Genomic DNA, 72089 nt, shown 5'->3' with positions numbered 1-72089 from the left:
CGGTCACTCGGTGTTTGAAGAACATTTCTCTTACCTCGCTGTACTTCAGGATTTCTTAAGCCTCTTTAAAGTCCTCCTCCCTGCTCCGAACAGTATTTCATCTCAGGAGCTCTCTTAGGGGCTGAAATGTTTTGGGAATAACTTTTATGTTTAGAAGGATTTGCTCTTATAATTATAATATCACAATTCAACAGATTTTCTTACATTTTTGTCACTAGGAGTAACTCTCAGGAATCTTTATGAATCGGGACCGAAAACCACCCAAAATGACAGGACCGCCGGTGAAATAAACTTTACTACCTCTCGTTGAGGAGAATATAAAGTGTATATAAACACAAGGCCAGGGAGGCTATTTGGGAGTGAAGTAGCAGCAACTGCCAACAAAGCCTTATTTACTATCGCTACAGTGATTTGATTATACAAGGACCAGAAGGCAGGATGCCAGATGAGCACGTTCCCAAACAAAGAAAAAAGACCACAATATTCCACTAGTATCCACGAAACAACTCTTAAGAATGCCTCAGGGCGTAAATATTGCCACTGAATGAATTTCTGCTCGATCCCGTCACCTTAAGAATGAATAAATACAGATAGAAAATTAATTTAAAAAAACAATATTCCTCCAAATATCGTGCGCACCAAATGCCCAAAGGGCCTGAATATCAATGCCCCTGCTCTTTGCTGCTATTTCAGCATATGGCGGTGGGAGGAAGGAGCACACACACTTATATAGACAAGTGCACATAAATAACCCAAAGGGACGCCAAGTAGAAACTCTGTGGTAATGCAAGGTGACAGCATTTGGAGTGGGAAAACACGACTGGGTTGTTGCTGATATACCGAGAGGAGGAGAGGAGGGGAGAAATAATAGCATAAGGAGCAAGCAGAGATGATAATCGCAGGGGGAGGGAGGAGACGTGAATGCAAAATAGAAAAAGCTGGAAGAGATGGGAAGCAAGGAGGACGAGAGACAAGTAGAGGATGCGAGAAAAAAGTAAGATGGGAAAAGAGAAAGAGGAAGTTGGAAGGAAGACAAAGAGGATGAGGTGAAGAGGTGGATAAAAGACCAAGGTGTTACTGAGAAGGTAAAAGGACAGGATCAGAGGAGCCAATAAAGTAACCTCAACGGTGAACAGGGGAGGTGACAAAGAGCTTCCTTTATTTCTCTAATAGCAACACAAGGAAGGAGGGGAGGAAGAAGAAAAAGAGGAAAAAGTAAGAAGAGTTAAAGAAGAGAAAAAGTTACCAGACTGAGATATAAAGGAGGAAGAGGGATTTACAGAAGATAAGAGTGATGAGAGGAAATAAGACTGATTGAATGAAAAGGGGAGAAGAGGAGAGACGATAACCTTCATATATGAATTATTACCTGCCAGTTGCCAAGCAACCAGGAGACACCAATTGTCTCTGTATGTCACCCTGATGCAAATGATTGTGTGTGCGTGTCAGTGTGTGTGTTTGTGTGGTTTGAGTTAAATCAGGTGTTTAAGGTGTTTTTTTATCAGTGAGGTCAATCTGGGACTTGAGTGTGTGTGTGTGTGTGTGTGTGTGTGTGTGTGTGTGTGTGTGTAAGATGTGGATTAGCGTTGCAATCAGTGTGACTTTATCGATGGATCAGTTAAGAAACAAATCAACACAGATAGATTAGCACCAGACAATCCACAAATGCTTCAATACAAGCCTGTAAACACCCACCTAAACACACACACACACACACACACACACACACACACACACACACACACACACACACACACACACACACACACACACACACACACACACACACAAATAAATATGTTTAACATCCCATGTTTGGTGGCATTTCACTGGCATTTAGGAGAACTGTAAATATCAAACAGCCTGTCCACCTGAGGTGACTGCTGCATTTTGATGCAGCACCTTTGCAATGCTCCGTCTCCGAGCTGACATGAGACATCGAGTCAAACGTCAAACGCCCTGCTAACACTTGTCAGTCTGATGTCATCCGAGCATTCAGGAGATTTCTGATGTAACGGGAACGTACGCTGTAGGGCCTGTAATGGATTATTTACACTCGCTCGCTATGATCCCGGGCTCAGTGGGGATGTGGATTCAGCTGCAGCTTCTTTGGGCAGCATTGAGAGAAATTAATTATTACAATCATCATCATGCTTGGATGCTTCACAGCCTAAAAATATGATTACTTTTAAAACAAAAAAGGAGTGGGGAAGTAAAAATAAAAAAAAAATCAACTTTAGACTGGATTTTTTGTGCCGACACTTCCAGGTTCAAGAAATTCTGACAAAGTCTTTTGTGGTAGCAATAAATTAATATCATACCTGGCTGTAATAGCACAATGTTAATAGCAGTGCCAGCAGGAGCCACGGTTTTATTCACAGTCTTAGGATGTGTGGTACGAAAATTGAAAGACAAAAATACATGGCAGGAGTAAGAACGTGCCAATGAGATGCTCAGCATGCCATTATGTCATCTCCCGAATCTGCTCTGCAGCTTTCATTCAGTTTCATTCAAATATCTGATGTGTTGCTGTGAGACAGAGAAATCTTCTGAGAAACAACACCAGGATTAATCGTTGCCTGCATCAGGAAGAATCACGATCTATGTTGCATTGAATTGCACGGTGACACCTATTAACTTCATTATTAACACTTTACAGTCGATCGATAAAGGGAGTGATGGAGAGGTGATGCTGATTTTGTGGGATAAGATGCAAGTTGACATTTACATTAAATACGATCGTTCACTTACCAACATAGATTTATGGTGAACACTGATGCTTGTCACAGTCCGTCCTCAATGTTTAGTGTTGTCCATCATGTTTATTTGCTGTTTTATTTTGGTGACAAGAGGTGTCTTGTCCAACACCTGAGTTTCATGACAACGCTGAATAGTAGTATGACTCAGTTACTGGCCAAAGCCTTTTTGTCAGAGACTGTTTATAAAATACATTTATTCTACTGCCACTCTTTCACCCCTCAACATGTCGTGATTGATGCAGTTATTACAAAGTTTTAATCAAACTGGTGTCCATCTTCCGGGTGTTTGTGCGTCTGTCACCAGCCTTCAATGCTGCCTGATCTCGGGACAATTCGATCCAAGCGCCTGCTGTGAGCCGTGACTGCATCATTTCACTGTCACCCAAAGCAACAGCGTGAGCGTGATAATTTGTCGATGAGCTGAAATGATCCTCTAAGAATATTTTTGCCATCACATACTTGCATAGACTTTTTGTTTTTAAAAAGCTAAAATCCTAAATGTCACCAGATTGACTGTAAATGCCAAAAAGGACATACATGCAACTGTACAGCTCCACTGAAATATGATGTCAGAATTTGAGTTATGGGTCCATCAAATGAGTACAGTAAAGCTTTTTCCTAAGAGGGACAATTGACATTTTGCATTTCACTCTGCTAGATTTCTTTACAGAGCTTCTGTCATGTGTGGAGAACAAAGTTTCTACAATGTCTGGTTTGCATTGGTTAGCATTCCTCACTGAAAACAATGGGTGCTGATAGCCACGTGCTATGATTAATGAGATGTTGAAATAATATTCTCCTCCAGAGATATGTTGACATTTTGAGTTTATTCAGTTGTTTTTCTACATCTCTCACTTGTTGCACTTGTGTGCCTTCAAGTAGTGTTTGTCTTCCACTCACCAGCTTCTCTCTTTTATCTTCCAGGAGACTTGTAATTGTCTGTTGGTGATATATTACCACTCATAACTGAAAATAATATTTTTGGGTTGTGACAGTTACAGAGCGATGCTTCTTTTACCCCCATAAACAATCATTAGTGCGGGTGACCAAATGCATGCCGCATAACTGCAATGTCCACAGTGTGACTCTTGGACAACGATCTGTTTTGCATTTTGGACGTATAATGTCTCATAAGACTCAGAGAAACGTCCACAGTTACTTTATCACGTCAAAAAACTTTGAATATTGTGTTTCAGAATGTTTAAATCTTATTTCAGTTATCTGGTGAAGCACCAATTGCACTCGGCTATTAGGCTTTCTGCAAGGTACTGTATCTGGTCTTGAGTTGGCTATGTAGGGTGTTCAGTACGCCCACTGCTCCAGTCAGCGCTGTGATGATAGTCTGGAAACTTTAGCTGAGTTCCTTTACCACATACGTTGTCTTTTTCCTTTTAGTACGTACACTAATCCGTAGCGCAACTTTTGAAGTTAAAAGAAAAAGGATGGACTTTGGAATGAGTACGCTTCCTTTTAATGCCTCTTCCCCTTCTTCTCTTTCTTCCTGTTGCGAGTTACAACATGGTGGAGTACGAGCCCCACTGTAAGTACTATCTTCCGCTCTGCAGAGGATTGTGGGTCAGAACAGCCAGAGTAGCATGCTGGTCTGCATACTGGGAAATATTACCGGATGTGGTTGCACATCCGCGACCCTTTGGTTCACTGCATTTAAATTAATATGTATTACAACATACTAACTGTGTTTCTGACAGACTCAACAGGATGGTAGTCTGGATATTTGAATGCACAGCCGGTTTACATTGAGGTTTGCCCAGCCACACGAAAGGGGACTACTCGGGGTAGCTAAGTGTTCGGCCAATGCTGATTTGTTAAAGGCTGCTCCAGTAGTTTCAAACTTAACCCAAGGTCTACACGTTTTAGGATGCAACAACTGGAAACGATCCATATATTTTCTATTCACACTTTTATGTATCTTTGAAGTGCATTTCTGACAACCTGTTGCTCGTACTTTGTCTTTGTAGCTACTAGTTTCACGAAAACATTTCAAGTAGCTTTTGCTCACCCAACTGTTTTGTTTAGTCAATGGTTCAGTTAGTTTTTAGTTTTTTAGTTTTTAGGTCAGATCATTTATTATGAAAGCTACATTTTTATGCTAGTTTCAAACGTTTGAGACAATGTGAACTTGCAGTTCTTTGTTTTTTTTTTCTCCATTTTTGAATTAGTAATTTGTTGTGTTTTCTTGGAGACATTTTGCAGTGAACTGCCTAGTCCTGACTGCTATAATATTTATAATGATTCCCCCTAACAGGTGCAACCCTTTTCAATGAATTAAAATCACCCCTTAAGATCTACCAAACAGTAGGTGTGCAGAGTCTGGAAAGTTACTGGACTTGTAGAAGGGATTTACTGCAGGCCATTTTCACACAAGACTGATATGTCACAGTGAGACAAGCACAGGTGTAACGATCACACGAAGGTTGAGACTTGACCAGAAGTAGCTATCCTGCAGTGCTGATTAGTGAAACGAGGATCAGCTGTGCCAATCACAGGAGGAGGCAGCTGCAGGTGGAGCCTCCTCAGACCTGATGAGCTGCAGATGTGCCTCCAGACAAACACAGAGAGACCGACAAGAGCCAGGTAGGAAGGGAGACACTAAGGGAAACACTAGGAACTGTCAGGGATCCTAACGGTTGCATTTCCAGAATCTCTCTGCTACATGTTGGCTGGTTTTGGACTTTATAATGTTGATTATAGCACGGAGACCGCAGAGTGGAGCTGCTCTTGTCATCTCATTACTCTCATTTATTGTTTATGAGCTTCTTTTTTTCTAATACATTAGCGCAAGACAGAGATTTACAAATTAGGAAAATATAATTAAAAGCACCTGCTGTAATGTTCAGCATGCAACAAGAGATCATGAATTAATGAGTTATGCACAGACAGGAGAGCACACAAACTATGAATATGTAAGAGTGCAAACAGACACACTATGCTGGACTGATGCTGTGTTCAAATGGTACTTGTAAGCTCGTGGTTTGAACATGCATGCAAGCAAATAAGGGGGTAATGTGTTGGCACAGAGGGAAAAGATGAAACTGTTGGGTAGATTAACATTTTCCTCAGACGTAGGTTAAATATTATATATTGTAATATATATTAACATCCAACAAAAAGATAACTTCCATGGCCTCTGGCATTTAAATGCCAGTAATGTGGAGATCAGCAGGGGGACAAGGTGAGCTCTTTATAACGATAATAAAACAGAGGTTTGAGAAGCTGTTTGGTGAAAAGAAGGATACAAGAGAAGCTTGCTCATTATGTTTTGTCACTTCTTTTCCTTTACTGATCCAAGTATCCATCGTTTCACCCCCCCCCCCCCCACAGCACCCCCTCCCCCACCTCCCATCCTCCCATCCTCCATTCATCTGCTCCCATCTTTGTAGCCCGTCCATCTGTAGATATTCTGACCTTTCGAACAGCTGCTCTACCTCTTCCACATGCACACATGCACACGCGGCCTGTGGCTTGGCATTATCTCACTGGCATTAGAGAAACAGCTTTGGGTGTCTGTGCCCTCATGCCACGCTGTTGACATTTTGAGCCCTGAAAGCTCTCACACACACACACACACACACACACACACACTTCTCCTCATCCTGCTCACTCACGCTATCTCCCTGTCTCCTTCTCTTTTGCGCACACCACACAAAAAGCCACACATGAATACACACATGCAGTCATGCATGAATGCGACATACCGGTTATGTTATGTTAGCAGAGTATGTGGCATGCAGATATTCATCTTCTCTTTCTTCTCTTTCTCTTTTTTTCCTTCCCTGCTGAAAGCTTTCTCATCCATCCATCCATCCATCCATCCATCCACAAAAACTGAGCAAAAACGTCCCCAAACACATTATTAGATAAATAAAGTCTCATTTCCCACAGCTCAAAACATTTAGAACCTGTTTGCACACCTTCTGCAGATTTGTTGAATGTTTTGTGCAATACTCTGTTTGCAGGTTGCAACATGTTTTCATTTAGAAAACACCAGGATTCAATGTAATTAAGTCACAGCACCACAACCTGAACCTAATTAACATATAATTATCAAGGTATAAACACTTATAACCCAAATTATTCGTGCTCATGATAGAACCTCGGGATGAATGAAAAAAGAGCGTTGACAGAGAACACCATGATGGTGAGAACACCAGCTCTTTGTTTTCTCTCTTTTGACCACGTTTTTATGCTTGTTCTTAAATAAATCCGAAAACCAACTCATTGCTTCATTGCTGTAGACTTTCTGAAGCATTTCAGGAGTCTCCATTGCCAATTTGCAGAGTTTTATTCAAAGTTGATGTATGCTCTCTGCTCATGTCCGTGGAGAAATCACCATGCTCACAGAAACCTCAGTACCTCGTGTGTTTGGTTTGATCGAGTTGTAAAACCTGGAATACTTACTCACGAAAGTTAACGCTTCCTCCCGCTGTGTGCACGTCACGGTGCTGCACACTGTTCACGCGCAACAGGAGCAGTCTCCCAACTTCTTGATCCATCCTTGTACTCTCAGTTCACAATCAACACATTTCAGTTTTTGATACATACTGTCTGTGAGAAGACTGGAGTCAGGTTAACCCTGATGATGTCATCACGGTTATTTTATTCAACTGAAAATAAACCCCTCCTTCACTGCCTCAGAAAATATTGTGTAACTGTCGTCACAAATTCATGACAGTATGCAGACACTGATGTGTAAAATGCAACTTAAGTGAATAGAATCACTTCTTTTTAGAAGAATATTTTAATAATATTTGAACTTGAAGCCAGAACCCCCCAGAAGCATCTTAACTGATAATCTAATATTTCTCCAAATGATCTCAAGCCAGGGTTCAGGTCCTGATCGATTATATATGTTCTTTAATTGCCCCTGTTGGACCTTTAGGAGCAGCAACCCAGACAAAAGTGATAACGGGAAGATCCAATTAATCATCTCTGGCAGGAGTAACATGGTGTTGACCAACCAATATTTCCTGTGTGGATGCCGGACTAAATGAGAGGGGCAATGCTGAAGACCGAGGCCAGCACAGAAGGGATGTCAAAACATGCTCCCACCAGCGTCTGTGACTTCTACCACCATGCCCCCATTAACCTCTGTAATACCACACATCATGCTGGCTCTCCTCTGCGGCCTCCAGGACAACATATTTCAGGAAGAGCAGCAGGGGAGGGACGCTACATTTTTATTTGGGGCAACACACTCTCACCAGACCAGCGGTGCAGTTCAGCTGGTTCAGTCCTTAAACCCCAATAATGAACCCCACGGTGGACTTTTCCTCTGTGCTAGTGGAAGTTACGCCTGAGGAATACATGAGTAGGAAAACCTTGCACAAACCATGGAGGCCCTTAGCCAAGGTCATCCTGCTTTCATGATGGATAAACTTTTCATGCACATTTGCTGCCATCCTGCTTTTGATTTAAGCATAATAATATTTACTTTTGCCACACATTTAGGTAGGTTGGTATTCTCCTAATTATTTTGGCTTTTTACATGCATTTTTAATAATATTGGAGATGACAGTAGGCTAATATGTAGTGTTATGTCTTTCATGTTTATTATTCTGTGGCCTTGATTTGATCTTTACATTTCTATCGATGTACCTTATTGGCCTGATTATCAGGCCATTTTCTTGATGAAAGGATCCGGCGTTTATGTGTGTTGCATCAAAGACGTTGTAATCGTAGTTTCATGTGGCGTCGTTATGACGACCAACAACACTTAGGGGGTACCGTCTTCAACGAAAACAAAATCCAGAAAAGTACCTGGGACCAAAAGTGATTGTAGTCGAGTAGAGCTTTACCATTTGGTGGAAAAGCAGCTTAAGGCAGTGTGTGTGTGTGTATGAGTGTGTGTGTGTGTGTGACTGTGTGTGTGTGTGTGACTGTGTGTGTGTGTGACTGTGTGTCGTCATCTACCACAGTATGCTATTAGCCTGCGGTAAAACTGAATGATGTGTATGTATGATTTGTGTGTGTGTGTGTGTGGAGCTACAGGAGGGATGAGTGCACACTGTCTGTTAACATTACTGTTGTTGGGCCTGGTCTCAGTGTGCTGGACGACTCAAACACACGCATGCAGTCACCAGTGGCTACAAAGATGCTTTTTAACATCACAGACAGCTGTCTGACAAAATGACCAATCAGCCGGCGGCGTTAAGGCAAGACAGGCCAATTGGAAGACAGAGACCGAGAGGGAGAGAGCTATTAGAGCAAACCCGTGGGGATAAAAGCCAATCAGAATTGATAGAACCGTCCAACTCGCCAATGGCTTGACAGTTAATTATGAAACGCCGGCAGCCAGCTGGACAGTGTCAGGATTCCTGTCTGGTCCTACTGTTTGCTCCTCTGTTTTGTCCCCAATCACCTCTCCTCATGTTTTCTGTCTTTCCCTTGTCTGTTTGTTATTGTTTTCCTATGTGTTCTGTGTCCTCCTCTCCTTGCCTCCTGTCACCTCCCGTGGCCACGCCCCTCACCGGTCTCAGCAGCTGCCACCACTCTCCCCAAATCACCACCTGCAGGTGGCTCATTTCCCTGATCACCTCCCCGGACTATATGTACCCTGCCCCTGCAGTCATCTGGTGTAGGTCCATAGTGCTAGATACTGCCAGTCACTGGTTCTGCTTCTAGTCCGTGCGATCAGTCAGTGCTCCCAATCTCGGCTGATCGCCGAAGCTAAGCAGGGTCGGGCCTGGACTTGGATCGGAGACCACCTGGGATTACCAGGTGGTTCGGAGCTACCAGTCAGAGCCACCAGTCAGAGCTGCCCGGTCACTGTAGTACCAGAGTCTGTTGCCGCTCTCTGTGGAGGACCTCGGGATTCCCCCAGTGCAGCCTGGCCCCCGGTGAGAGTCGGTGGAGTTTCCCTCCCGACTCGGGAATCAGACATTGACTTTAGGTACCGGCCTTTGTTGATTAATAAAGACTGTGTTTTGAACTCATACTCGAGTCTGTGTGCCTGCGTTTGGGTCCTGTTACACCTCACCTCATAACAGACAGTCGGTTACATGGCATCAATTCCACCACCAATTCCTTTTCCTCTACATGCCATTTTTATTCCCACTGCTAACATTTTATTCATTGGGGACAATAAATTGACAAGAAAAGAGCAGTAAACGTCTTTAAAGTGAAATAATTAATCAGACGTGGACTTTGGAAACCAACTTTTAGTGCAGTCATCATATTTGTTTGTTAAATGTACTGAAGGATTGGCCTCAGAATAACAGCTTTTCAGACTAGCTCGAATAAATTAAGCATTTACTTTCCCCAACGGGAAACAACTAAAGAAAATTTGAAATGATGTATTTAGACTTTTTGCTACTGTAGCTAAAAGCTGCTGAAATAATCTTCACAAATCTCACGACATTAATTTTTTGGGCAACAACCTTCATGAAAGCTACAAAAAAGCTACAAACTAATAACTTTAAGAAAATTGCAGATACATACACAAACGCACACACATAATTATTCCTACCCTGTAAAATAGCATTTTCCTACACAAAACAGGACAGCTGTTGTCATGGTTGCATTGATGTGTGCGTGTGTGCACGGCAAACCAATGTTTGCAGTAACTGAAAACTGTGTTGACTGGAAAATGACCTACGCACACTGTTCATTTCTTACACCGCTCTGTTGCTACCGAAGATGTAGATGTACGTCCGTAATGCTTCCTCAAGGCTTTCACTGGCCCTTGATTTAGCAAAAAAAAAAAATGCACTCCTGTCCAAGAGTCTTCTTCTCAATGCTGTGCCCCCTTCCTGTTTGATTGGCTGCATAAACTGTGAACTGATAGTTTGATGACATTGTGGCTTTAGCCCATTTTGCCATTTTGGTGGCATTCTGCTGTCAATGCTGCTCTCTAGTCAAAGGTGGGACATTTTTCTTGTGTCAGTAATAATCAGAACTGTGTGATAATGAATAATTAAAGGTCACTAAGTCCATAAAATGAGCTATTTATTTTTGTTTTGTCTAACTTTAGGGACATTTCAGGGATCAAATTTATTCAAATGTATTTTTTTAAATCTCTACTTCAAGAACATTTCAGAATGTAAGATTTTCCGATGATACAGGTGCGGATGGTCTTGCATCAACGCCCACTAGGACACAACGACGGGAAACAACCCTTAATGACCAGACCCACATATTCAAGCAGTGAATTTGGATCTGGTGCTTCTCAGCTGCAGGAGGAAGCTCTGAACCCTCCAGAGAGGAGCATTTAGCTGCTATCTGAGTATTTTGGTTGGTCAGATGGTGACACAAATAGGAGGCCAAATGAATGCTTATGTTGGATGCATAGGCAACCCACTGTATACTTCCCATATCAAAGGTCATAAGTATAAATTCATATGTATATTTATACTTATATACTTGTACTTTTTGATGTGTGAATTCAACAAAATTATTTGGGCAATTTGCTTTCTAAATGTATTTCTTTTGTTAGATAATATGGGGTCTGTTACTGTTTCCAAGTAAACAGTACATCAAACGAATTGTGTTCTGAACTTTAAATTCAACCCGTTCCAAGGAGGGATTTTCTGAAAAAAAAAAAAAAAAAAAAGAAAAAAAAAAAAGAAAAAAAAAGAAGTAATATTGGAGAAAGTTTAACATGAGAAAGATGTCATATCCAGCCTAGTGAATAAGTGAGGATGAAAACTCTTGGGGGATTGGTTCAGACATGAGAGACATTAATTTCACTGACCTTGGTGACTTCCCTCCGGTAGAACGAAGTCAAATACTAGATCCTTTCTCTGGAGATAACAGTCTAATTGAAAACCAGATGGATCCTTTGACCTTTCCAGTTAATTATACATTGACGCTGTAGATTATTGTCTCGCAGTTTGGGACAGGATCTAAAGCTGGGTGGTGAGAAAATTAAATTGGGTCACAGAATTATTCTGCAGATGTTTTTTGGCAGGGAAAGTTTCATTTTGTATGAAAGTGCTGAGTTTCTTATGCTGCCAAATCCTCCTGAAGTCCCTGCAGTGCTAAGATAGTAACGGCCTGTAGAGAGTATGGATCACAACTCAAAAGCCAGGAGATGTGCTGCAGTAACAACGCTGTATTAAAAAAAAATAAAAAAATCAACAGAGTCAAGTGGTTAGGGTTCATGGATGAAATGTTGTCAGCAGTGAGGCTCAACTCACAACTGGACCTTTACTACTTCACATGTTTCAATGTTTGCCCACATTGCCTGTCTGTCTGTACTTCACCTATTTAACAAAGGGAGAAATGCTAATAAATTATCTTAAAAACTTAACTGAAAGATAATCAATACATTTTTGAATTTTATCAATTTTTGTGATGAGATGCTGTAGTTTTAGCCTTAAAATTAAAGATAATTTAGCCTTTAAATGAACAATTTGCTCACAGCAGCAAAAAGCAAGAAACTTAAAAATCAAGAAATAAATGGTACTTTAGGGCATATAGAAAATGATTTATCTAAAATGCACCTCATTATTGAAATATAATCAATTTACAAGTCGGTTCTGTGGCTGAACAAACTCTTATGAATAAGTCCCAAATGGAAATCTTAATAGGTCAGGCCAAGTAACATTTCTGTAGCATTTTGAACATGGCTGAGTTAAATGTTGTCACAATAACATAAAGGCACAGATTTAATGTTACCCTGTGGAGTTTTATTAACCAGAACTATTGTAAATATGCCACATTTTTATCCACATAAATAAATAAAGTTAGAATAACCCAGCTTTGAATACAGCCTGGGGTGGCACAGTGGTGCAGTGGTTAGCATTGTCACCTCACAGCAAAAAGGTTCCACGTTCAAATCCAGGCCAACTTGATGTTGTTGCTCCTCGTGTCCTCGATATCCAGCTAGGTCACATTTGGGCTGGGCTCCAGCTCTGTTGCTGTTTCTGTGTCCACTGGACAAAGTTTCAGCTGCCACATTTTCAGTACCAGTCAAAAGTTTGGACACACGTGTTTTATACATTTCATTATTTTTACTATTTTCTACATTATATAACAATAATGAAGCCAAAGTATGAAATAACACATTTTAATTTACCTTTTAAACACACACCTATTTTTTAGGCCTCTGCTCGAAAATTGCATTCCCATAATAAAAAGAGTATATCTCTGCAACCACAATAATAATAAAAAAAAAAAAATCACCAAATTTATTTTTTAATAATAAAGGGGACACTTGTGAGATTTGTTCAGATGTGTAAATATCAGTATATATGTCCATATTTTAATAATATTTTTGCTAAGTCTTCTCCCTGGCCCCCAATTGGGGGCCTCTAGGGCTTAAAAGGTTAAGTCATCTTTACTTAGTTGTGTAGTTGATGCCATAATATAGATGACTCCAGTAGGGCTGTTTGCTGTATACCAACACCAAGTCAGCCCAACACAACTGATGGTCTCAAATGAGGTTGGAAAGTAAGAAATGTAGATTTGGACACGGATGCTTAAGATTTTGCCAATAGTGTGCAAACAGTGGCAACTTTTAAATGTGAAACATGCTGCTTTGTTTACACTTAAATTCAAATTACATATTCTCATATGTGTTATTTCATAGTTTTGATGTCTTCAGTTTTGTTCTAAACTGTAGAAAATAATGAAAATATAGAAAAACCCTTGAATGAGTTGCTGTATCCAAACCTTTAACTGGTGCTGTGGCTCTGAGTTGTTTGGCTGACATAAAAAAAACAAATATTTTACAGTTATATAAATAAACATTTGCAACTTATTGAGATGGCTTGCAGCTGTAAAGATTATGACAAGAAGTCCAACTTTCTCTGTCATCCATGACTTTAAATGTCAATATCTGATCTGACTCCACAGCTTCTCTCAAAAACCTCTACTTTTTGTTCATTTTCTAAGTCAGTGTCGTGACCATATGGTTTTTATCGACAGCACCGCTGGCTAACAGTGAAGCCTAGTTATGAGCTTTGTGATCATATTTGACACTATTTCCAACTTCTAACAAAAGAGAGAGAAAAACAACTATAATACATATTAAGCTCCGTTAAAACACAGTGGAGGTGAACACAGAGGGCAGGTCAGGGCAGAAACATATCGTCTCCTCCTCCTCTCTTTTTCATTGTTTTCTGTATCTCTTACAAAAGACATGAAGCTGGTTTTCTTGTGTATTTGCTGTTGAATATTTTCTTGTGTTTATTTGAGACAAACACATGATTAAGTTGATAAATTATAAACAGGGTTTTATATACATTCAACAGATGAATAAACAGATAGCGTCTCTTTCTGTCACACAGCCTTGACGAACATTAATGCAACACACACTTATGTCTGAAAGACAGAAAGCTAACAACAAATGGATGAAGCCAACGATGTTTTGTATTTTTTGTCTGGAAATACATTTACATAAAAATGTCCCAAGGGACTGCTACAGCTTCATACTTGTTAAAATTCATTATAGAAGGAATAGCAGCATTTCAATTAAAGATGAAAGCACCATTTGCATCATCTTTTAACCCTTCAGTGACTCTGAGTTGTGTGCAGTCTGTTCTTGGAGGCCCTCGGGCAGCAGCTCCACGGCGAGGAGAGGTTAAACGCATTTACACCGAGTACAAGAACGACTCCCGCGGGAAGTCAGAGGTTAATTTCCTCACTATAGACCACCCTAATAGCAGCTGCTTAAGTAGCGGGGCCATTACTCGTTTCCTTCCCGAACAGAGGTTTTCTCCAGAGAATCCAACTTCATTACGCTCAACTGTTCCAACCGCTACTTCATAAGCAGGGGATGACGCACAGACCCAGTTCATTTCCATAAGTTCCTCAGAATTGATTACCTTTCTGTTTGCCCTCTACAGTTTAATTGTACATGCCAATGACATTCCATATATGTCACTGGAAGCAAGGTGCTGAATAAGTTGCTGTTACTGTTGAAAGAGTAACTTTGAGTGAAAAACTCTCTCTATTGACTTAAGAAAATACACAATCTGACAAAATGTAAAGGGCTTAAGAACAATTTAATATACAGTTTAATTTTAGTGTCCACCAAATATATATACTCACCGGCCACTTTATGAGGTATCCAGTAAGCGGCAGTTCTCTGGGTGAAGACGCCTTGTTGATGCCAGAGGTCAGAGGTCAGAGGAGAACGGCCAGACTGGTTGGAGATGATAGAAAGGCAACAGTAACTCAAATAACCACTCGTTACAGCCGAGGTATGCAGAAGACCATCTCTGAATGCACAACACGTGGAAGCTTGAAGCAGATGGGCTCCAGCAGCAGATCACCGGGTCCTCCTGTCAGCTAACAACAGCAAACTGAGGCTACAATTCACACCAGCTCATTGGACCATAGAAGATTGGAAAAACGTGTCCTGGTCTGATGAGTCTCGATTTCTGCTGCGACATTCAGATGGTCGGTCAGAATTTGGCGTAAACAACATGAAAGCACGGATCCATCCTGCCTGGTATCAGCGGTTCAGGCTGGTGGTGGTGGTGGTGTGGTGGTGGTGTTGGGGAGGGGGGGGGGGTATTTTCTTGGCACACTTTGGGCCCCTTCATACCAACTGAGCATCATTTAAACGCCACAGCCTACCTGAGTATTTCTGCTGACCGTGTCCGTCCCTTTATGACCACAGTGGACCATCTTCTGATGGCTGCTTCCAGCAGGATAACGCACCAAAGCGGGTTTGACGCCAATCCCGGTATTAGCAAGGTATACCTAATAAAGTGGCCAGTGACTGTAACCAGAAGTTTAACTAGCATTTAAAAAGTAACACAAAAAAAAAAAAAGAAAGAGAAACAACAATTAATTGAGAAGTGTGTCAGCAGCATCCTGTGCACAGGTGGAGAGGAGGGAGTCTGCAGCATGATGATCAGCAGAGTGTGAGCTGTCAGATCGTAGCGGCGCTTCACTGGGTTGTTTAGGAATGATTGATGATGGTCTGTATAAAGTTAGCTGATTGATCAGTTCATGAACTGTCAGACAGGTTGGCTAATCAGCTGCTTGTACGCGACTTCAGTGTTATGCTTTGAGCTTCACATCTGACTGATTGGAAGGTGTCAACAAGGAACCGTGTAATACAAATAGAGAGTTTATTTACGGTACTGCAGGAACAAAACTTCATTTTGTGTCTAATCCTAAAAGAAATCTTCTTCAGGTTGTATGCAAAGGGTCGGAGCAGGCGACCTGTGTGGTTGTTCAGTTTGGAGGACTTGTAATTATTTGGGGTATTATTGTGGGAGTTCATGGTTCATGGAGAAGATTCTTTTCCTCTAAAATACACTACAGTTTCTCTCCTTCACAGAAATAATTACTGAATTTCCTATTTTCTCAAAAGCCTCAAGTGTCACCTATGAATCCGGCTGGATTCAGCCCGTTTGATTTTTTTCCACGGCCCACCAGAAGATACCTGTCTGAATACGGTTTCACTCTTTTCAGCTTTTAAAAAATAAGGATCTGGACCTACCATAAGCACCTCATATCTACAGTACTTGTAATGGTTTTGATAGTATCATAGACAGAGTCATACTGTTTTACTATTTTCATAGTGTATTTAGCTGTCTGAAATTCAGTCCCTCCAGGAGATCGCAATAATGAACGCAAACTCAAGCAATCTTTGCAATATTTGCGGTAGCTTGCAATTTTTTTTTAAATTCCAGCGATTTTTCTGCAAAAAAAGGTTGTCAGTGGAAGCTGTGCTAAAAGTATGACGGCATGAAATAGTTTTGTCAAACAAAACTTTATTAACAAAAAGAATCAGCACTCCTTTCCTCCTCTCAGCTCAGCACCAAAACAAACACTGAGCACCGGAGGAAACCGGAACGAGCAGAAAACTCAGAAGTGACCAGGTTTGCGTAAATGTGGTCTTCACAATCAAACTATCCAATTAAATGCGTAATTTGAACACAAAGAACATACTTTTTCAAAAAAACATTTAAAATCTGCAAAATTTAAAATTATTTACCAAAAAAAACCAACAAAAAAAACTCAGCGAAATCCTAGAGGGACCACAAAGGGATGTATATGATTAGTTTTTTCAGTGTATGAATAAATCTAATAACATCAAGAGTTATTCGTAGCCAGTAGGTCTGTTGCATATCGCCACTGTATTGGGGGATTCCTACTTGCTGCCACCACAAAAATTAATCCAACATAATCTCACTCAGCTGCTCTTTATATGTTGGCAACCCTGCGCACAAAAAGATAAATACACAAACATAATTATACTACAGACTGCTGAATTGAATCAGTTACTCCAGTGGCCATAAATCCCATTTTTTGTTCCTAATGCCGCCATATTTGTCCTCTCCCCTCCTTTCCTCCTTCTCTCTCTGCTCCTCCTCTTCCTCACCTCTGAACACTTAAGCAGCAGGAAGCTCTTCATCCTGCACACTTTTAAATGACGGACAGAGAGTGTTAAACATGTCTTCATCTTCCGCTGATGAAAACGTTGTGTGTTGACGGACACCGGAGGATCTCTCTCGTGGCTTTGTGCATAGTTATCTTTTCTCCACCCCCTTCTTCCTCCTCTTCATCTCAGCCTCCTTCATTTCTGGTTATTTACACAGATTAAACTCTGCTAAGTCTTCCCAGTTTTTCTTTGCATCCCTCCTCCTCCTCCTACTTCTTATTTCTGGTGATTGACACTTGAAAAGCCAGAGCAGTTTAAATAGTTTTTCTCTCTCCCTGCACGCTAAAAGGCTCTCAAAGTAATGAAAATGAAAATAATGTGTGTGTGTGTGTGTGTGTGTGTGTGTGTGTGAGAGAGAGAGCAATGTTGACAGCTGTAAGAGGAACTGAGGAAACCAAAAATGTAAATTATTCCAAAGCGCGAATCACTCAGAATGAGTCCTATTGAAGTCTGCTGGAGTGGTTTTGTTCTCATAATAGGCTGTTCTGAATCACAGGTACATGATGAGGTTTGGAAATGTGAATTAAAAAGAGACTCACACCAAATGATTGCATTTAAAACTTAGCAGAATCTTGTAATGAAAGAGATGAAAAAAGAACGCTGCAGGTCGTACAAATACATGTTAAAAAGTCTGCATTCATTCCTTGTCTCATTCTTTTCTCCTCAAATAATGGGATAAGCAAGATTTTTTTATTTCTTCAAATTCTCTCTCCCTCAAATAGAGTAAAAAAAAAGCTTTTATTTCCTGCGTATTTCTCAGCCTGGTGTTTCTGTCACACTCTAGTTTTTATCCACCTGTGCCCCTGTCAGTTTCTATTTTTTTTTATTTTTATCTCTGTCTGGGAACAAGGGAAGATGACAGATGTACTTCCATAACAGGGAGAATCAACAAGTTTCTGAGCAGGTGTCTGAAAATCTCAATCACAAGTTTTTACAACTTCCAGTCTGTATCAGAGTTACTGCCTTCTTACACGTCGTACCTTAAACTCATGTCAACTGCTTGACATATCAGCTGACAGCTCATAAATCTAGGAATTACATCCATATTTAACAGTCGTTAACAATGAACATTGTTGAGCACATCACAGTTTTATGTCCGATGCCAATGTTCATTGCTAACAGGGAAGGAGAGTGATGTTTGTGGGCTCGTAATCACTGAATTTATGGTACAAGTCGGCCTTCACGGGCTGATGATGTGAAATTGGCTTGGGAAGAGGTGACTAATATCATAAATGCCTCTTCCCCTGGTGAGAACCGCTGTCCAATGTAGAAAGTGATTCAATGATATAAGACAAAGGACAAAAGAGAGACCTGCGTCTTGTAGGTGCCGAACACTCGTATTAATTAAATGTCAAAGTGAACAATGGAAACTCATTAGATGGAAATCAGGTGCTGGAACGATGTTGAGGAGGCAGCAGAAGTAAATCTGCACACTTGAAGCTCCCAAAGCAATTCATTTATTCACAGCACTGATAAACAGCAATGTGCAATCATTAGTGTGTAAATTGCCCCCATCCTCTGGCTGGATTACTAAACCACACGAGGAGATGGAAAGGCTTTTGAATTGTTATCACTTTATGTATAATTTAGATTGCAGTTAATTTGTAGTCAATGTGAATGCCTTTTATATTATATAGCTGAGATTGACTACTGTGCTTCAACTGCCTGATTCACACTCAATTCAATAGACTATTTAAAATATTTTTACACGATTAGCTGAATTGGAGGGTTGCATACAAAAAAAATAAATCTTGTTTTGATGATTAATGTTTGTGGGATTAAATGTGTAGTACATTCACCAAACCTGTGTGGGACTTTGGAGAGGTGTGTCCGTGCACTGTTGCACACTGAAGCCACAGAAACAGCTGCTCCGGCAGCGCTGCTCTCAGACCTGTGCTGTTTTCCAAATTGTGCACTTGTGTGCTAACACTCGCTATTTTGAGTACATAAGTACATTCACACTGTCGAGTACAGAAACACGCAGTCCACTACAAGTACCGGGATGATGCACTCAACACGGTCCGAAAAAGAAGTGTTGAAACGCTGGACACTTTTCCTACAAAATTCCAGCACTACGCAAGTAAGAGTTTAGATGTAAGCTGTACCAAAGAAAGTGCGTCATGTGGAACTCAGCTCTGGTTTGAGCTGGTGGAGGCAAAACACCAACGACCCTGGATCTGTGCCGGGTACAAAAATAGGGGCCTTTGGTTTTAATGGCCGCACCAAGTACCCTGTAAGAGTGTGTACTGGTACTCTTGGACAATAAGGTAAATACTAATTAAAGTGAATATTCAATTATACTCATAGACCTCAAAGTGTCACCAGAACGCTCAAATGTAAATTTGATCCATTTTCCTTTTGTCTCTCTCTCAGGTCAATTATCAGTAGCAGTTACACAGGTGTGAACCTTCCACCGGTAGATCAGACAAGTTGTTAACGTCCTGTCAGGTGACCTGCACACCTCCGGGATGAGACGTTGGCTCCTTCTCCTCCAGCCGGCTCTGATGCAGCTGTTAATGAAGAGCCAGATGTGTTATGTTCAGATTAAATAAGACAGCTAGTTAGCATGTCTTCCTGTACTGACCCTCAGCGGAGATGTGTGATGAAAGGCAACCGGAAGAAAGAGCAGCAAATTAAACAGCGATGTTTTCTTGACTCCTTGACACCCACCGAGTAGGTTCATCCACTACACTGTAAGAAAACATCTTTGTCCAATTTGCTGTTTAAATTGTGTCACTTGTGTCTGAATCAAGATAAAAAGCTTTCAAGAGAGGAAACCCAGATTTTTCTCTCTCGTGCCAGCGTCGTGTTTTCCCAAATTATATTTATATCTATGTTATTAATTATTTATCAGCTCATGTCTGACCTCAATGGAGGGTTGTTAAAACGCTGCCTATCTCCACCTTACTATTATCAAGTCTTTTTTTTTTATGCTTCTGTTAATGATTATCTCGTCTCCCTTCTCATCTCTTCTCAATCTGTGTGAATTTTGCTTGTAACTCTTTTCCGTCGGTGTGGATGATGTCTTTGGGTCTTATTTTCATGCAGGTGCCCGTTTGCATTTTGGTGCAGCACACAGGGTCTTTAGCTACACCGACGCAGCGTTGCTATCTTCGTGGCTCGACGTGAACTTGAGCATGAATTGCTTGAGATGGTTGGAGCGGACCAATAAGGGGAGTGCCTGTAGAGCACATTTCTGGTGTCAATTTTGAGGTGTAATCTTGTGGCTTATCTCCTCCCACTCCTCATCTAATCTCTTTATGAAGTGTTTATCATTTTCCCCATCTTATCTCTTCTCACTGTGAATTATGTTGGTATCTATTTTATATCTGTGTGAATGATATCTTTATCTCTTCTCCCTCCTTATCTCCTCTTCCTCTGTTTGAATGATGTCTTTATCTCCTCACCCTGTTATCTTTTTATCTCATCTTCTATGTGAAAGAAGTCCGTATTTCCTCTTTCCCCTTATCTCTTGTGAGATGAATTATGTCTGTATCTCTAAGGTGAATGATATGCTTATCTCTTCCCCCTATGTGAATTATGTCAACATCTCATCTCTACTCCTTCAGTGTGAGTGATGTCCTTATCTCTTCTCCCTTTATCTACATGCTGTTATCTCTACTTCCTTTATGTGAATGGTACTGTGCATTTTTAATGCTGCTTGAAAAGTTTTTTCTTCTGTTTTATTTACTCGTAATGTGTATTTCCAAAAATACTAAAATATAATTATAATAGTATTTGTATGGTAATATTTCCCTTTCCTGAAGTACACATCTTTTTTTCCACTAGTCTTGTATTCTTCCACTTTACCTAAATTTACTATAAGTATCATAGGGATCAAGGAAGTATTAGTACCTAAATCATACACGTATATCATCATGGACAATATAAATGTGACCTTTTGCTCTTTATTCAATCGCGTACTGTTCAGAATTACGTCATTATGTCACAACTGTGATGTTTAAGTGAGCAACATGACGTAGTTTGCACCTTCATACAGTGACACAATAGTTGCAGAGATCTGAAGATAAACTCTCTTTTCTCAGTAATATGAGTGAACACATTAATTCACATTAAAAATATGTACTGTTTGATGTTAGGACAATCAGCTCAAATCTTTGTAATGATGATTTGATTAGATTTAGCATGTTGGCCAATAAAAAAACTAAAACTAACAGTCTGCTGTTTAGACTACTGAAATTGTTACATTGCATTTTGAATAAAATGTGTTAAAAAAAGAAAAGAAAAAGAAAAGTAATCCAGTTATCACCTTCTCTACACATCCCAAGTGATATAACTGCATCACTGTAATATTTAATTCATTAATGCAATGGAGGTAATATTCATTGTAGATTTGTTCGTCCTGATCTTGAGTTTCCATAAAAATGACAACATCATTTGGATCATTGAAGGGATCAAATTTCCTGTAATGACATCTCACCCTCAGTGGCTTCAGGCAGAAGCAATGAAGCAGCTACTAAATCAAGGTCAATAGAAAATAGTGAGATGAGTGAAGGTCAGCTGAGGGCATTTTTATATTCAATCTACTCTGTGTTATTCACAGTTCGGAAACACTTTGCTCATTTCAGTGGTAAAAGTGCTGGGATTATATTCAGAGGTGCCCCAGTAACAATAGGGGTAATGTTTCATTTCCATGTCATCTCCATATGATTATCATAACCTACACAAGTCCGAGTCAGAGAGAAGGAAGTCTGTAAAGGATCAAATCTGTCTGTGCTGCTGTAGTAGAAGTCTTCAACGAGGCTCTATTCAAGGGAAATACTGTGTTGGATAACAGGAAAACAGGGCTCCTTCATAAGTCTAATATTTTAATAATTATTTTTAAAATCAGATTTTCTGATCTGTTCACACTTTATACATTCAGTGAGAACGATCCAGGCATCACGGACCATCTGTTTAAATGCTATTGAAACCCATTTATATATAAAGTGTTGATGGAAATGTTGGAATTTATCTTGAACTAAGATGATGGTGCTGCCATGTTATACAAAGGAGATCATCAGTCACCTCCATCTTATTTTGGATCTGAGTGGCACACTGAAGGAAGTGGATTCAGTGATGCAGAAACAGAGCTAATGCTCAGCGCTGTTAGAAAGAAAAAACAAGCAAAAAAAAAAAGTCCTCTAAAGAAGCAGCGTTACTGGAGCCTGCAGTCAAAGCTGATACAGAGAAAGTGAAAGAAAACTGAGCAAGAAGTAAAAGTGAAACAAAGAAGTTTGATCTCTGTTTGCAAAAAACAACATTTCATTGGACTAAATCCTGCGTACATACTGTGCACGTCAGTCTAAATAATAATGTTGCTTTTTAAGATAGTGGTACATGTGACACCTGGCTCAAAAATGTAATGCGTCTTAGGTTTAGGTACCAGAAACCACGTCGCAGTTTGTGATGTGGTTCATATTTATACACTCCTGACTTCTTCCTCATGCAGACTTTATTACTCTTTGTGCTTTGGCACATCATCTGCACGATGTGATCTTCTTTGACTCCTTCATACCTGTGTGTACTTTTCTGATATGGTTTCCTGTAATGCTTTGGTGTGGTACCGGACGCAACATAAAGATGTTAGTTTTCCCACTATTAGTGTTTTTGCCCGAGCCTCCCCTTCTGTGCGAGTCCCCACCATGTTTTACCAAATTGAAGTAATTTGTCATCACAGAGCTCAGCAGCCTGTCGAGGATGGAAGCAACTTTTATTATTAGGTATTTGAAACCTCTTATTATTTAGAGATAAGCGTTTGAGTTCATTTATCATATAAATACAAAAATTGATGAAAAGTAACTAAACATATTTACTCAAGAACTACTTAAATTAAAAATTGTTTTATGTTGGCAGCAAGAAAATATTGTACTCTTTCTTCCACAATAGACAATAATACTTTGTTATAGACATTTGTTTTTCTTAAAGAGCCAGCAGGAAGTCATTTCTGAAAGGTTCCAGGCCTGCTCAGCTTTGGGTCACTCAGCTTTAGACTGAATTAATTTAACTGAGTGTTTGAGGTCTCTGATTAAACCTACTTTAATGGTAAAGTTCCTCCTTGAGCTGAAGTCCGAACTGTGAGTTCCCACATCGAGATGGACAGTGTGTTCAAGAAAAATAAAAAAATAAATACAAGAAAATCTAGCTGCAAATGAAATATAAATTAAACATGTTACAGAAAGCATCACTGATTGGTACACATGATTAGCTATCATTACAAATGGTACTTAATGGAATTATTTCATCACTAAGTTGAACTTGTACTATGAAGCTGAAGCGCAGACACATGACTCAATGTTACTTTCAGTTTAATCTGTATATTTTCCTGATGGATTTTCAACATTTCTAGAACCCACAATGTGCTCAGAAGCCTGATTTATCTTTCTTCCACTGGCAGCAATGGATTTCATATCTGCTCCATAAAACACGTGTGAACACGTCTACTGCTAATGGGACATTACAGCAAAACTCCATTTCTTCTGCCCACCGCAACACGGTGCAGCTGTTACTTGGTCTCTGCTAATAGAGTTTTCCGTCGAGGCCTGATGGATGATGTCGAGGCTTTAGAGGTGACTTGATGTGGCATCTTTTTTTTTTCTCAGAAGGTGGATGAGAAACCAGAAGTTTAACGGTGGTTATTTAAAGGACCTCAAGGTCATTCAATAATCTCTGACCTCACAGAACCTCTCAACCCTTCAACTGCATACGAAGAGTTTCTATCTACTGGGCAACGTTCAGTTGGTTTTCAGCCACAAATATTCCACTCTTTTCCAGGCAGTACATAATGTATTATTACAGCCAGTGTTGGAACCACATTTAGAAGCAAACGCTTGACCTCATCGTCATCACACTTTGCCCCCCCGGTGGTCACTTATGATCACAGTGAAGACTGAAGCCGTGAGGAATCGGCGCGCCAGCACGAAGGAGACATTTTAGACTTTAAGAATTTCTCATTTTTACAAGAACCTATAACGTGTCACTCTTAACCATATCAATCACCACTTTTGTGGCCATTACTTTGTCACTCTTCTTACAAGTTACACATATTGGAGCTTTTTTTGGGGGAGTTATTGAAAAAAAATCTGAGTTTCTAAGTGATATTTAAGACTTGACTTGACATGAACGCTATTTATGAGTCAGAAACTTGAGTTATGATACCTGATCGTAAATCCCCGGACTCACCTTCAGCTGTCATCTGGATCTAGTGTGACCAGGTGTCCCATGTCTCACATATTGATTGGCTCTAATTACTGATGAAACCAATGAAAACACACATGCACACATTACTATGTTTATCTAGTAGGAACCTATAGATACATACCAATGAAAGCAAAAACTAAAAATTCTAAAAAAGAAATTCAAACTATATTTATCATTTTATTAAAAATGTACCACAATTAAGTTCATTGGGAAGAAAAACTTTATCAAGAGTGACCCAGGGCCCAGCTGAGAAAAACTGTTCACTGATTAACAGTAACAGTTATGACACAGGAGATGACCATATTCGAGGTCTGTTATTAGTGTCCATAAAAAGGATTCAAATGCTGTAGTGTTTCTTTATCCCTTCAGTCCTTTGTGATCTTCAGATATTTTCCTGGTTTTAGAGTTTGGTTATCGACAGAGTAACACACCTCTTTCCCTGTAAGATCATTCGATGTCAGACATTGTACCGGTGTTTCTTTCCAGGCCCGGGGCTCGGAAACGTTACCGTTGAGACTCTTTCTATCCAGTGAAATACTCTGAATTCATCTGCCACTCTCAGAAGTCATCGTGTACATTTCTAAAACTTGCAGATGCCACTGTGAGCAAGGACGGACATCTAATAAGGTTCTGCTGCTGCCGTGTTTCTGGAAAGGTGTAAATGCCATTTGGATCAGAATAAAAAAGCCCAGTAACGAGACAGACTAGTACTTGCAAAGAAGCCGTCCATCCATCTCGTTTTTTTCAACTCCCCTACTGCGCTTACAATTTATTTTCTTTTTTTTTTTTACAGCAGCTCGAGCAGCATTCCCTCTGAATCTTTTTCACCATCATTTCCCTTCACCTTGGCATCAAAGCCAACAATGGCAGTTAATTTGTCTCCGTGCTGGAATAGGTTGCGCTCACCATCGGCCTCTTTGTATCAGCGCTCTCCCTCCCTGAGCAGCAGAACGAGGTGCTGCATGATGAAATCAACATAAAAGTGAATCTGACTGCCAAGTTCACAGACTTATTGTATTGTAACGGGACAGATGAGACAGGCAGAGATATGGAGTGAAACAGCCAGAGACTATAGGAGATGGATAGTAGACAGGATACGGAGCGATGGTGGTGGGGAGTTGGCCAGCTCTGGGACTAATTAAACTGCCATTGTTGGCTTTGATACAAAGGGAAGAGGAATGATATTGAAAATGATCTGAGGGGAATGGAGTTCGTCACTTGAATAACACTGCAGGGTGAGTTCAGTCATTGTTAGAAGTCCAACACCTTCAGCCTATCCAGCTTTATTAGTATCACAATAGCTATTACAATTGATTACCATTACTTTATATAAAAGAAGCACCAGGCGGGACCAAAGCCATCTTATCAATCTCACCTTATTTGGTTGAGGTTTGTTTTCCAGGGGGGAGCGAGGATCTTTGTGATTTTACTTGTCCAGCGTGGCCACAATAATATTATTAATATTAATTCTGCACAAATGAACATCCCAGAGCCTGCTGGAAATTATTCATGATTGCTTGTTAGAAATAATGATCCCGAGGAATCCCACAGTGTAGTAACAATGTTACTGCCTTGACATCAAAGGTGGGAACAGACAAAGAAGAAACAAAGCAATAATTTACAATGTTTCTTTCAGTTTTAGGCACAGTGTCTATAATAGAGCCTATAACCATCAGTCCCCTGCGTTATTACAGTAGAGTACAAAGGTAAATGCTACAATAAATATCAGGCTGTAATGTCTGTGCTGTAAATCTGTTTGGATGTGATCAGATGTCACTAGTTGCACAGCCACGGATGAGCCAATCATTGCTACAAATGGCTGCAGCCAATCAACCAATACGAACGTGACTTCAGAGCGCTGCTTGAGCTAATACTCATTCAATGGTAATTCTTGTAACCATGATCATCTCATAACCTTTTCTGCATGTTTATTCTTCAAAACATGATGATTTAGGTTCTCTAACCTTCTCAAAGCACCTCATTAAACTAACAGAACCTTTACCTTCGAGTTATTACATCATAAAAGGAGTAGTAAGCTTTTTTGAGCGTCAGAGTGGGCATCAAAAGTACCGAGATCGCTCCTGTTGTGTGTGAATGGAGGACAGCACTGTGACGTGCACGGAGAAGGAGGAACATAACCTTCGTGAATAGGTATCTTAAGTTATGTTGTTTGACCAATATTTTGTCTCCATGTGGTGCAGAAAACAAAAGCAATCAATCAAGCTCACAGTTTGATTACCACTGCTGTGGATAATTATGACATCATATCAACATGTTAGTGCAGTGTAAGTTGCAGTGGATAGGACTAAGAACTAATCCCCTCAGAGACGGGCTAATTAAGACATTTGGTTGGTTGTGCCGTGGACTCCTTTATCTCATTAAACACACAAACAGTCATTGTATTTGCTATTATAGCGTCAGACTGTTAACCCATCTGAGATTTAGATAATTATGATATAATGGCTCATACCATATCTCATTATTTCATACAATCTACCAATTAGAAAGGCAAGATTGAGAAGCCAGGCTAAATTAAAACCAGTAACCCCAGTGGAAGGCAGAGATTAGACCAGGGAGCAATTATTAATTCTATTAACGAGCCTGGAACAAGGTCACTGACTGGATAACCAAATGTGGTGAGATGTGTGTGTGTGTGTGTGTGTGTGTGTGTGTGTGTGTGTGTGTGTGTGTGTGTGTGTGTGTGTTTGTGTGTGTGACATAGAGAAGAAAACAGAAGGTGTTTTACAGGTTTTGCATGCTCCAGTTTTAACACGATTTAATCTCCAGACTAATTGATTTCACTATAACTCCAGCCTCCTTCAGTTCAGAACACTTTGTGTAAAGTTGGGACCAAACTATTTATAATTTAATAAACAAATTTAATTAGATTTCCTGAAAGTTGTTTTTTTTCAAATACCTAGCACTTTTAATATCACACTCATGTCTTGGTCTCTTTGCCAGTTTTCATCAGATGAGTGAAACAGCGCCTCTCTGGCTTGTAATAATAAATTAACGTTCTCTAATGAATGTGGTCAAATACGGTATTGCAGTCTGGTGGAACGGAAACCAGATGCAGTTAATTAAGACGTGATTTCTAAGTTTCTCATTGAGGAAAAGGAGAATGGACGTCAACATCAAACAATGTGAGTCAGAAACACCTTCTGTCTGTTTGTCTGACTCTGGATCTGTTTCTTTCCTCAATTCCCTACCATGACAATCTCTGCATATTTATTGATATTTTCTGATCCACGTGGTGTACCTTTTTTGTGGGATTGAAAAGCTGTTATGTTCCTGCATGCTGTTTACATAGTTGTAGTATAGATAAAGAGACAGAGTCTTTCAGTCACTTGGAATTTCCCCAGTTGTGAGTTTATCAGTTGTTTAGTCACCTTTTCAAATGTGATATGTGGATGAGTCTATAAAAACAAACTACTAGTTGCTTCGGAGGATTCTTTCATTATTTTGTGTTGAAGCTGTGCTGTGTAATGAGTCATTAGCTCTGCTATGCTCTCTTACGTTTCAGATGATCTGTGTGCAGTTGAATAAGTTGTTTACGCGCCACAGTAGGTTTCTATTAGTGGTAGCTAATTGTTGATTTGGAGGTGCAGGAACTCGGAGGCTGATGTTCGCTGGGTCAGGAGGAGAGAAAAGGTCACGGAGTGCATCAAAAATCCAGAGTGCCTGTAGAGGCCTGCAAGCTGTTAAAATAAACAGAACAGTCATTGCAAAGCTTTTTAAAAAAAAATTATTTACAGTTAATAATGAGGAATCAGGGCAGGAAGTACGATTTACAACCACGACAAGGAAGCAGACTAAAAACTGAACTAAGGGACATGTTCTGTCTGTCTGCTAATATTACACCAAATATGTTTACTATTTTGATAGTGACAAAGGAGGAGGCAGACCTAATAAAAAAAAAAAATTTCCCCTCGGGGATTAATAAAGTATATACCTACCTACCTACCTACCTACCTAATCAAACAGGTACTGACCCCATCTGGGAGCTACAGGATCCTGTTCCATCACAAATTAAACCCTGTTGATAGAGAAATGAGTGTGATCCTCAGATCACCTCATCCTCTCTGGTTAACTGCATTCAGTTTCTTCCTCCAGAAATATAAATAATATCTCTTCTGTTTTTGGTTTAAATCAGATATATTTATTTATTATATAATGTTTCTCCATAAAGTAGGAATATGTGCTGTATTTGAATTCAATGACATTGTAGAGTACCTGGAAACTGTAAAATGATTTAGTACGCAAAGAAATCATCAAACGATGTATCGAACAGCGGTCGTGTAGTATCATAGTTAAAACTTGTTTTTGGACAAGTTAAAAGACATTTTCCATAAAATATTACTTGACCATGAAATCCAAAAATGATTGCACTGCATTCAATTCTGCCTAAATTATCAACACTTTACTAATAAAACTATATTTACCCTTCATAGTTGGCTGTTACGATGCAACGGACCACCGAAGGGACCGAAAGATTGTCAGGCTGCATCGTGACTTTCTTTTCCTGTGACATCTTGCAGAACTACTCAAGGTCACCACATCCTGACTGCTTCTCACAGTCACACAAACACACACATTCATAATGGGACTGCAAGGCTGGGAGCAGCTGGGATTTGTTTCAGAGTTGATTTCTCATTATCCCTTCAGTGGTTAAAATGATCTGCTGACCATCAAGGTGTGATTCAGACCAACAGTGTGTGTGTCTGCTGATTATATTCTATGTGTCTGAATAATATAGAGCTGAGTGGTCAGGAAAGAGGAAGTGAGTCATCAAGAGTTTGTCTTAATAAATGAGTTAATTCTTTCTTTGGCTGTTTGCAGTTTGAGGAGTTTCTGAAAAGGAGTTCTAATAGTTTGGTTCAAAATTATGAGCTTTTTTTTTTTTTTATCCAAGAAGTCATTATATGTGGTAAACGAATGAATCATGCCCTGTATTGACCTTTCTCACATTTTCTTGTACTTTTGTAACAACGTACACTTGTGCAAAATCTAACACTGATTCATGGCATATGTACAAATATAAACAAAGGCAATGTGAAAAAAGTGAATGATACACTCATCAAAGAAAACTTTTTTGGTGGCCTAACGGAGAAAAATCTTCATATAAGAAAGAAAAGGAAAAGTGTGCTCCCTCTTCTCTCTGTATATTATTGATAAATGCAGGGCCACCTTTTGATCAATAAGATCTCATTGTGATACAAGTTGAGAAAAATGGTGATAACATACCATCCTTCCACCAATAACAACGATTGTATTATTATTTGTATCATTATTATACGATATTATTATTATTATCTATTAGTATTACTGTTTTTTTGGGGGAGGTTGGTTAAAATTGTCACTTGGCAGCTGTTCACTCGTGGTCGATGATCTTCTGCTAATCGTTTTCAGACTTCATCACCTGTTTCAAGGAAATAACATTCCCTTCAATAGCTGTTAAACAAATTGCACAAACTTCTTGAAAACATGTAGGAAGCATCTCATTTTTCTCTGTATGCAGCACATGGAGGCACAAATGTTAAATCGACGAGAGCAAAGAGTCAACATGTTAAATTACAGAGTAAAATATTACCTCTTAATGTTAACATTTTTAAACCAGATATTTAAAGTGAACAGCAATTATGACTCTATTATTAAGGCTGACATTCAGCTCATCTCATTACCCTTCTGTCTTTGTCTCCGTCTGGGAGGAGGATTTTACTTTTTGCAAGCAATCACCAGCGACTGACGCCTGCAGCTGCTCTGTTTACCGGAAATAATTGTTAGATTAGTACGTACAATATCTTAACCAACAAATTGCTTTTGTATGAGTTCAGTGATAAAGCATGACGTGCCCTGATGGAGGAGAATAATAGATAAGGGACAATTTACTTTGCCCCATATTCTGCATGAGAACATATGTTTTGACACTTCCTCAATTTCTTTTTCAAGCTTTCTGTAACATGCAAATGTTACAGGCCGCACGTAGAAGCTTAAACTGTCGGAGCTCATTTGTCGTGAGAAACAGATACAGTAACTCGCACAGTGACGAGATAACACCCATGTTCAGACACATGCAGCACCACCCTCGGCACTGACGGATGCAAAATGACATTTCAATTTTGTGTTGCGAGCGTCTCCCTCTTTGCATACAGATTAACTCCCTTTTTATAAAATAAAGGTGCAGAGAGGGAATAAGAGGAGGAGGAGGGATGGAGAGAGGTAATAACTCATGTTCCTGACAAAGACAGAAGAAATCATTTCCAGTGCTGGTGAAATGAGGAGACCTCACCTTTCAAAGAAGTGCCAGTGAAGACGAGGATGCCAAAAAACCCTCAAAAACGAACTTCCTCATGTGAGAAACAAAGGAATTCATTTCATCACACTCGGCAGTTTTTTCATTTGTTTCAAACAGAAAGAAGTCATTACATCTCGACTCTTGATTAATGGCCTGTAGATGAATATTTTTTATTGTGTCTCAGCCGGAGTGCAGTTATAAATACACAAAGGGTTTGACTGAAAATATTATAAAATTAGTGTAGTGTTGAGGTTTGTGAAGTGTGGTGATGAAAGCTGCTGTCGATCCTCTCTGTCAGCCGTCTTTACTCACTTTGAACAAAGACACTGGTTTCTGTTCTTTTCTTAAATCACTCAATGTGATTAAAATAACAACAACAAAAGTATATTAATGCACTGTCACCAAGTATCAACTGACCGTGACATCACCTGTTGGTTTGGGACTGCCTGTTTTATAGCCTCAACATAAACAGAGTCACATATATTTCCTATTATAACTATTCCTCTTTTAACATAAGAACAATCAGACAAACAGTAGCACTCCATCATACTGTACTGCAGGCTATTCAAAGTAAAAAAATAAAAATAAAAATGGAGAATGAATGGCAAATTCTGAAACTAAACTAAGCTGAGTTCAAATCAACTCTATTTGCTTGCACATGTCAGACCATTGAATTCAACTCAATTTTTAATTCAATTTTATTTGTATAGTGGCAAATCACAACACAGGTCATTTCATGGCACTTAACACATTAAAGTCCTTACAGCAGAACTTTACAGCATCATACAGAGAAATCCAACAATTCAACAATTCCCACATAAGCTGATGAGCTGCCCATGTGCAGACAGGCTGCTGTTGAAGCCTCCTGTTGGTTGGATCACAGAACGTTGAGATGGCTGCTGTCCAACCTCCGACATTACAGGACTGTGTGTGTTTGTGTTTGTGTGTGTGTATATACACACTTTGTATTATTCATGCTGTGGGGACATGGTTCTGTTTACAAAGCCACGTTGTGGGGACTCGCCTCCCTTTTGGGGACAGAAAACAAGCAAATTGTATTTGGACACTCGGGCCCTGCTTAAAAATTTATGAATTTCACTGCACAGGAAAACAAACTGTCAAAACAAATGTCATGTATTTTAAAGAAAGATAGAACAACACTTGTCAAAGAAAATTCTCCCATTAAAAAAAGTTTTTAGATGATAAAACAACAGATATCTGGGCCTGAAATCAACCCGTTTCTGTTCCAGCTCACCAGTAGGTGAGCTTTAGGTCAGAGCTCCTTTCTGGATAAAATATTCTTTCATCACGCAACTGGTTTGCTTCGGATCAATAACCTGCAGGAAGATCAGTTGATCAGTCACTGATTTCTTTAAGTTTGCACAGTTCAGACTTCGACGTTTCCACCTCCAGTCAGTTCAAGTTGTTCCGCTGGCTTTGGCCTCACTAACTTCCTACGGTCCGATCAGTACATGTTGAATTTGATCTTAAGAAGTTTATCTGTTTTCTCCATGTTTTTTTTTTTTTTGTCCTCGCTGTCTTACTCTGATGACAGTTTATGAATGGTTTCTCCCTCTGGACTCATAGTTGTGTCAGGTAATGTGTTTTGATTGTGTGAAATGGGTTTTGCTGCTGTTTCTTGCCTGTGTTCTTGATTTCAGTCACTATCATGCAGTCTAACCTGCTGCTGATCATTCTGGTTCTGCATGTACATCTTCTGTTCTCATTTACAAGTCCTCATTTTTGAGCTTTTTGAATATATATCCAACTGTGAAAGATGGAAGATTGATTTGTTTGGTGATATGATGACTAGAGCTTCCTTCCCTGTACAACCAATGCTCTCGTCTTTCCTCTGATCTGACTTTGCTAATTTTGGAGTTACTTTTAAGTGACCGAGGTGATTTATAGTGAATCTATATATTTATGTTCAGTCTTGCTGAGACTGTAGTTCATGACATTAATGATAGACGTGTTCCACCAACATGATTAGATATCTAAAATACTTTCTATTGCCATTGAGAGAGGTATGTTCATGTTTTATGAAATAATAACAACCTAATTTATTGTCACAGAGTTGTGCTAAATGTTTTTTTTTATGGATCAAATACCAGTTTATCAAAGATTTTATGATACAGCCTCATTGAAGATCCTGACCGTTACCTGTTCAAATTTTGGTGCCACCTCCTCCAATGTGTGTGTGTGTGTGTAATGATACAGTTTAAGTTCAACTCCCTCTCCCCCCCCCCCCTCTCTCTCACTCACTCACTCACTCACTCACTCACTCACTCACTCTCACACACACACACACACACACACCAAAAGTCTGTCTTATGACAAATTAATGGAGAGGTCAGTGACTGACTAACTAACCGGCACAATCAGTTCTGCCAATGTGTGTGTGTGTGTGTGTGTGTGTGTGTGTGTGTGTCACCTCACACTGACAAGTCTATTGGTGTGAAAAGAAAACAGATGGTCTCCTAACACCATATTATGTTGTGCGTATTCAGTGATTGAATGTCCTGTCTATTTTAGCGTGGTTGATAAACTGGATTATTGCTGAGGTGCGACACACACACACCTGCACACACACACACACACACACACGCACGCACGCACGCACGCACACACTGTTTCAATGCCAGAACCTATTGAAAACCATTCACTGCCTCAAATCTCAATCTCAAACTGTCCCCTCATCATTCACCAGAATCTTCATCGCCACCGTTTTCCATCTGAATGAACTGAGTGACATAAATCCAGATTTTTTTTTTTACCCTCAATTTGCTTTGAAGTGTTAAAATTTCACAAAAGGATTTTGAAAATCATTTTCAACTTCCTTTGATTCAGCACCGTCACACTGCATCCTATCCACACCCACGGTGAGGCACAACATTATTTATGTGACCTCTATTGTTGTGTTTTCTTTGTGTTTTTAGCTCTGGGACATGAACAGTGGGTTCATTTGGACGTAGCACACATCTGTTGTCTTTCTGGTCTGTGTTCTGTCTGCAGTGTCGGTGTAATCAGTCTCTGGTGGCGCCTATGCACACGTATCCATCGGTGAACTGAGCCTTTTTGTGTGTGGAAGGCAGGATGCCACTGAGCAAGGCATACATGGCTTCATTCGTGTGAATATTTGAAGCCCTTCTGCTTCGATTTTTTTTCAACGCACTGTAATGATGTACTGTAATGGGGGCGGCTGTGGCTCAGATGGAAAACCCAATAATCTGATTGGAAACCTGACGATAATACGTCCCGTCTACCGATAGCAGTAACTTGACTGCACCACAGACCTGTCAATCAACCAGACACATCCCAATAAACATGGCTTTTTGAGGCTTATTTTGTAATTAATGACGGATTATTTTCAGATGGACCGCCAGAAAACAAAGAAGAAGCAGCCAGATTAGCTAACAACACCGAGATAACTGGTGGAAAAAATGTATTGACTGAGAATTTTATGACACTAGTTGAATGGGAGTCTATGGAGCCAGAGGGCTTTTGGAGCCAACCTCTAGTGGCGCTTGGTGGTATTGCAGCTTAAGATACTTCCACATCAGCCTAATTTTTTAGACCTGGAAGCTACGAACACTTTCATATTGAGTCTATGGTTGTCAGGCACAGTGTTTTCAGTTTCTCCCCGAGTCTTCCAATACAATTATATTATACTGGAAGACTGGACTTCACCACAAAGTTTACTTCTCCCTCTTGATCTATTTCTTCTTCCCTCTGATTCCCTCTCCAACCTCCCACTTCCCCGGCCCCCGTCTCACTCGCTGTGCCTCAGTCACTTCAAGTGGCCCCATCAGGGAGTTTTTCAGTTACACCTCTCAGTCAAACCAAACCAGAGTCACTGGTCTGAAATGGCCAGTGGCCGGCACCACTTGAATGAACTGAACTGAAACGTGGATGTCACTTCACAGTGTTCACTTGTCAAACAAAGAGAGTGCAAGCACAAGAAAGGGAGTCGGGAAGACACGGAGAGCAAAGGCAGCCTGAGAGGCATGATGAAATTCACCCAGAAAACTGTTGAAAAGGTTCTTTAGACTGACCTCATGCTGTCCTGGCATGACCAGCAGGGATCTCAAACAACACTTTTGACAAAAAAAAATATATTTAAATGTATAAAAATGAACCCATTTCATGAACATGACAGTAAATCACATAGCGGCCAAGATGGATTTAAACCCGCCATCTGGAGCTGAGGATGTTCACTGCAGGGAAATTAGGAAGATATGAATTCATAAAGTGTGAAATACAAAGGATTTCTTCTCATCAGCTGTGAGTGAAGTAAATAGGTTACTGGGGAAAAACTAAATCACCAGTGATTTCTTCGCCACCTTCTCTTCTCATGATCACATTATGAAACCCTGTAGCTCAACATGACCTCCTCAATATATTCAAGTCAGACCTAAATACCGTAAAACGAATGGTTGCTTGTGAATATATACAGTTACCACTGCTGTGATGTGTTGTTATGTGCAAGGATTTATCTTCAACATTTGACTAGGTGTGAGTGTGAGAAGACGTATATAAACGCAAATGTAGTCCTCAAAATATTCTTGCCGTGACCCTTCAGGATCTCTGTACTTTTCCTTGTAGAGAGTTGCCAACACTTTTCGCTGCCCTCACATTTGTAATGCTCAAAAGTTCATTAAACACAGATGAGAATGATTCATTGTCATTCCAGAACATGTTGTACATGAAAGGGGAAAAAAAAAATAGGTACTCGGGTATCAGGGCAGCTAATAGTAATAATGAAATGTAGGAGAAGCCAAAGATAAAAACACTTTCGGTAAATAAATATATAAAGTGTGAAGAGTGTGAGGATAGGATTAAGGCTGTAAAATCTAAAAGACAAACAAGGTTGCCAAGTGGCCCCGAATCACATCAATGTTCTGATTTGAAACTGGACGCTGCAGAATTTCTTGGTCTCGCAGCATCATGGAAGAAGCCCTTCTTCAGCCTGATGGTCCAGGTCCTCCTGCCTGATTGAAGGGGGCTAACAGTCCTTTTCCAGGGTGGGTGGAGTCCCTCATAATTCAGGAGGCCTCTTTTCCTCCTTCTGCTATTGGAGATATGACTAATGGTGGGAGGACTGCTGCCAGGGATCTTCCGTTCAGTCTTTACTACCCAGTGAAGTGGCAGTCTGTCTACAGCAGAGCGGTTACTGTAGTGAGGATGTTTCACATAGCTTCTGTGTCCAGCAGCCAGCTGTGTGTCCATCTGGATATGAACAAGACAAGGTCAAAGCCTAATATAGCTGGACTGTGGAGTTTTAATTTGAAAAGCCAACAGGAAATCACAGCAATTGGCTGTCCAACGGTGCAACTTTTGCATTTGTGTTTACAGGCTTTTTGCGGTTCTGCCAAAAATGATAAAGTTACAACATGAGCAGTGTCCTTGCCAGCAGACCACTGGAGGCTTGGAAGAGATCAAAGACTGGTAGACAAACTTCCACAGAAAACCAGGATCTCAGCCAGTATAAATAGACTTAAGTACATTGATATGATATGCGGTATTCGAGATGCAGAAATGAATGTAGACGTACAGTAGTAGGTGTGATCTCACTTCTCTCTACATCCTTGACGTTAATAGAAGCATACAGACACTGACGACGTGACCTTTTTTCATCCAGAGTTTCTTCAGATGTAACATAATCACTTCCTTCTCACTCCTCAGCTGGCTTCCACACAAAGCGACAGGGTTGCCCGTGTGTGTGTGTGTGTGTGTGTGTGTGTGTGTGTGTATGTGTGTGTTTGTGTGTGAGTTGTGCGTTGTGACCTTCCTGCCTCGACCCGGCTGAGTTTGAATGGAACGGGTGTTTTCAGAGCTGTCTGGCAACACGCCTGCCTCAAAGAGTCACGCCATATTCTCCTGTTTGACTTTGCCTCGGTGTGAAAGGTTAACTGGTAATCAGGGTGTCGTTTTGGCTGCTGACCACAGGCTAACATGCTCTACTAACAACCCCCCACCCCGATGAGTCTGCGGTCCTTCGCGTTGCTTCCTCTGAATGTCGTCCAAGAAAAGAAGCAGACCATCAAGAGTAGAAACATATTTAAGTTTGCATTTTTTTTTAATTATAGAAAAATGATCAGTCAGTCGTTGCTTGGTGTAGTTTTGTGTTGCAGTAGTGCATCTTTAGCTTATTGGGTTCTCCAGACTGCGTTACATCCTGGTTCTTCTTTTATGCAGCCAACTGTTGCTCTGCAAATGACAAACTGGTGCAATCAGACACTAATACTATCTTGACCTTGAAGTTAAGCTTGTATCTTTTTGGAGCTTTTTCTTGACTCTTTCCATTCGCACCATCTGTCTGTGCAATCTGGGCTTTATTTTCCTTTTGTGGCAGCATCCAGGCAGTTTGACTTCAATCTCATGGACCTTAAACTTCTTCATAATATTTGCGTTAGTGGTGACGGTAACATCAAGTTGCTTGAAGATGGTCTTATAGCTGTTACCACTGACTGATACCAAACAGCACAACAACAGTTTTCTCCATTTAAAGTTTTTGAATGATTGAAGAGATGATGTGGGATGCTAATTAAAAAATAAAAGTTTGAATGAAAGATCACCATAAACCATTTATTAACAATCATTTCTAGGGGTAACAACAAATATATCCAGGTCATTTTAGAATATCTTTGTAGAAAAAGCAATTATTTTTCTTTTCAGAGTAAATGGTTCACAGTCAGTTCTCCTCCGAGGTGGTAACGAAGAACATGAAGTATTCCTTCATGGAAGCTCCCTTGTTTGTTCAGTCTGACACATGAAGCCATCAGCGCATAAACCCAACAAGAGCACAACGTTGAATGACAAACACATCTGAGATTTAAATGTTAGACTGAGGTGCAGAGCTGCAGACTACATGACAAGTCGTGCTGCATCTAACTGAAGTCACTCAAAAGTCTGCTCAGCATGGCTCCCATGATGTAGAAGAATTGACAGGCCTGAGACAGAAAAACACTGTTTCTGCTCACTTATTGCCAGACGCATCATTTCTTACAGACAAACAGGGCACCAATGAGTGGGCTCGGACGGAGAGCTTTTGAGGCGAAGATTTGAAACAAACATTTCTAAACATCTTGGTAAAAGAAGAACACAGAGCCTACAGATGGCCAGTCGAGAAATTCAGCACACCGCAGGAGTGCTTTGAGAAGTTTCTATGGAGGTTTTTAGACTTTTTTATTATTTGTTTTCTTTTACTGTGAAACTGGGTCACCATTGGAATTTGTTGTAACTGCAGCAAATTAATGCCCATGAAGAAGAAAATAAACTTTTTAAAGCTGCATTTAAATCCTTCATTGAAGTGTCTGACACATTTTGTTTAGTTTATCACTTCGAGTAACATCCTCACACCTACAGCAGCCGATTGGTTAACAGAGATTAATTTGTTTATATTGGCATCTTTATAAGAGAGAATTTGCATAATATGAAAACATATGAGAGCTGATTGGAGAGATCAGAGGATGGAAGTACTTTGATTCCAGGGATACGTCTCAGTGAGGGCAGGTAATCAGCCATGTTGTTAGAGAAACAGGGACTTAAGGTCACTGTACCTACTGAACACACAGCTCAACGTCTTCTTCCCAGTCTTTGAATCTTTGCTTCTTGCTGTTGATGCTCACACTCACTACAGGGATCTAAAATGCTTTCCACATATACAATAAACACCAAAGCTGCCTTGAGTATTTGAACCATCCTTAACTGTGCGCCAGGATCCTGACAGATTCAAGGATAAGTTAGTTTAAATGTCGGAAAAGAAAAATGATACACTAATGAGTTTTATATGAGTAATTTCAGCATTAATCTAATGAAACCATGAGACGAGAAGGTAATGAATACTGTGTAGTTTGATTCTGAGGTAACCGGATTATGTTCGTTCCTCTGAAACAAACACAATCAAAACCCAGGCTGATTTGGACTTCTTGCTGCTGCTTCAAGATTTTAGTCTGACACTAGTTGGAGTTACTCTAAATATAAATACAAATATACATTGCTGCTTCCCCTTCTGAAGTCTTGTACATGTGTACTTGTTAAAAGGTGATTAGTGTCCTCACTGCTTTTGTCTGTACTTTATGACGTTCTCAGAAGAAGCACAGGTTTTCCCCTCAAACTGAAACATATTCAGGTTTGGCTTTTTAATGTAAATCTTGGTTTGTGCTTCTCACAGTGTCTTTCCTCTGACTTTCTATAAAATTCCCTTTCATTTTGATGTCTGAACACACCGCGACATCCATTGACAGGCGTTGGGAGCACTGAAAGCATCAGCGAAAGGAGGCTGTATCTGTTATTAAACTGAAACCTGATGCCATTTTTAGGAGTTGGCAGAATTTGGCACATTTAATGAAGAGGCTGAAATGACGAAAATAGGTGTTTAGCATTTGTTGTGCTTCATTTGTGTTTCATCAACTCTGGTAGAGTTAAAAAAAAAGAAAAAAAAAAAGCAGTGTTTTTGGGGGCATGTCTTTGATTGACAAGCCTGTGGTCAGGTTCCGGCTATCGGTGGGCGGGACGTAGTATCGTCGGGTTTCCAATCCAGATCTGTCAGATCCACCGCTCGCTCCCCCCCGAGCTCGTCCAAATATGGTCACTTCCTGCTCCAAACCCCTCTGAACTGGCAAAGATGGTGACGGACAGAATCTGAACTGGAGGCGTCATAACGGCCTTTTACAAACCAACGGGTGACGTCCCTGTTGATTGCCGCTTGGTATCAGTGCATTTCTCTGCCTGCCATAGCAACCAACTTTTATATGGACGCACAACATCCAAAAATTCATTATAAAAGAGTGTATCACTGTGAACACGTACTGCTGCTGAACTTAGCTGTAGATTTGTAAGGTTTAAACACAGCTATTAATTTCAGGGATGAATGCGGGTCCACGACATGGCTGTTGCTCAGCTTTTTAACATTCAGGTGGTTCAACGGTCCCCAGCTTCATTTCTTCTTTATAATTTAAACAGACCTCTCTCTTCTGCTACGCTTCTCCGTGTGTCGCCGATGCTTTCGCTGACTCAGTGCCTTACAAGCCACAATAATAATGTACTGTACAAACTGCACGTCGTGACTGCTCCTTCTTTAAAAAACACCTTACTTAGAAAGGCCCCTCTGGCATCGGCTGTGTTACAGCTGACTCAGGGTCTGATAAACACTGACAAGAAAATAGACACTAAAATCACAACTGAAAATCACATAACAACACTAGAGAAATACATCACGACAAACTATCACTTTAAAAGCGACAGGAGCTAATGAAAGTTTCCCGTGGTTTCCCCCGCTGTATGAGCTGAGTCAGTGTCTGTGCATCACATATTAAAGTGAAAACTAATACAAACTTTGCACCAAATAGACACCCCTTGTTCTGAAAACCTCCCCCTGCAGCGACCGATGCTCTAGCTGACTCAGTATCCTTAAAAGCAGCACAACACATGCAATAATGATGCAAAGTATCACAAAGTAAAATATATATAGACAGGACATCTGGGCTGTCACGCTTTAAAACTTTATGAAGAGTCAGTTTAAATGTCCTCATCTGACAAAACCTCTATGTTTAAAGATACAGATAACCGTTTGCTTTTTCTTGCTTGTTGCTGTAGTTTGGTTTAGTTCACTCTGGATATGGCACATTAAGCTTCATGCAAACATCCCTGTCCAAATGGATCGGATCTTAAGTATTAATAAAATACACAACGACCCCTCCAGACACGTCATGTACAAATCGTCTTTTTTAATTATGGTAAAAAGACTTTCTTGACCTCCTTAATCTGACTTGATTCAATCTCCATCCATCCATTAGCTATACCAGTTCATCTGTTGGATGTTGAAGAAACCATTATATGGATCATTTTTGCCACATTAATGAGGTTTATCAAGGCTTTTTCTAGTTTTTTTTAAAAAATAATTGTACTAATATATGTCAGCTTATTAATTGTTACTTGGATATTCCACTGAAGAACGGTCCATCACGGCATTTTTTCCCGACCTCTTCATGGCTTCATATCCCACCGGACGCGCGTCAGGAGCATTTAGTCTTCCTGTTTTACCTTACTTCCTGATTTGGTCGTGTTTAACTGATTCCTGTGCTTCTATCGTGGGTAAAAGTTGTTAATTAGCTCATCGTTGTCTGGTTTGTGTGTATTGTAGTCATTTCCTACTTTGTGCTGCAGCCTACAGACAAATGTAATACAGCTTGCTGTGTTTTAGTTATTAAAAAACATGAATTCTCTGATTCATTGTGTAACTATTTCACATCCCGTGTTTTTCACGGGAGGAGAACGCATTTCTTGTCTAGATTGAAAGACAGCGGGGGGAGACGGTGATGTAGTGATGTGTTCTATGATCTGAAGTTTGCGCATGGGTGTTTTATTTTGAAAATTGGCTGTATTATCTCCGACGCTCACACAAACGGGGTGCAACCGCTGGGCTACGAAGCATTGACTTTAATGACGGCAATTCACTCCGGCAGCCGTGTTGGAGACGGAACCGTTGGAGAACAACCTTTGGAGTTGTTGGAGTGTCTCACTGCTATATTTAATTTTCATTGATGTTCGACAGCAGGACTTTAATAATGATTTGGAGGAATAAACCCCTCCATGAACGTTTGAAGAACAGGTAGCCTTGTATAACAAAACAGGCACACTGATTATATTAATGATCAAATCTCCAGTATATGAACGAGGTGGTGTTCATTATTTTTGAAGTGAGTGATCTCTGTCGACTCTGTGAGGTGAGGAGTGTTTGGTGTTTGAATGAGCAAACCTCACAGAATGAAAGGCGAAGATGAAAATGTAAATAGAGGCCCATTTTATACCTTTTTTACTGGGCACACATTGAAAGGTCAATGACGAGCTCTCTTTGCAGGGGTAGTATCTTTGCTCAAAGGTTATTTTGTTATTGGCTGCTGTGTGAACTGATTTTCCATTTCAACCCCACAGATTATATACCACCAATTGAAAAATAGTGGTGCTTTCCAAGAAATTGATCCTAATTCACTTGAGAAGATGGCTGCTATCATCAGCCCTCGTTTGACTATTCATTTCCTCTCTCTTACTTTGCTTGCTCCCTCCCTCATTTTAGCCTTTCAATTTGTTTCTTTGCTCTTATCTGATCACACACCTTCACACTCTTTGCATTTGTAATGATGCACAAATTGAAGCCGAAGCCACAGTGTATCTGCCAACAATTTGCTTTTGGTGAATACTTTTAAACGGAGGATTTTATGATTTATTTGTAAGCATGTTGCAAAGACATAAAAATAAGTCTGAACGACTGCAGGCAAATCTGATTTCTTTTCTCGAAATCAGATCTTTAGGATAGACTGTCTGCACTGTTATTTGCAAGTGAACAGGTCGGATTTGGTGTGTCCAGACATCATCAACCTATCTGCATGGGTCGCTGTGGTAACGATGTATGTGGTGACTTAGCTTTCCGACACGGAAGTGTCAGCAGTCAGTTTATTTCGGCTTCTTTCCGTGGACTGTTGTTATCGTTGTTCACTACAGCATGAAAATCTACACTCTGAACATAGCCTAAAATAACCAATAAGAGGCACAACCCAGCTACAGAGAGTCTCAAAATAACTATATATACATATATCTCTTGGTGATTGTTGTGTATTATAAAAACCAGTACTCGGAAACAATATGGCGGCGCGGAGACACAAAACAGACATAAATTTGCACAAAACAAGCACGGAGACACAAAATGACTTAAGAGTCACAAAACTAACCACGCTGACTTTAAAAGACAATTAAAAGACTGAAACAGACACAAAGAGATAAATAGAAAATGACCATGTGTACAAACATGTGTTTTCTGTCTCTGTTTGCCGAGCCGCCTGCTGGCTCTCGATCTATCCCGGTGTGCATTTAAAACAGAGGTGTGTTTGTCTCTCTGCCTCCCTCACACAAAGTCTATAAAACAGCTCCCCACTTCCTGTAACTGCCTCCATTTAGCAGTGAAACTATTGTGTGTTTCTCCTTCAAAAACTTAACACACCCCACAGTGTCAACAGGAAAACCCTTTATCAGAACCATTTAGCTCCGCGGGTCGCCGCCTGAATCAGCGCCACCCACTGAGCCAACATGTGTGTGATGTTAAATACGGTGTGTGCGGGATCGCCCACGGTGCCGCTGATTGATTTCAGCTGCATGACGTTTTGCACTTAAGTAAATCAATGTGCCGTCAGTCAATATTACCAACACGACGACACAGAAACACACAAAGCTGAAAATGCCACTCTCTCCCTCCTTAATGACTCCCATCCTCTCACTCTGACATTCAGAAACTAATTTCCCCGTCAGAGAGTAACCGTCGACATCCATCCATTTTCTCCAGCGCTCATCCCGTTCAGGGGCTCGGCTCGTAACCTTTAACCATTTCATGCAGTATTTTCCCAGAAAACAGGCGGAACAATGGTGTTTTTCTTTCAGTAATTCGCTAAATGAAAACAATTATTCTGGATGTTTATTATCATTGTAAAAAATGGGGGTGAAAATGATTTTACCTTGATGATTTTTGTGTAAACAGTAAATTGAGTTTCAGAGACCGTATGTTCCTCTCCGCGCTTAACATTTCAGACAGCTTCCTAATTGGGAAGCAAATGGTTTGACGCCATACGTTTGTTCAAATTCATTAGTGTTCCAATAATATTCTGCTTCTGCAGATATATATATTAAAAAAAAGATCTGTCTGTTCTTAAAGGCTATTATCTTCTGGTGTCATGTCAAAGCATGTAAAACCCCCATCAGAGTCAGTGTCACTCGTGTGTGACCAGCCTGTTCTCATTACCAGGGGTACAAAGTGATAAAGTCCACATCAGTAGAAGGTCAGGAGGGGTTGGAGGGAACAAACACTTTCACTTGTGAGATCTGTGTTCAAGTCAGTGAGACAGCAAAAGTCAACGAGGGAGCCGGAAGTCATTAATGGTGGGCTGAAGATGAATCACACTCAAAGAGTTGAGATTTATTGGTTAGACAAAAATACTCTGACAAGTCCCGGCTGGACAAACAACACCAAGACCATTTTGAGCTTTTCAGTCATTTCATCAAAGAACCACCTTTCCTACAGGCAGCTAGGACACCTGGAGACTCTCAGCCCTGCAATCATGATGTGTGTTTATAGCCTCGTTAACTTTTGTCTTTAGTATACTCCTGAAACTACATTTACACTGTAAAGTATAAAATGAGTAGCTCAGAAGAGAGGTCTCTGTTATGAAACATGTACAGTCAGTCAGCGCCCACAGAATGGATCAATATGTAATTCCATGTACAGCATGTTAGGTCCGATAGTAATGATACTAACTTGGCCCCGGAGGTGAAGCCGGATTCTGTGCCTGCTGACAGTTGCTTGGAGGGAGAGAGTACATGAAATGAAATGCTGTCAGCAGTGTTGTTCACAGTGTGCACAGCCAGCAGGAGAAGAAGGAGCAGGGCACTAGGCTAAAGTTTGCCTCCATGATGACGAGGTGTATTGAAACGGCAGGAATATGTCATGTGAGTGTCGTAGCAGGAAAAAGAGTTGGGCTGCATGGATGAACTTGCGTTAATCATGACATTTTGTCACAAATACACAATGAATATATATCCGAAGCTAGTTCAGGAACAGAAATGCTCAACACTACATTCCACAAGTTGCTTTGTACGTCCACTGATTTGTGATCCATTGAGAACCTCCGCTGGAGCAGAAGGAGACGAACTAAAGGGCACCTTAAAGCTGGTAATGTGGGAACGACTGCAACCTGAATGAGGAAAGAAAAAGGAGGTTTTAAGAGGGGATTACAGGTCTGAATATTAGTGATATTTTGTGTTTCATTCCAAGCAGATGCAGTTTATCCTTCATATGTAACATGCTGCTCCTTTTCTTATCATCTTTCTTCTCCTGCACTCTGTCTCGCTCTAATCCTGTTATCCGTAGAAAATGAATGTGTGATTATGAATGAGGAATGAATCTGTCTTGCATTGTTATAGTAAATGCATCCTGTGTAGTGTGTGTGTGTGTGTGTGTGTGTGTGTGTGTGTGTGGGGAGGGGGGGTTGCGGGAGGAAATGGGGGCGGTGGGGCGCTCAGAAATCAGTGGTCTGACGAGATGACTGAAGTAGTTTCATTTTGTTTGCCTGTCTGTCGCTCACAGCTTCAGTTGTCTTCACTGTGAATACAGTCTGATAACTCGGCGCTGAACGTTCTCACAGCCGCTCTGAAAGGCGGACCAATCAGCGGCCGGTGTCGGTGGTTTACCGCACTTGTCCCGCCCCTCCCTCACTGTGATTGGACGACTGGTGATGGTGACGAGCGCAGCGTTAACATTTTCAAATCTTGCTGACCGTAGAAAACAGCCAAACGTTTCAGCACTGAGCGCAGAAGAAACGCTTGGCACCTCGTCAAGCTGCGGCCGTTCATTGAAACTATTATAAAAAATATGCACCACGCTAGCGTTTTGTCTCACCTGGGTGTGAAAAATACTCACATGTATGACCAGCTCAACCGGGGTCGAAGAAAGAGGTCCTGTAACAAAATACAAAAAATGATTTAAGTTCGCTTCGAGAAGATAGAAGTAACACAGGAGTGTTCAAGAGCAGGCGGAAGCCAAAGACAACATAAGACTCGAGTAAAATTACTTATTTCAACCAGAACCACAATCATTTCCAAAGCTGATTTGGTCCGTTTCACATTTCCTAAACCGAAGGCATCTTACTTTTTACCTGGTGAGTTAACACATGACACCAGCGCAGCATCCTCTGGAGGACTGATGGGTGTATTTATACGCTCCAGTGTGATACTGGGTTACTAAATTCATTGCAAGTGCATCTGTGTTGGAGGTATCTTCCTTTGTCACACACACCCTTTCATTCTTATCAGTCAAGGTGTTGTAAATCAGTAATGTGAATCGAGATAGAAGGAGTGGTTGCATCAATGTGTTTTTCAGTTCCTGAGTGGCAGCTGCAACAGGCACATCGTAGCAGAGAAACACGGAGCTGTGAGACTCCAGCAGGAGCTCGTAGGTAAAACGTGTGAATCCCTGATCAAAGTGTGGGATGCCCTGGGAGGATGTGCTGAGTCAATACCTTCAGGAAATCAAACAGTCAACAGGGACAAGGCAGGAAACGACAAGTTCAATATCCAAGTATAAATATATCTGCAAAGTTTTCAGTCCAAATCAACCAACCTGAATTATCAAAGTCCTGGAAATCTGCATCAAAAGCCCCACTGGGACAAATGTTTTCCATTAGCTGCCGTGCTCAGTGATTTACATCCTACGTTGTACGTGGGTCATGTTTTACCTCCAACTAAATATTAATTACACCTGCAATTATCTACTGTTTCTCTGTGAACTCATTGATGATGACCTACTAGATGACTCTATCTTCAAAAACATTCAAATCAAACACAGTCCATATGGTCTTTCCTATTGATCAGTGTTTGGAACAAAACTAAATAACAATAACAATGTGAATTTACATATTTGTTGTATAGTGTTCACTCCTGTATTAAAAGTGGGTTCCGGTCATGTGTTGTGAATGTGGGCGGTTTGATTGGCAGCTGAGAGGTGGGTAAACTCTGTTTACATGCAACCGCAGCAGAGTTGCAGGTGTTACTATATTATATATAGTATTAATGTAGCCGGGATGTGATCGAAGTGTTGAAGAGTCTCTGGAGTTTTTACTGCTGCTCGTCTTTCTACTTTTTTAAAAGTCATCTCAGTGAGAAACTGGGATGCCCCCAAATAGATGACGAGAAAAGTCTTAGTCGACCACGTTTCCATTGGTCTTTGAGTCTGGTTTTGTTTTTGTTAGAAATAACTCAGAGACTTTTGTTACCGACCGAGAAATCCCCTTTGGGCAGGTGGACTTGTGTGTAACCTGAACGTAGCGTATGTCCAGTTGGTCCCTGTTGTGGGAGGTAAGCGACTCGTGTGTGAGTCACCGTGACGTGCACGCTGACAGCAGTGATTATGTTTCAGTTATCAGCCATTAAGTGTCTAGATGTTTCCAAATCTTGTATGTGCTTCGATGTTTGCTGCCCCAGAAAAATAAACAAGTCCCAGTTCATGAAACATTACAACTGTGTTCCTTCGCCTCTCGTCTCTTCAGAGCTGAGTCAAACAGAAAAAGGCCGGTTGTCAGATATGAGCCGGACTCCATTAAAGACATTTAACACGGTGACAGTTCACACCGGGTCAAATACACTTTGTGTTATAAGCTTTCTGAAATACATGCACCTTCCTACTATTCCTCTGTCTGTCACTCTCTCTCTCTCTCTCTCTCTCTCTCTCTCTCTCTCACACACACACACACACACACACACACACACACACACACTGGAGGCTGCAGGTCCTTTAATGCTCTAGCTGTCAATAATTGTCAATAAACAAGACACAGACACTATTATGCGCAGATATATTATACAGTGTTGAAATAAATTAAAATATTCAGTCTCATTGCTCGTTGTTCAGAGTTATTACTACTTGTGCTGTTAGCGTTGTCATTAACGTTGTCTCACTTCATGCATGCTTCTGGAATTTATATTTCAAAAGCTCTATCACGGTTTTGTATTTCTCTGTAATGTAGCACAATGTGAACAATGGAACTTAATACATTCTTTTGTCAACCCTGCAGCTCGAACAATTTTCAGAAGCCCTAAAAATATTGAAATAATAAAATTAATATCATAAACGTGCAACGACTCATTAATTATTGGCTTGAATTAACTGAGTCGACTTGGAGAATCTTTAGTTGGGGCAGAACTTGCATTCGAGGATACAGGTATTACATTGTTTTTCCACAAATACAGAGGGATCAATATGAAGACAGACATTTTTTTTTTTTTTTTTTAAAGTAATGGTAAATTTACAGAGGTATAACAAACCAGGACTCTATCATGAAACCAACAGCCAACTATCACTGCATTAGTTTGACACTTAAGGAAACATTATAGTGTAATGATCCTCAGGCAGATTGTGGAGCAAACCTGATGACTTCTAATCAGATTTATGGACATCACAGATAATGATACCCTCCAGAAGTGTCACATGGAATGACATCAGTATGCGTTTCATGTTTGAGTTGTGACTCCAAGGAGAGTGATTTAATTTTTTATATTTTTATTTGTTAAATTTAGCTCGTAGTATCCTCACATCTCTCCCTCTGCGCCTCCCTTTCAAACCTCCCGCCCCCTGCTGGGAAGGCTTTTGGCTTTGTCTTGAAGATTGTTCATGTCTGTTTCTGAAAACATCCTCTAAATTTCTCTGTAGTTCAAATTCCATCTGGAACGATGAGTGTAATGGCAGAAGAGGCCGGTAAGCCCACTCGGCACACGGTTGTCTTTTCAATGTCTTTTTAAAGTCATCTGGAGACACTTAAGTCCTCAAGCTGCTAAATGCAACCACACCCTGCTTCCACCTGTAATCTGTTCCTGCCAGAGGACTTTTGTCTTCTAGTTTTTATTGTAGTTTGACGTGACTATATTTGGATTGAACACTATCAATGTGACAACCACCTTTCGACCATAAAACAACATCCAATTAACACCTGCAGTTTGCTGGATATTTAAATCTCCCTGTGACAGTAATCCTATCCAAATGGGGCTTTAGCTTGTATGTATGCTTTCCTGTATGCACAGAAATACACTCGCTAATCTTTTCTATAATATACCAATTACAGCAGACAGTTTTCGCCTTCAGTTTGTTTGTAATTTAACTAAAAACACAGCAAACTACATTACCTATTCACACAATAAATAATGAAAAACAGAACACGATCAAAAATAAAACAAGTAAGTAGCTTACTTTCTGACCCTGGAAGCAAAGAAAAAAAAAATCTGTGAAGTGTCAACAAAAGTAAACAAAATCGGGCAAACGCTTCACTTTTGAAGAGCTCCCGGTGGGGAATACAGCCATGCAGAAGATGAACTAAACAGCAGAGTACCCGCGACATAATGAACGCGTACGCTGTGGAATTTCAGCATTAGCTTAATGGATGCAATCATGATGGGCAAACATAAAAGAAACATGAAACATAACTTCATTTGCATTTGCATAACTTATGTACACAACACTTCCTGTACTGACGTACTGCAGCTCGTGTAAATAAGCACATGGCAAAATATGACTCGTTTGTTCTGTGTTGTGCAGCAAACTAGAGAAAGCAGCAGGCAGCTTTGTTTGTTTCTGCATGAAAGTAACAGTTGCTTTCATGCAGAAATACATTTTTGCTGGAGTGAGACCGGCAGTATTTGTGTTTGTGGGATAAAAATCAGATCCGGTTAAAGACAGTAAAGCTTTGGAAATATAACCGTAACAAATTGATGTGGAACTTTTTCCATTTAAATGAGGTAGATGAAGTTTGTTTATCTGTGGATTTTATCAGACTTTATTTCAGTACTATGTGACGTTCAAATAGCCCGACACAAAGCAAAGAACATTTTATTTATAGACCACTCAAAGAGACTCTACAGGAGTTTAAATATCACAGTAAACAACACACTAATACTTTAATCAACATGAATATTAATCACATTCAAAGCAGTTTGAAAAGGTGAGTTTTGATCAGTGACTCAAACATGGACAGATTACTGCAGCCAGTAGTAAAGGTTATGACAGAGTCAGGAATGCTAACACAGGACTTTAAGGTCATTGAAGATAAACGAGAGTCCTTGCAGTGATGTCTCAGATGTGTCTTATCATTAATTGGTCCTGGAGAAAATCAATTTAATCAACTGAAAGAAAGAATCATGGCAGCCTGAGCTGATGAGAAAATGAGAAGTGAAATTTGAATTTCATATCTCTGTGGGCTCAATAATCGGGCCAGTTGGCTTCCCAAATTACACGTTAACTTCTGTTCTGCTGGAAATAATTTATCTTCATACGAAAAATTTCCAGAGTCCCAATTGTACTATATGAATATTACATTAGAAATATTAACCAGAATTAACACAGAAACCGCTGTCCATCAACTTAGGCAATAGAAAGACTGTATTGTCCCAGGGTCCATTTGTTCCCACAGAGTGTGCAGTATGCATGTCTCCACAATATAAAATATACATAGAAATAAAACATAAATACATTTCAGTGGAGTCATTTTAGTATATTTTTGTTTTTTCATGTAATTTTGATATTTTAGAGATCAAACCTGGCTCAGTGTCTCAGGGCACAGACTTAAAAAAATACACAAGGTCCATACACTGCTTTTATTAATGGATGCACAATACTTTGATCAAGAGAATCTTTTTCAGACACTTTTTCAAACTTAAATAATATTTTTTTTTATAATTTCACAGCACACAGAGCCCAAACAACAACAGTGACTCAAACATTCAGGCACTCATCAGCCACGTGTTAAAACATTCAGAGAAAGCGTCAACCGCCAACCTGAAAAAGAAAAAAGGCAAACAAATCTGTGAAATATACAAAACCAAGATGGGAAATAAATACGAATACAAGGAATAAAAAACAATCAAGTTAAAATAAATTATAAAATATATTTCTTTTATCTTTTTCTGTATTTTAATTGAATGCGTTTTCCACTTTGTTTAGTAGATGTTATAAGAAAAACTTTTCTTTCTTTCTTTCTTTCTTTCTTTCTCTCTTTCTTTCTTTCTCTCTTTCTTTCTTTCTTTCTTTCTTTCTTTCTTTCTTTCCTTTCTTTCTTTCTTTCTTTCTTTCTTTCTTTCTTTCTTTCTTTCTTTCTTTCTTTCTTCACGATATGTAGCGTGACATTTGGAGTTAAACGCAAAAGGATGCAATTTGGAACGCGGACGCTTCCTCTAATGCTTCTTCTTCTTCTTCTTCTTCCTCTTCTTTGTCTCGGTGGCTCAGTCAATGTGACGTATCTTCCACCGTGCAGAGCATTGTGGGTCGTAACAGCCAGAGTAGCATGCTGGCCTGCAGCCTGCAAAAGAGGACCGGATGCAGTAGGACATCCTGGTATTTTTGGAACACTACATTTAACATTCTCTGTATTGGGACTTGCTAAATCTTTTTCTGACATACTAAACAGTACGGTCGTAATGATATTGGAACTCAGGGATAGTTGTTGTTTGCTGCCTCTGAAGCCTGAGTTTGTCTTTGTTCCTGTTCCCTGGTTGGCGTCGTTTGTTCTTTTGATCCTGATTCCACTTTGGACTCAGTGTAAGCCTGCACCCTGTGTGTAGTTTCCAGCCTAGTTTTGTGTTTGGTTTCTGTGCCTGTTTTTGTTAGAAGTTAAACGTTGCTCATTTCCTCTTCAACCTGCCTCCAGTGATGTGGGTGTGGGTCATCCTTTTTTAAACTTGAGATGCAAATGTAGAGGAGCATAGAAATAACACACAATCAGCTTCAATCTCTCACAAAGACAAAAACAAGTCACTGGTGCCACATTTTGTAATATCCAACAGTAAGCCGAGCAGAAATGGTGATTATGTTCAGATCAAATTCTCTACTGTGTCAGAAGCACCCAGGAAGACTCGGATGTGTTTTACAGAAGCACACAATGACCAGATGAAAGAGATAATGAAAGGAGCCTCTGCTCTCCTTGTTGTTGAGTCTCGTTTGATCGTTCTATCAGGAGCATTTTGTACCTACGTAATGAGAAAGTTCTGAGTGAAATGTTAAAGTTCAGTCAGCAACACATCTTAACAGCCCTTAAGAATGAAGTGTGCTTTGCAGGAAAGGAATGAACAACTTCCACCACCCACCCAGCCTGTACAACAATAAGGCTATTGTTAAAGCTGATGGAAAATATTCTCTTTTGGGGGCTGCAGGAGGCCTTCATGAGCGGGTTTCCAGCAGGAGTGTCTGCATACATCATTAACATCCTGAAGATGGAGCCTGAAGCAGCTCAGTGGTTGCTGTCAGATTTGTGTTGTGTGACACTATGGTACGTTTGGGCCAAAAGTAGCAACACAAATAGAAAGATCTTGTTGTAACAAGATCTTTCTATTTGTGCTCCATTGGCAGGCTTGTTAAGATTTGTAACGGTTAATTAAGGGTTCATGTTTTGTACATGCGTGTGCATTAGCTCACATATCCTCATCGACAGGAAAGTTCTCATCAGAGACACACTCGCATATTTATGCTCAGTCAAGAGTGCTTGAGAGCGTCTGACACTCAAAGGATGGGACGCTCTCACAGTAGGAGAGTTCGCTGGCTATAAAAGTTGCACATGTTATACAATGTTAACACTGATAGTTGTAAGGGGGGATTCTTCAGAACAATACTTCATCACATTCAATTTGTTTCTTATTCATTCTCTTTTCCGTCATACGCACTTATCTTGTGCTCACTTTAATAAATAAATAGAGTCAAGATTGAGTTTGAAAATCTGGCAAAAAGTGACAAAAGGGGTAAAAGAACCACAAAGAGACACGAGTTACAGAAAATGCACGTGACCACAAAGAGATGTAAAAATACCACAATAAGACACAAAATGACAGCAGATTTATGTAAAAATACCAAAACAAGACGCAAAATGACAACAGATTTATGTAAAAATACCAAAACAAGACACAAAATGACAACAGATTTATGTAAAAATACCACAAGACACAAAATGACAACAAATTTATGTAAAAATACCAAAACAAGATGCAAAATGACAACAAATTTATGTAAAAATACCAAAACAAGACACAAAATGACAACAGATTTATGTAAAAATACCACAAGACACAAAATGACAACAAATTTATGTAAAAATACCAAAACAAGATGCAAAATGACAACAGATTTATGTAAAAATACCACAAGATGCAAAATGACAACAGATTTATGTAAAAATACCAAAACAAGACGCAAAATGACAACAGATTTATGTAAAAATACCACAAGATGCAAAATGACAACAGATTTATGTAAAAATACCAAAACAAGATGCAAAATAACAACAGATTTATGTAAAAATACCAAAACAAGACGCAAAATGACAACAGATTTATGTAAAAATACCAAAACAAGATGCAAAATGACAACAGATTTATGTAAAAATACCACAAGATGCAAAATGACAACAGATTTATGTAAAAATACCAAAACAAGATGCAAAATAACAACAGATTTATGTAAAAATACCAAAACAAGATGCAAAATGACAACAGATTTATGTAAAAATACCACAAGACACAAAATGACAACAAATTTATGTAAAAATACCAAAACAAGATGCAAAATGACAACAGATTTATGTAAAAATACCACAAGATGCAAAATGACAACAGATTTATGTAAAAATACCAAAACAAGACGCAAAATGACAACAGATTTATGTAAAAATACCACAAGATGCAAAATGACAACAGATTTATGTAAAAATACCAAAACAAGATGCAAAATAACAACAGATTTATGTAAAAATACCAAAACAAGACGCAAAATGACAACAGATTTATGTAAAAATACCACAAGATGCAAAATGACAACAGATTTATGTAAAAATACCAAAACAAGATGCAAAATAACAACAGATTTATGTAAAAATACCAAAACAAGATGCAAAATGACAACAGATTTATGTAAAAATACCACAAGACACAAAATGACAACAAATTTATGTAAAAATACCAAAACAAGATGCAAAATGACAACAGATTTATGTAAAAATACCACAAGACACAAAATGACAACAAATTTATGTAAAAATACCAAAACAAGATGCAAAATGACAACAGATTTATGTAAAAATACCACAAGATGCAAAATGACAACAGATTTATGTAAAAATACCAAAACAAGACGCAAAATGACAACAGATTTATGTAAAAATACCACAAGATGCAAAATGACAACAGATTTATGTAAAAATACCAAAACAAGATGCAAAATGACAACAAATTTATGTAAAAATACCACAAGATGCAAAATGACAACAGATTTATGTAAAAATACCAAAACAAGATGCAAAATAACAACAGATTTATGTAAAAATACCAAAACAAGATGCAAAATGACAACAGATTTATGTGAAAATACCAAAACAAGACACAAAATGACAACAGATTTATATAAAAATACCAAAACAAGACGCAAAATGACAACAGATTTATGTAAAAATACCAAAACAAGATGCAAAATGACAACAGATTTATGTAAAAATACCAAAACAAGACACAAAATGACAACAGATTGATGTAAAAATACCAAAACAAGATGCAAAATGACAACAGATTTATGTAAAAATACCAAAACAAGACACAAAATGACAACAGATTGATGTAAAAATACCTGTCCCCTCGCTCAGAGGACCGGGTGGTCTATGGGATCAAAACAGTCTCACTAGTATTTGCAAACAAATACCTATTTACTAAACTACACAATGCTCAAACACATGATTTGTGTCTGTTCCTCTAATTAACAGATCATGTTATTATAATTTATCTATCAAATTAACACTTTTACCTGGAAATATGTTTGTAAACTCCACCAATGTGGATCCTCTGAGACTGGAGTCCCACACCATATGCGGGTGTCACAAAATCCACAAATGTAGAAAAGACCAAGTGCTTTTTTCTTGTAAATGGCGTTGCCTTTTTGTGAAGTAACAATATTCTGAAACCAAATAACTGCATGCCGACGATTCAAAAAAGCTAAAGGTGCAGACGAAGATGGGAAAAAACAAAGCAGTCCTGTGGTGCCTTGTCATAGATTGTTTCTCCAGGCAGTACTTTTTCCTTCATGTATAATTTAATAATAATAATTAATAATAATAATTGACATTAAAAATGATAGGTTTTATCATAGAAAAACAAAAATAATTCAGTGTTGACAGGTTATTTGTTATAGAGATGTTATTTATTGTGCATTCAGCTGTCTAGAAGTGACTTTTTATGATGCGAGCTCCCTGCTGACATCAGGACTGCAGTCACTGGCCATAAAACCACTCTGAGCACTAAACAAGCATTTAGTTACTGCTTTAAAAGCTGAATGCTGGTTGTTATCCAGCTCTCGATAATTCCTCTCTCCAATACAAGCATCTAGACGACTACTCTTAATCACAGAGTGAATAAGATCATAGTGATATTTCAGTTCTTTCACCTGAGTCCCAAAGATACAGTACTGTGTTGCAACAAACAGCAGATGAACTTGAAAAATGTATTTTCATGCTGAGAGTGATGACTGTATTGCTGAATATGATTGAAGAATGTGAGAAACGGATACCTGAAACACCTTCCATATGTTACAGTGTGTAACAAGGAGCCTTCTGACTCCAACATTTAATACATTTTCAATATGCATGTTAATGTTTTTGGGAGTCCTCTTTCATCTTCTGATCAGACACTGATGTTCCCTGAACTCTGAGTTCAGCTTGTATCTTTTTGGAACTTTTTCCTTGTTTGATATTAGTCAAAGAACAAAGTTAGTATGAAATTTCACTATAACCCAATTATTTTTTTTTCACTTTGGAACAATCTTTGTCGGAGAAGCATTAATTAATCTCTTTTCCCATTTTCATTGCTGTACTCTGACATAGCATGCAAGCATTCATGAGACAATTTGCTTTTATTTCATTACTTTAGTGTTCCATTGTTCTTCATCATATACAGTTTCATCTGTGGGAAGTAGAGAAGTCTAAATTCATACTTCCTTCCTACAGTCCAGACAGACAGAGAGAGACATATGTGGGATTCGCCCCCAGATCAACATGCAGCAGCTGGCTCTGTGCGCCACACAGCAGATGCATCCAGCTGTTTCTCTTCCATCAGAAAGTCACTAACAACAGTACTTCAAGCTGAAGCTCAATTGATTGAGGCGCTCAGCTGGAAAAATAGTAGATAACCATTTCTGTGGTTTGTGTGCATCTCTTGATACACACAAACCGTACATAAACACACACGGAGTCCTCGCAGCGTTCTGGGGTTTGACACGGCAGGGAAGCCGTCACCTGCTGTATCTGCACTGCAGGAAAACTCCTTTAATCAAAAGAGGTGTCAAATCATACACAATGTCAGACCATGGACATGAGAATGCACCGTGTGCGTGTGTGCGTGTGTGCGTGTGTGCGTGTGTGCGTGTGTGTGTGTGTGTGTGTGTGTGTGTGTGTGTGTGTGTGTTAAACTATGTGGGTGTCGGTTTGAGAGATATGAATGATATGTTGCTTTGAAGATAATTGCGTCTCCTCAGGATATACATTGTGTACACGTGTTTGTGTCTTCTTGTGTACGTGTTTCATATTCTGACTGCCTGTCGGCTCTTTCTGGGTATTTTCTGAACTTATTATGAAGGTGAAGTACGACACGAAGCCCTGAGAGTTCTCTTTTCTAAAGAGTCTCCACTCGTCATCATCCCTGACAGTCTCTGCTTCTATAGTTCTCGCACATATAAAAGTGTTTTTTACTTTTGATGTATATTCAAAAAGGTGAAACCATCAAAGTGACAACTGAATAAAGTGAAGCAGTTTTCTGTGATTTAAAATATCACAGGTTGCAGTGATTTTTGGGCCATCAAAGCATCATTTAAATGTTTTCCTAAATTGTACTTCAGGTATGTGAAGACGGGAACAAATATTGTGCTCTGTCAAGAAAACTAAATCAGCTAGTTTACAACCCGATTTCTGAAAACAAACCAGAATGCAATGATTTGCAAATCATGTAAACCCATATTGAATATCAAAAAGACCAAAGAGAACATATCAAATGTTGAAACTGAGAGATCTTTTATGTTTTATGAAATATATTTCCAACTTTTTTGGAAACAGGGTTGTACATCAAGCACCTTTCAAAATGGTATAAAGTGCTTTATAAAAGAAAACAAAAATTCTGTTACATCATGAATAGTATGTGTGTGTGTGTGTGTGTGTGTGTGTGTGTGTATAGGTGATTTAGAATTACCAAATCATGGCATAAAATAAGTTTTAGTAATTAGCACGAACAATTGATTTAAAAAAAAATGTACAGGCTAAAAGAACATGAACATTAAGGTCCATATATGTGTGAAGGTTGGTCAAATGTTTGGCCAACGTAGACCAAGTCTGGTGGCTTGAAACAGTAACTCACAACAGCAACCAGTAATTAGTCACTAAATGCTACCTGGACCCCTATAAGCAGCAGAAAATGGATAGATGGAATAAAAACAACTTTTTATTTAGGGTTAATATATGAATTTTACAAACATTTAAGGTGGTAAACAAAAGCACTGAATATTATTTCAGTAAGTTTTTGCTAAAATGACACAAAAGAACATTTAAGTAACATTCATTCCTGGTGGAGGATAGAAAAGAATATGCAAGACAAAATCAAATCTAAGACATTTATTTTTTTCAAGGTGCCAAAATAAGTGCTTTTATCTGACTTTTGAGGATTTGTAGATGCTCCACTGTTCTAGAAACCCAAGTGGGAGTGGTTGACATTTTCAGGTCAGAAGAATTCTTGTAAATGTGATGCCTGACATGTTATGAGCCAGGAACTCCCTCAAAGTGGAGACTTTTAAAATCAAAGTAAAACTTGAATACCCCCCCCCTGCAGGTACATTGGTTTATGTTTTATGTATGTGGACTAAACTGGAGTGATAAAATGTAGTTTTCACTTTCCAGTTAAAACAATCAATACTTGTTTGTGTTTTAAAGGTAGTTTGGATAAATTATGGTGATTTAAGCTTGTGTGTGTGTGTGTGTGTACACACAAATACTCCTCAGTATGATGACTAGCTATTTAAGAAACATAAATTTCTGTCTCATCTCACTGCAGCAGTTCCATGTAGAAATAATAAGGTGCTGTAATCAGCATTGTGAGTCGTGTGTGTCCATATGCACACATTCTTTGACTATTATGAGGAAAAACTGCACTTTAAAACGAGCCAATCGTCTGTGCACAGGCAGCACAGATGGATGGTTAAGATAGTAGAAAAACTTCTGCAGGTGCTGTGTGCCTTTCTTTTTTAATAAACGGCTCATTGACTTAACAACTCATTGATTTATGGCTGCACTCTTTCAGTTTGTTATGCACCCTCGCGCTGCCTTTGTTTGTTTGTTTTTACGTGTGCGCAGAACCTGCGTGTTTCCATTGTTTTCAGTGTCTTCAGCTCGTGTAATGATGAGGAAGAACGAGATCAATAAACTGGAGATGTGCAGCTGAAGGGGTTAACATTGTTCAGCAGCTCCAGCTCCACAGAGCAGGACGGTGTTACATCACAGCGCTGCCTTCTGTTCTGCACGTCTCAGCATCATCTGCTGTTACAGTTGATGGTCGTTTGAAGTCTTCTGTTGATGCTCAACATCACCCGCCCCGTGCAACGCTGCCATTCAAGCACTTGTAATCATGAGTTTGCAGCTGTCTGAGTCTTTTTTTTTTTTTTTTTTTTTTTTACCAAAACAACTTCGTTACAATTCTTAAAGTCTTTTTCCACACGTCACAGAGTTTTGTGCCTCAGCAGGATATTAAACCGTCCTCGTGTCACTCTTGATTTCTGTCGGTGAGATCCTTTTATTCCGTCCTCCAAACAGCTTCATTGTGTTTGTTTACTCAGTTGTGTTTACCTGCTGATTCGATAATTTTTACTTTAAAATTCCACTGAAACACCTCAACAATGTTTGAACTGTTCATGTTCTACGTCCTACACATTTTTTTTTTTTTTTAAAGAAACAGTAGTTCTGAAATTGGGATGACACATATTGACGGGGAAACAGAGTTTGACGAAACACCGACAAGATGTGTCACTAATGTGGTTTTAGAAAAACAACGTGAAGGAACACAACACATTCATAAACCAGAAACATTTAAGGTTCCTTTACTGCATTAAAGTAGTAATAAAAACACAACTTTACATCCTAAAAAAACACAACACAAATGTATATATATATATATATATAAATATACAGCGTGTGTTCAATGGGCTGTGAAAATGTCCAATAGGAATAATAAAAACAATGATACAAGTGATACAAAAAAATAAAGGACAATAATACCAATAATAATTGTGTAACATAAATAGGATCAACAACAACATAAAATCATAGCTGCAGCTGCAAATGCCTTGAAAGTGTCTTGAGGAAAACTTTGCATGCCGAACTTCTACCGTTCGCTGTTGGGTGAAACGAGAACAGATCCAACTGTCTTCTTCGGTGACTGTTTTTGCTCCACAACTTAGATGGAACCCCGAAACTGTGGTTTTAGGTGTCGCAGGCCATCATGTCGTTCTTTCTGCCCGGCCCACGAGGAAGAAAACCAGAAATCCTCAGCTGTTCTCTTCTTCCTGCACTTCTCTGCTACTGTGTTAGAGGTCTACCGAGTTACTCTTCTGACTCCCTGCAATAATAGAAATGTCTTGAAGTGGCATCTGTCTTGGCCCCCGTTTGATGTAACCACTTACAAGTTCAGGGAGGCACACACACTCGATAAAACTGCATTTTAAAGACAGCCCTCCGGAGCAGTGGGTCAGGCACAACAAGCACTGCAGGACAGTCTTTTAAAGTCCACAAAAGAAAAACGCAGGATCCTGCATCAGCAATAAAAACCTGTCTTGATGTGTTTGTAGTATTTACTACCCCTCTCTAGCTGCAGCCCTCCATTCACTGCTTCCAAACAGAAGTCTGCCACAGATGCTTCATGCCAACAGGACTCTCACTGTATCTTTATGGGCACTTTACCTCGATGCAGCCTCTTCTACAGGCAATCCCATAACACAAGGAAACGTTGTGACATGGAGATGAGTGAGTGTGTCTTCAACATAAACCCAGTAATGATCCTCAGTCTGTATTTTGAACAGTGTTCTCCCATTCTCCTCATTTTGTCTTCCCCTGCTGTTGTGGTAACAAACTGCTCTCATTATGGAGAGTAGACTTGTCCGAGTGAGACACAAAGACTGGATGGATACTCGACACAGTTGTTCTTCCAAGTGATGCCAACATAAGGATTTGTGCTGCTTTCTGGTCTGTCTTTCAGAGAGGTGAAACCTCAGCCCTCCTTGCCAAAGTTTTGGAATACAGACACGAAGCACACAGATGAGAAACTAGATGGCAGAGAACTGTCTATTTTTTGCATTGTCCCTTTTGTAGGCAGAGCAGCGACTCTGGCGCTGCGAACGGCTGCGCTGGGTCTGCAAATTCATCACAATAACTAGGCAAATTTGACAGAATGGCAGCTTTTGGGGATTCTTCCTGCAGTTGTGCGAGAGATGAAGCTCTGCTCCTGTGTAGTGGTGCCAAACTTACAGGTGCTTGATGAAGCCCCAGGAGGAGGCATGATCCCTACCTCAGCATCCTGGAGTCTATCAGGAGACTTTCTTTTTGTTTTCAGAGAGGTGATGTGTATTCCGTGCTTTGTGATGCTGCTTGATATCATCCAGTATGCAGGGCGGCAAGTTTCTCTTATTGTCTCCCTGTATCTGACTACCGGCTCTAACTCGAACAAGATGAGTGGAACATGTGTGCATGTCTGTGCTTTGCGAGCCATTAGTGTGCAGTGACCTGAGGACGGAGGCCCTGAGGACGGAGGCCCTGAGGACGGCTCATCACCTGCAGACCAGACAGAGGACATTTTCTGCTTCACCCACACGGCTTTAACCCTGTTGGAAAGAATCTTCACAGTAGGAAAGTGTTGAGTTTGACATCAACAGTAAATCATGATGCCAGCAAAACGAAAAGTCCATCAGCAAATACAACCGATGCATGACAGGCCCTTGTTGTTGTTGTTGTTGAATTTGGGGTTGAACAGAGTTTTATGGTTTACATAAGGACTATCCCAGGCTTTAGTTTGTGTTGTGATGATGTTGGCCAGTGAAGTAGGAATGAGCATCCCCTTGATGATACACAGTGTGACTTTACGTCATCATCAGGATAGCTCAAATATTTTATACATTTATAATATCTTGTTTTAATGGGGGGAAATCTGAAAGCAAGTAAGGGCTCTGATACCAGGCTCCACTCTTACAGAAAAAACACATGCATTTCACACGTCCAAAAAACCACATGATCACGTGACAACATACACGTGATTTTGCACCTGTAAAAGTTGTGAACACGTTGAAAACATGTAAAATATTAAGAGCACATGTGAAACAGATATAAAACACACAAGATTACATATGAATCCGATAAAGTGAACCCAAATGTAGAAACACTGTGGAGGCAGGAAGCACTTAAAGGTGTTTATTACAAAACAGCAGATTGAATGGATGAAGGAGTAAGAGGAGCTTTAAACTGCAGAGAGGGTCAAAGGTGAAAGGTCACTCTATCTGATGAGTGTTCTGTTGTTCATCTGTAAAAATTTGGATAATCAATTAGGTATAAGGCCTCAAAGAGAGCTATATTTGGTTTGATTAACATGACCGAGGTACAGTCAGGTTTCTGGTAAAAGTGGGCGGAGTCAGACCCATCCCTTGCTCCTCCCCACCTCGTCCAAATATGGTCACTTTGGAACACAAAAAAACAAGATGGCTAAAGTCGAAAATACTAAACTCCAGGCTTCAAAGTGGCAGTTCACAATCCAATGGGGTTGGTTGTTACTTGGTCTTCGTAAACTGAAGAAGCTTCTCATCTGTAGCAGTTAATGGGCATTCATTCATTCATAACAATAATCCTTCAGTTGTAACTGTAGCTACTGAGCAAATTAACTTTGTGACATTTACATTTTTCCACCAAATCAATTTTGGAGAAATCAAAACTGTTACATCTGCAGACAATGATTGGACAATAGCTGTTTGGTTGAACTGAGGTCACTGAAGCGACTTCCTGTTTCAGCGGTGCTATAATATAGTCATATGAAAGAGATTGTAAATACCATTGTATTGCGATAAGGTGGGTAAGTTTCCAAGTAGCAACAAATAGATCACAATCTTCAGGCCACTGATAAATCCGACTACGTTGGGGTGCAAGTACTTCGACTTAAACCAGTTTGGTCCCTCGTGTTTTAGTTATCAAAAGTCACTGATCTTTGTTTGTCCTCGGATGTATCACTCACCAGAAAACGTGTGGGAACAAACTCAAATTATCTCCAAAAGACAACATGACAGCTCCATATTGAACACTCTGACTTTGTTGTTCCTTTGAGCTGTCAAGTCCTCCTGACGGTTCTCCCACGCGACATGATTCCACCCTCCGAAAGCTGTCAGCTGTGCCCCGTGTTTAACAAGCTGCCTGTCAACCTCCAAATAAACACCACCTCGTTAAGAAATCAATTAAGTCCTACAGGTGATCCCTTCTCTCACTTAGCTTGATGAATCAGTCCTCTGCATCTTTATGTGACTGTTATGAAGTCAATCTCATCTTAATAAAGGTTTAAACATATTTGACTCATGTAGTCCCAGACACACACACGCACACACGCACACACACTGCACTTTACTGTCAGGGCTTCAAAATCCAGTTGATTAAAAAGTTAATTTTCTTCTGTGTGGGCTATAATTATTATCATGTGGCCAGTTCAGCATTACAAATACGATCAAGTGTTTAAAGAAAAAACATTATTCATTGAGGTTTATTGCTGACATTGGTAACAATACTGAAGACAACAACAACAAACAAAAACGTTTTAAACACACCAAAATACCAAAATCAACATATTTTAAAATCCTTTACCTTCTACTCTACTGGCAATATATTAACCAGCTTCATGCGGCCGTCACCTGAAACTGCTTTCAATTAAGACTTGTCAAAAGTTAACTGCTAGAATTTCTTGCCTTCTTAAGGCTTCACAGACCTCCATTTGTGTTGTGCCACAGTAGTGTGTGAATCCGATCTTTGCTGGCGACACCGTTGTTCAATTATGCCGAATTCAAGGTAACCTGCACAGCTACAACAAGACTCTGCAGCGACGCACCATCCCGTCTGGTTGGAGCTCAGTGAGAGCATCATTGGTTTTTTATGACATTCATTCATCATTGTTTACAAGACAATAACCCAGGACTCCCCCCCCCCAGGCTCTGTAAGACTGTTTTAACCAGGGGAAGCAGAGTGATGGAGTACTGCATCAGATGACCTGGCCTCCACATATCACCCGACCTAAACCCAATTTAGATGGTTTGAGTAGGCTGTTGGGAAACCCCGGGTGATGACCTCTTGGAGCTGGTTGTGCTACGCTGTTATTAAAGCAGCAGCTGGCTTCTTTAAGTCCAAAATATGAAACATGTTTCGTTTTTTCTCATTACAACAGTTTTGATGTCCTCATTTTGTTGTTGAAAATAGTAAGAATAAAGAAAACCGTCGGAATCTTTGACTGGTTCTGTATATTCTGAAATATTATTTAGGTCTTCTGTGAGGCCAGTTTCCTCTTTTTAGATTCACATAAACACATTTTTAAGTATGTTAGTGTGATTCTCATTTACAAACTGCTGTTTCTCAGTTCCCAACTCTTTATTTGAGGCTGGCCGTTGCTGTCTTAACCTACAGTTTAATGCTCATGTATTAATGTACAAACAGGATATGAAGCATTCATTTTCACTTTCCAACCAATAAAAATCCTGAATTTTCAGTGACCATTGTATGAAGGCAAATATAACATTTTGAATCATTTTGCAAAATTTGGACATTGAAAGAAGATACATAAGTGTTATAGAGTGTTTTACAACAGAGAAGATCTTTTTTTTTTTTTCAGTGTAGCAGTGACTTTTATTTTTCTTGGCTCTTTTAATCAGCTCTCTTTTTCATCATGTCTTTGTAACTGAAACATCGGTCATTCATTGAGGAAGATGTGGAGTTTTGTCACCAAACAATGAAATAACTCCGTGCTGTAAGAGACGCATCACAAAGAAAAGCAGCATCATACTCAGTAGGCTGATGGGTGTACTATTATTAGGGTTGTGCTTGTCATTCACTTTCCAAATGTTTCCGCTTCAATGTGTGCCACAGCTTGTAACTTCAAGATGAACTTCACCCAAACAGTGCAGAAGGGACATATTGTGGTTGGTAGATAATGTCTTAGGATCACAAGTCTCTCTGCACATCCCTATTTTTAGAGCTGTTGTTTAAACCGTTTCTTATCTGCCACTGAAATGTCAAATGATTCAAACTGCTGTCCCAGCAGCGCTGCATGCATGCATGCATAATAATGACAGAAACCTCTCCTCTGACATCTTCATGGTTTTCCTATTCCTCTTATTTACATATTACGTATTATGTGAAGAGAAAAATGTGTAAATATGGGAGAAACCGAGGAGGAGGGAGGAAGACTCGAGCAATAGGTCAGTGAGCATGAATTAGTCAACCTGATATCACATCAGAGTGTGTAGTACACCCGTCAGTCCACCGCAGCGTTCTGTGTCAGTGACTTACCTCAGACTGAAAAGCCATTAGAAAACAAAACCATGTCGGAGGGTAAAAGACAAACACTTCTTGGTTTGGGTTTGGATAAGATTTCTTAAAAGAAATATTTTTTGAGTTCTCACAAATCAAGGTCTCTTTGGTGAGACTTTCTTTTTTACTTTTAGTACAGACTGCAGCTACCCTTAAAGATGATGTACTGTCGCATGTAGTATGTGCACAGTTGGGACATACTACTTCATCATGAAGTTCGTCTTGAACTTTCACCCATATGCGTCATATGCGTTGCGATCTGTATCACGACGTGAAGTAAAAAAAAACAAAGCATGCGATTTGGAACGAGTACGAGTCTCTTCTTCTTCTTCTCTTCCTTGTCTTCTGCAGAACATTAGCGCCACCAACTGTCTCGATGGCTCAGTCAATGTGACGTATCTTCTGCCGAGCCGAGGATCATGGGTCAGAACAGCTCGATGGTCTGCAGACTGCAAAATACAAGCCGAAATAGTAGGACTTCCTGCTACTTTTAGCATACTACATTTAACATACTAAATCTTTTTCTGGTACACTAAATAGTATGTTAGTGTGGTTATTGGAACACAGTACGTTTATTCACTTTGTCAAATGACCTCTGTCACATAGATTCATCAAGTCAAAAAATAAAGTAATTAATTAATCTGTGACCATTCATGAATTATAAACTTGTTTTATCTGTGTGGGTGTATCATAGTAACACTAATGAACATATTTTCAGAGGATAAAAGTTTGCTCTACAGTTTATTTGCAGCAACAGTTTGTGTTCTTTGTTTGGACGTGAAGCAGTCAGATGCTTATGAGTACACTGTGTTCTGTACTTCAGTTGTGTGTGTGTGTGTGTGTGTGTGTGTGTGTGTGTGTGTGTGTGTGTGTGTGTGTTTTGGGTTTGTGTGTAACCTCCAAGCTCTCTGATGAAATACTATCCGTCCTTTCTGCCTCAAGACAACATGAGCATATGAGCATGGCTACTAGTCATTAATCAAGAGGAGAGCCAGCGAAGGAATGAAATAAGAGAAAGATAGAGGGAGAGCAGGAGAGAGAAGTAGCTGAGGGAGGAAGAGGAGGAGGGGAGGATGAGGAGGGTGGAGCAGGAGGGGGAGGGGGGGAGGGGTGGAGGGGGCAACGACAGGCTGGAAATGCAGCTCCTTGCATATTGAGAAATGCCAAAGTGCACATGACAGTAAAATGCAATAGTACATACACTCACAATACAATTTATAAATTTTCCCTTTCTATATCTTTTCCATAAATATTTAACACAGACGAAGATCTTCTGGTCCTTCAGACAGCAACTGAACCCATAAATGAAACGGACCAGGGCTGATTCTAAAGTCATTTTATTCCTTATTCTTCAACTGTTTTGGGATTCAATCAGAGACCAAAATAAAACTTTCCACCACCTAGTACGACTTTTTCAGGCCAAGACACCTCAACACAAGTTCAGGTGGAAACAATAATATGAATACTGGCTTCCGTTTCAGAGTTCTGGTTCTGCACATGGTGTCACACGGCTTACTGGAACAACAGACCACCGTTAATGTTATTGATAGCATCCGCAATGTAGCCACACTCGCAGCAGCAGCTGTATAGCAGCTCTATAGGAACAAAAATGCCGGTCTAATTACTTTGATAATTGTGACACCAGCAAGTCAGACTTTTCAGAGTAACATCGAACAGATGGATTTTAGGAAAATAGGTAGGTGAGAGAAAGGTAAGAGAACGTGTCATCTGCATACATCTTCATCTTAACTCTTGGTATAGTTAACTTTGTAGTATTTGATGACCAGAGGTAGCAGTTGGGAAAATACTTAGTGAAGTGGCTATGTTCAGCAAATCAGAGCGTGATATACCAACAATGGGAGACAACTAAAAGATGCCTCGGTAAAATAGAATGTGATTTAATTTAGTTGTTTTGTTCAAACTTGTTAAAGCTGGGTTTGTTCATCCAGTTCACAGCATTGCAATAGAGAGAACACCAATGTTTGGATCAGTTTTGGAAATATTTCTTGAATGCCATCATGAGGATACGTTTGGGGTTTTGACTGAAATATTAGAATATTGGGTAAACTACTAGGATATTAGATTTGGTTGTTTTTTTTTTATAGGTGTTTGGAACAAATTAAACCACATGACTTTATAATCAGTCTTAGATGGACTTTGTGTTTTGGGAGAACTTCGAGTTTCTATGTTTGTGTCCTCGTGTCACTAAACTGTGGTGGTAATCATGGTCAACATTATACCTGCTTAATATCCGACCATTGCCGACATGCGAGCGTTGGCTCTTTTCTGCTGTGTCAGCGTGGGAGAAGACGGCCCAACAGAGCTTTGCTACAGACTCTCAGGACGATGCTTCAATGATCTAAGTTCAAAGTGTAAACTGAATGGCGTGTGTGCACTGTTGTTGCTCGTTTAATGGTAGATAATCTTTGCACAAAGTAAGCTCATGGTTCAATGGGGTCGTACTTTCTCTCATAATTAATCATAGGTGTGTTTTGAGTCCAACATGAAATAAACCAGAATGTACTTTCCTATTTCCTTGATGCACTTGGCACTGCGGCGGATTACCATCATTACAGCAGTTTTTCCAAGTAATAGGAAAGAACAGATCTGTACTAAATAATAATCTTTACATTATTGTCTTTTCTTTTTTTTTAATCTTTTGCATGTTTCAGAGCTGTTATGTACGCTCACTGTGCACCCACCTATGTAGGCGCATATAACCATCTTAACAATGCACTTTTGAAATACTGTACCATTGACTTAAGACCAGGTTTTTATTGGGTTTCTTTTTATTGGTTACTGATTTTGCCTTTGAAAGGCCATCTGTTTGGTGTATAAATTTGGCACACAGCAAAATAATTCGTAATTAATATGCCAGCTATTTTATTTATTTAGTTTTTTGCAGCTGGAGTTTTGTGGCACTGATAAATGTTCAAACGTTTCCGTGGTGACCAGAGCATTGTCTAAACACTCGAGCAGTGGACGTGATTTTCCACTAGCCGCTACTGTAATGTTTAGTTTAGAACTAAGCGTTGTCTCTTTTAAGTAAGTGCTCAATAAAACCACAATGACAGGATTCCCAACATTGATAAAACTTGCTGCACATATAGACTTACAAGTTCAAGCCGTGTCTACAGAGCAGATTCGTGCTGCTTGCTGCTGGATCGTGAAAACAAACACAAAAGGTCTTTTTAAGGTATGAAAGGAATCTGTCTATTGAGACATTAAATGCCTGACGGAGGTAATAGAGCCATTACCATAAAAAAATACTCCACCCGACCTGTATGTGCTCAAATATGCACACACACACATAAAAGCGTGAAGTCCTGCTGCAGACGCACAAACACATGCATAATGGATAGAGGGCATTATCAGTGTGTCCTTTCTATCCTGGCTGTGTATTCATGAGATTAGATTGGAGGGAAGGGGCAGAATTACAATACCTTCATGAACACAGAGCCCTTTACAGCTGTGACTAAGTCATTCTGAATGCTTGAAAAGACACAAGGAGCACTTGATTTCTTTCATCCGGACGCTGCTGTGATGGAGGCTGTCGTGGCGGTGAACCGAATGAGGGCTCTCAGTAACCGATATGCTGTGATTTTAAAATGGTTGAATGTTTGTCTATTTCCTGACCAGATGAATTTTGGTTAAAGCAAAAAAAAATTCCATATTGAAAACAACCATTGGATTTACATGGAGAATAAAAGCTCAACATGAACTGGACAATAAAGAGAACAGTTAAAACAACAAAGAAAAATAGACAACCAATTCCACTCCTATGCTCAGTTTAGAGCCTGCGTCTGGAAGTTGTTCGCCTCGTTTAGGATAATGAGTGAAAGTAAATTGAAACAGCTAGCTGGACTTCTCTGTTGTGTCTCATTTGTTTGCCTTTGTTTGACAAGTAAAAGTACTTAATGATATGCAAAAAAATGGTCACTATATAAAGGAAAAATACTTCTTTCTGACAACAATACTGCAGGAAGACACTGCGCCAGGCTGCTGTTCACAATAATAATAGGTACCCAATTCCTGTCTCTTTAGCTGCGAATGCTTCACTATAATCACCAGTTAGCTTTCTCATTTTGTCTCCCTGCTGTTTGGTGATGCACAGATAGGGTCCAGTGGGGTTTTAGAAGTTTTTAGCGGAAATCTGCCTGACAGACCACAAACAGCTTTGAAAGTTGCATTTGAAAAACCAAAAGAGAAACCGGCCAACGCGCTGCAATTACCGTTTTTCCCTGAGCACAAACTCTTTTTAATAACAGTGTCTCACTTTTTTACGAACGCCAGCAACGTTTCCGATAAAATATTGTTAGAAAATGTTCAACTTTGGGTGAAACGCTGCGCTTGTCGTTGTCACTTTTTTTGCAGGACAAACGCACCACCAACACTCCCCGCCCTTCAGAGTGTCTGATCGAACGCTAATACGAGCAGCGTATTCAGACGATAATCACAGTGAAGAAAACTGAAGCTGTAAACATAAGTCAGGCTGAGCGACAAGTGGAAACAGGAAAGAAACTGTTTGAAAATAACAGCACAACATAACTGCATTTAACCTGAAGTCAGCCACCAACATGTTAGTGAAAAGACTTGAGCAACGAAAATTCTTAATTTCCACCACTTTGAATTTGGAGGGTGTGAGCGACATACTGTGGGAAAGAGGTGTGTGTGTGTGTGTGTGTGTGTGTGTGTGTGTGTGTGTGAGAAGACACTGGTGACTTAGAACTAGCTTTGTCATTGATATTGCTGATAGTTACATGGATTGGTTCAGTTTACTGCCTGCATGAATCAGTATCCGCCTTGAACCCTCCTGTGACATCTCTTTGAATAAAGATGAAATTTTTGCATGTTTTATAACACATTTTTAAATCTAAACAGGCCAATGAAAAAGAAACATGTGCAGTTTCACAGTCAGCACTGGCCATTAAATTCAGGAATGAAGACACAGAACATTAACTGCTCGGGTTTTCTATCAACATCTGCTTCCTGCACAAATGATGACAAAGTAAGTGCGGCCCACTCACCATAACATCATACACCAATTCCTATCAGACCGTGGCGGTGTCCAACAGCCAGACATTTATTAAAAATGACAAACTGGCTTATCCATCTTTTTTCTAATAAATTTGGATATATGAGTTTGTATCCACTCAATAATATTTCAATGTGGATAAGAATCTGTAAATGTATAGTCTGTGAACACTTACAGGATGACTGTTCAGATGAAAGTGTGAAAGCGTAAAAGAAAGTCTAAATGTGTACACAAGTCTTTAGATTTTGTAAATGTAAACACAAATAATGTAAACATATCTGTACACAAATGTGTGCGTAAAAGAATGTCATGAAATTTTGTACAGATTTCATGATCTCCAGAGTATTATCCTGAATATTTTCCTTCTAACTCTGTAGAATACCGTCCCCACTTTTGTACAGTTAATTTCCAGAAAATATACAGTCTTTTGGTTTATATGGTAGTTTAGGATTTCTGTGATTATCACAACGTCCTTTTATTCTCTCTTCCCACGTTTCCTTTGATGACTCAATGTTTTTTTTTTCCCATTTCCTTTCTGTGCTGCAGGTGATACTTGAACAAATCCTTAAAGTCGATGACACATCCGTGACTGGTCCCTGACCACACTTCCACCCTATAATTAGACCCAGTCACCTTTACTGTGAGTCACCCAAGTACAAAACAAGCTGAAAAAAAAGACAAAATCCTCTGTTCACCTGACGAAAAGGCCTCTTAGCTAGAAAAAAAACAGCTCAGTGGTGATAACAGAGGCCTTTGTCTCCTGCCTCTCTGTGAAGTGAGCTGTCAGCTTACCGGACGCATTAGAATATTTCACCCGATGTGTTTCTCTCTGAAATGCAGCACAGAGGACGCCTGTCTCCGCGGTGATGATCTCAGCAACGCAATCAGCAGCTTGACATCGTGTAAAGTAGAAGCTTTGATGTCGAGGCGGTTCTATCTCAATACACAGCGCGGTCTCGTCGATTGTGTTAAATGAGGGGTGAAGGAAACAGCACTCGAGTCAACGAGAAGAGGTGTGACTTAAAAAGTGACTGAGATGTCCCTAAATCGGACTCGTGACACGAACGACTGGGAGTCATTACTGCTAGAGAACTCAATATTGTCACACCTGGAATAGCAGCATTTGTTTTTCCTCTTAAAGATGCTGAAAAGCAAATTCCAAGATTTGCTTCTCAGTACATTATATACGTGTGAAATGAGTTGCTGAAAGCATCTGCAAAGCTTTTAAACTTTGTCGCACTGAAATGTGGAGTTAGACTGTTGAACAGTTTCTCACCCGTCTTCAGCTCAGGTTCTTTTTAGGCGGAGCTAAAACCCAACCTATCTACGTCACAACAACCTATCTTCGTCGCAACAACCTATCTACGTCACAACAACCTATCTACGTCACAACAACCTATCTACGTCAGATCACAGCCGGTTTATATAACCTTCTGCATGGCTCCTCCTCTCACGGTGAAACGCTATAAAAGCCTGGAGCTCATTTACATAAGAGGTCGTCCCACTCGACTTCAGTTCTACTCCTGACGTAGTCAGATTGTTATTGTACATCGGCTAGCTGCTACAGGATGTCTCCCTCCACCCGCAAGTGAATCTTTCCTGCAAGCAAGAACCTCCAAAGCAGCGCTGCATCGTTGTTTAAATGTCCTACTGATGAAGAAAGGAAAAAGAGGTGGATTGATTTCATGAAGAGCTAAAGGAGACTTTAGGATTAACACCAACAACTGTCTCTGCAGTGACCATTTCACAGCGGATTGTTTCAACTTGGACCGGAGACGGACGGAGGTCACAGACACAACGCTTCTCCTGCAGCGCGGAGCCAATCCGAGTTTCACCTTCACGGCCGTTCATCTTCCGCTCGCATCGGCACCGTCCACCGCTGCCGGACCGGACCACGCCGCTCCGATAACCAATTTTTGTATGCCTGTTCATATAACTCCGATAAGGAACTATAATATATGTAACTCTGTATTTTACATGTCGGGGTGATGGTGAACATGGACCAGAGGAGATCTAGTCCTCCCGATTAATGAGGGTTGTTGTTTTTGTACTCCGGTGTAACGTTACAATCACCGACCCTCTCGGTTACATGTACCGGTACCGGTCCGGATAAACGAGCCCGACTACATGTGCAGGAGGCTGCAGAGAGCAGGAGGAGGTGGAGGAGGTGGAGGAGGGACATCAGTGAGAGAAAGACTGTCGGCTTGACCTGAGCAGGTTCAAAGTTTGAATTGACGTGATGTGATGCAGCATTGTTCATGTTGCAGTCGTTACAGAACTAAATCAACTCCTCCTCTCTTATTATCTCCACTATTGTAATTCAGGTGTGTTAGAAGTAGTTGGAGACTCACTGTCTGCTGTCTCTGGTGTCCAGTTTGACTCCTGTGTTACAGCTCAGGGGGACAAGCTTCATTTATATGCATCTGTATGTTTCACTCATTGGACAAATAAATTCTGATTCTATTGTTTTCATAAAGCAGGCTGCTCCGTCCACCAGAGAGACAGAGTACCAGCGGGACATCATGCATAAAGTCACCGAGAGGTTAGATGTCAGACGGACCGCTTAGTGGGGAAAAGAACTGCAGCCACAGGACTGTCCTACACAACACTGAACACCTTCCAGCGAGGGGGCGGAGCTTCAGCTCCTTCAGGACACGCCCCCCCAGTCTCAGAGCAGAGAGGACTGATGATTTTCTCTTCAAAGCCTAATTTAACAAACTTATCTGTGTTTTTTTTCATTCAAATTTGGATGGGTAGTTAACAGCCCATACTTCTGTGGTGTGATGAACTTAAAACTCATTTTCATTTCTACTTTACAGCATCTTTAATAATTCCCACATACTTTACATAGCCTTGACAGTGTACAGAACCAGGTTTCAGCCAAGCTGCAGCAGGTCTTTTCTAGTTTTTATTTGTGCTTATTTAGGTTAGGAAAAGGTTAGATTGTGAATATATGACATTTTGTTTCCTATATAATTATTTCCTATTTCTTTCTCCTGCATAATCCGACTGTGTTCCTGTCACCCTCCCTACATCTGGATACGACTTGACTCTTTTCTAATTCAGGAAATGTCTCTTCATTTTAATGAAGGAATCTTCAGGGAGGACTGTATACAGCATGGAGAAATACGTATTTTTGTTCTCTCGTTCCTCGTCTCCCACGCCTCTCTTCCTCCCTACCTGTTTTTATCTGTCGCAGCTTGTTCTGGCTTTGTTTTTTTCTCATCTGTCTGCAGTCATTTATTATAATGAG

The sequence above is a fragment of the Embiotoca jacksoni genome, unplaced genomic scaffold (assembly GCF_022577435.1).
Source record: "Embiotoca jacksoni isolate LCO1_2020_lvr unplaced genomic scaffold, fEmbJac1.0.p SCAF_57, whole genome shotgun sequence".
Taxonomy (NCBI): Eukaryota; Metazoa; Chordata; class Actinopteri; family Embiotocidae; genus Embiotoca; species Embiotoca jacksoni.
The sequence above is the reverse complement of the archived record's forward strand: the minus strand, read 5'-3'. Positions refer to the sequence as shown.